Below are 70,379 nucleotides of genomic sequence, written 5' to 3'. Positions count from 1 at the left end.
GCTGATCATTCTTCAGTCACAACAATGTTGGGTGAGGGAAGAATCATCTTGCAAATTGAAACAAAAATGTCAGCCCACTGAAAATTGTTTTTATAAAAAAATAAATTGCCGTTCTTTTGGTCAAAGAACCATCTTCCTGGCATATCTTGAAAAGCAACATTTGTAGATGAATCTCCAAATCAAATCATATGTGCAAATTTCAGACAGGCCAGAATGTCTGTAATGGCTTGTGTACTTTACCACACATGACTTTATGTTGCTACATTGCAGTCACAGTTCACAAAGGAAAAACAATGTACACAACCTGGCCAAAAACGTTCACACACTAATATGCTATTGGATCACCTGAAGCATTTTGTGTTCCATTGTTTCAAAAAAGTTCAATGCAATGTCTGAATTTATTTTAGTCCAGACATTGCAGGTGTTTACAATAACAATACAACACAAAAATTGCCTAATCAAAGCTGAAGGAGCTCCAACAACATATTAGTGTGGGAGGGTTTTTTTTGTGTGGTGGGGACGGTTTTGTTTTTTGATAGGTTGCATATTTTTCAATTCACATCGTGAACCAACTTTTCGGTTCCTGAACACTCAGGGGATGCATTTCTCTAAATGTAGTTGCTAGCCAGTGAGCAAATCACGTAGTTGCCAAGTGAAAATTGCATTGCAACCAACAAAGAGGCTAACACAGCTAGCAACGACGATGTCAAGAAATGCACCCCAGATTTTAAAACACATCAGTTGATTCAAGATTAAGGCTGCAGGAATGGGCACCAGTTCTCTGTCAGCCTAAACATGCTAATAGAGACGTTGACAGCACTTACTTTTGACTTGCTTCTCAGGGTGAGCGCGGGCATTGCCGCCCCCTCCACCTCCACCTCCTCCTAAGCCCCCGCCGGACACGGAGGCCCGAGAGGACTCAGCGGCACCGCTGTAGGAGGAGGAGTGACCTCCCTCATCTGAGTGGGAGGTGTACGGCATCGCCGGCTTGATCCTGTCCAGAGGAGAATCAACAAGAACAATAACAACACAGGGCAGGGGCGTCATTGAAACTGATCATTAGTCATGAGGAGCTAAGCTTGTCTCTGGACACTTTTACAGCCTGAATGTGCCACTGTCAAATTGGGTTGAGGGTTAAGGTTAAGGTGTTAGTTAATTAGTCAGTTAGTCATTAAGTACGTAATGTAGCAAGTAATTCAGTTAGTAACTAAGGAAGTAACTAAGTATGTAAGTAACTAAATAAAAGGGTTTGGCTGGTTGGGCATGATTTGGCTACAGCGTTCTTAACCTTCTGAATCGTTTCAGATTTTGAATAGCCTGGCGTATACAACAGGTGGGTACACAACACATGCATTTTACATTTCAATTGAGTTCACCCCTCCCACCACCAACTATTTCTCAATTTGGCCATTCCAGTGCCGAATTAGCACCTTGGCCATGGTTCCAACGGCTAAGGCACCACACTGTTACACCTAAGACTCGGGTTCAATTCAGGACCAAGGTAATTTCTGTATCCTCCACCATCTCTCTCTCTCTCCCACTCGCTTCCATCTCACACAGTCCTGTCCATTAAAGGAATCAATGCTTGTTGTAATATTTTTACTGTGTACTATTTTTAGTTGCTTATTTCCAGACTTCTTGCTGCCTATTCACATAAGTTACCCTTTTCAGAAATACTAACCGCCGAAAAAATTGCACTCTTCATACATGAAAAGGTGGCTCTTCTCCATGTCCACCATTTTGAATTTCCAGATATAAACATTTTTAGCTACAAAACCTACTGTACTTTGGTCATACTTATAAATCTTACTTTATCACTCAGTAAATATTCATGATGTATCAAAATATCAAATTTGGCAGTAGGCATCACAGTTTCAATGAGCAGCATAGTTGCAGTGCCTACTATTCCCACAATTCTAATTAGTATAAGGGTATGGTAAGAGTGAGCTCGATCTGTCTCACCTGACTGTTGAAGATGAAGAGCTGGCGCTGGCGCTGGCCATTGAGGAGCCAGACTTGGTGCCAAACCTCTCCTGCCGACGACGCACGTCACGAGGCGGCTTGGCAACAGAGTTCACGTAGGCCATCTTCACCGTCCGTCCTGTCCAGAGAAAAGCAAAAGAGGTGCGAGTGGTTATGGAACAACAGAGTTCAGGCCCTGATGATGAAGGCTAATGTGGCTGCCACAACCCATACACCCATGTGCTTTCAAAATATAAGTCCATAGTGCTTGCCATGTTATATTAGTTTTATTGTACTTTTGTCAAATCTCCGAGTGCCTCTTTCACTTCTTTTGTCTTTTGAATTGTCATCCTTAGCATCTGTTGAGCAAGTAAAATTAATCTACGCTTCACACCCGTCTCGTCAGTCTATGGGACTTTGACCAGGGGCATCAAGTACATAGCTTGCACACAAAAAGCTATGCAAGTAACTTTCACGCAAATGTTCAGATGTACCAAACTGACTTAACATGAAAACAAGCTTCCCAACCCCTTTGTGTCAAGCAAAGAGGAGCTCAACAGTCCGCAATACTCTGAAACACAACCTAATTTCACCCCAGCCATAACCACAAACGCGCACACACACACACACTAACAAGGCCAAATATCGTAATACCACACCACACTCACAGACACAACCCAGAGACGACTCAACAAGGCCAACTATCAAAATACAGTATTACACTCATTCGCATAGGCTACAGGACATGCAACCCCCAGGACAATCTCATACACACAGACCGAGGACTCATCCATTCAGTCATTCATTCATACAGTACATCATCGATTTAGTTTTTATTCCAGTATGGTATATCAGCAGTTCTAGTCATGTTTTAATTGGTTCTCCATTTCACCCATTTATTGTGTATTTTCTTTAATTTCCAATCAGATAATACATACATTTTGTATTCATTTTTATACATTATGTATTAGTCATGAAATTGCACAGTGTTCTGAGACCCTGGCTATGGTGAAACCACTCTACAATAGATTGAAATAGAACTGAATTCCTTCCCGTTGCTCGAGTCCCCTCACCTTTGGGTTTGTTGGCGTGTGCGGAGCTGATGTTCTGCGTGAGCATGCGCAGGCGCTCCTCCCGCTCGTCGTGTTTCCGCAGATACAGCTCCCGCCAGGACTCGTACTCCTGCGGCGCCTCGCGCTTGAAGTCTCGCTGGCAGTGCTTTGTCCACAGCTCATCCGTGTCCTCCAAAAAGTGCTACAGGATGGATGGATGGATGGAGAAACAGAAAGACAGAAACAGACAGACAAACCAACAGAAGTAGACAAAGAAAGGGGAGGAAGGGAGCAAAACAGTATGAGAGGTTACAAAGAGTAATTCGTTTCAAAGAGTAATTCGTTTTTGATTGTGTATGCTTTGAGGTTAGGCAACCATACACTCCTTTGGTCCTTTACTTAACATCCAGTGATGGAATTTTGAGACACTGTTCAGTGGCAGTGTATGTTTGTGGCCTTTCCGGAATTTCCTTACAGATAAATATTGCAACTCTACTATACTACTACTACTACTACTACTACCACTACCACTAGTTATGTTCCAACAAACGGGACAAAGAGGATGGGCAATGGAAGTAGTTAGATGGAGTTTTCACCACACACTGGTCTTCTTTGCTGTAAATTTAGGTGAACAATGCATTTCGCTGTTGCTTCATCAGGTTCAATCACAGAGTAACAACAAAACACGTTGTTCACCCAATAAACTTCCAGCATAGAAGGCCAATGTGCTGTGATTCATCCCCGTTTTCCTGGGATTACTTTCACTGCACATCACCAGCACCTAGACCCTGGATGTGCACAGGGACTCTGCTTTGAGTAAATATGAAGTTTTGTTCGTGTCTACAGTAGATGAGCTATATGCAGGCATTGTTTACCTGATTTAAATCCTCTATCCTGTAGAGCTGTTCCGGGGTGCAGCGCTCCAGCACCGGCTCCAGAATCTCAAACGGAACTCCACCGACTTCATCAATCGCTGTGGACACAGACAAATTCACAGCATTGAATTCAGGGCACTACCAACATCAGCAGTGATAAAATGTACTGTCTTTTTCAAATGCTTCTGGTTTTTTTTTAAATGTATTTTTTTTTACTTCCAACAAAAAGGGATAATCCAGCCAAATTCCAAGTAGTCCACAGAGAAAGGAAATGAAAAAGCTTTTGTTAACTTTGTTTAATTCATTAAAAAAACCCAGCATAATTCAAGCATAGGTCTTCATCTGGGCTTAGTCTCCGATTCATACTGTATATATTTTTACTTGTATGAAAGAACAAGACAGTCCCTTTCTTTCAAGAAAAAAACTCTAGTCTAGACGATAATTCAAAACATCAATCAAGCCTTCCGTCGGCCTCAGTGCCTTCAACTACTCACAGTCAATGTTGTTTTGCAGTACTCGGATGCACTGCTCATATAAACTCATCATCTTGGGCAGGTAGGACGTCTTGGAGCCGGAGTAGACAACCATTTTAGAGTTAAACCGTCGGCCTGTGAAGCCAGCATCCTCCTCATCGTTCGACACAGGAACTGGAGAAGGGATGAGAGAGATAAATGCCACGATGATTTTTGAAATTCCCAGTACTGCTTCCATAAGTTGGTTGCATACAGTATATTGCTCAAAAGTGAAGCACAGAATAATTGAACCACCTTTATAGTAATGTGTGCTGGATTGAAATTATGTTCCAAGTAACATTTTAATGGGTGAAGCATTAATGGGAAGGAGGCATGGAACAAACTTTTAGAAATGATTTACAAAACATGGAGGTCAGACTGACAGGCACCTGACAACCAATAGAGCTACCTAGCGCCTACTAAACAGTATGGGCGATGTGCCATCACTTTTGATGCAGAGAGAACAGAAAATCCAGCACAACATTAAGTTACAGTCTCATTCAAGGGTTTAAGCAAAAGAATAAAATAAAATAAAGTATTTAAAATCGGACTGCATGTAACTAGTCACTATTTACATAGTTGTACAGTACTGCCAAGGCGTCTATGTATATCACATTGCAGAAACACTGGCAATGATGCAAACACTTCCTGATTGCTACACAGAACCATGGCAGACAGAGGAAGTGGCAAAACAGAGAGAGACCAAGAGAAAAGGACGGAGAGAGAAGGAAGGGGAAAAGAAAGAGAGGGAGGAGAGAGAAGAGAAAGAGACAAAGGAAGAAAGGAAGAAAGAAAGAAGTGAAGAAAGAAAGAAAGGAAGAAAGGAAGAGAGAGAAATAAAGACCAAAGAGCGAGAGAAAGAAAAAAGAAAGAAAGACTCACCCTTGCGTCTCTGAGGGGAGACAGGTGTGTGTTCTATGGAGGGGAGGGGTCTGTAGTTGGGTTGGATGGCGGGCAGGGGAATGTCAGGCAGAGTGGGCATCACATCCACCACCTGGAGAATAGAGAAGACGTTACATTAGATTTGCATTCAACTATATTGTCATTATGCATGGAATAATACAGAGCAACAAAATGCACTGCACAGAGCAATGACATGCAAGAGTTTCCCACAGAACTTGTTGTTAATGAAACCACCATGACAACTAATACCTAGCACCTTGACTAGGTCCCCCTGAAGATACCAATTTTGGGTTGTGTTTGTAATTTCTGAAGATGTGTCAACAAAATATATATGCACTTTCAGGGGGTTTCAGATCAAATTTCAAAGAAACTGCACTAAATAGCCTTTAAAATGATGATGGTGTCTTGACTCCGCTACCCCAACACAAATTCTGCAGGAAACAGCGGATTAGATTCAACTACATTGTTATTAAGTTACACACTAAAGAATACAGAGTGAAAAATGCAGTGCAAGTTACAGAGCAATGAAATACATTGCAGGCAAAAGAATCACGATCATACATCTTGTACCGCCTGACTGTTTTCAGTAGTAGAAATGCTTATTTGATGGTGAGGGAAAAAAGGGAACCTTACAGACCGGGAAATTTGCAGACTGGTCAGTCCAGTGTCAGAGTTAGTTACTAGGAACTAAGGTGCGACACCTTCATACCTTTCAAGTTGTCAAATAATTGCTTAAAGCTATTAATTCAAAGATTAACAGCAACATTGCCACAATCACTAGCACAAAAGTGCTGAAATTCTCGAGTTTCATGCACTTCACATGTCAACCATTCTACTCGGGGTGCCATGTTGTGTTGCTTTGAGAAACCAGACACTAGGGTGCATGCCACCCTTTGTCACATTTTGACAAAGATTACACAAAATTACTGTGAAACTGAGAGAGCACTGATGGCACATGATAGACAGCATAAGCCCATGTGAAGGCTCCAGGGCTTGAAGTGACTAACCTACTCTGACAAGGCACAGGCATGCAATGGAATGACATGGGGAGCCGGATCATCGAGAAAAGTCTACCCTCTACAACTCTTTGTAAGTTGGTAAGAAAAACACAAGAAAGCAGAAGAGCCTTTATAAGATCTTGTCAGTTTGATCTTTAGTCAGCAACTCAATGGGGCATGCACTCTATGCAGACGTGGCAACAGTTACATAATATTCTAATACCATTCCATAGTATTTTAACAGCTTATTAGTTAGAAATATCTTAGCTCAGTAGGGAATCATTTGGGAGCACTGACACTTAATATGGGAAACACATACTGTATAACCAAAAGAAGATGGCAGGAAACACAGAAATGGAAGCAAAACCTCCTGTAACGTCCGAAAAATTAGGGGTGGGCGATATGGCAAAAATGTTGTATCACGATTTTTTAACATGAAATCACGATTTCGATTTTTTATCACGATCTTCCATCCAAAAAAAAAAACAACAAAAAATAACTTTCATATACTTGCAATTTCTAATTTGCAGTCAATAAAATGTTAACACACTGATGATACTCTCATAAAGTGTACAATTGGAATACAATAATGTAAAGAATAAAGTGAAGACAACAACACAAGTGAGAAAACGTCACTCTGATACTGATAATAAACATCCTCACTGCAAGACGATCTATACGATTTCTCCACTTTGGCAGATTCGAGACGATATTCTACTCAATATCACGATTCACGATATAATATCGTCATATCGCCCACCCCTACGAAAAATCCCGCCATTGCTAACAACTTAACTCTGAACTGAACTTAACATAAATGGTGTGGAAAACAAAATATGCAAGCATGCCCTCATGCGCACACAGACGCACCAAATAAAAAGCTATCTAAGGCAATGATCATGAGGCCGGATGATGGCCTATACACAACTTCTCACAGACATTTCATACATTTCATAAAATGAACTAAACTAAATTATCATACACTGTATTACCAAAAGTATTCCCTACCCCTGCCTAAAACCAAACATGAACTGAACTGCCATTCCATTCCTAAGCCATAGGGTTCCATATGATATCGGTCCACCTTTTGCTGCCATTACAGCTTCAACTCAACTCTGGAAAGCTGTCCACAGTTGTCAAGTCCATATGTGACAGGCAGGTTAGCAAATGCTTTTGGTAATCTAGTGTATGAGGTAGATGGATGGTTTGACTACTCTGGACCCCACACTCACCTTTCTGCGTTTCTCCGGTGTGGGGGTGACGGGCGTAGCAGAGGCAGCCTCGGACCGCTTACTGCTACTGCGCTCACTCTTGCTGCTGCTCTTGCTGCTGCTGCTGGCACCATTAGTAGCACTGGATTTCTGGTGGTGCGATGACGATGACGACGGTGACTTCGAGCGGCGTGCCGAGGACGAGGAAGAGGAATGGGTGACAGGAGAAGCAGTAGTAGTAGTAGGCTTGGAAGAGGAGGAGGAGGAAGACTGCGGAGGCTTGAGCGGCTTCTTCTTCTTCTTGCTGGGCGCGTCGTAGGTGAGGAAGGACTCGAAGGACATGGTGGGGGCCTCGAACACTTCCTTCTCCTCCTCGTGGGGAGGCTCGGAGAATGACACCGTTTCAGGTTTCACCTTTGACTTCTCTATCGGCGACACAACACACACAACACAAGTGGGACTGATGGTTAAAAAGCGGGAGACGTAGGCAAACCCAGGGACTGCAACCAATACAGTCTAGTCTACCTTACATGATAACTAAGTGGCTTTAATTAAAGGCATCAGCCAAGCATAACATAATGTAAGAAAAATCACTCAGAAATCAATGGCAACAAAATAAGGGGTGTGCATTTGCTATATTCACACTAAGCCAACAATAATGTCAATGCCAAATCATATCACCTGAAAATTCCTCCTTCTATTTGTGGTAAGCAAGACTGATCAATTGCGGATTTCAAAAACGAATATTGCATTCAAACAAATATGACACACATGATCAGATATATATACATGCACACCTACACCTACACCAACACACACAAACATGCACACAAAAAAGCAACAGTATTTACCATCGCGTCCTCCCTTTTTGTCCTTCTTGCCGTCATGCGATGTGTGTTTTCTGTCGTGTTGCGAATGTGTGTTCTTGTGTTTGTCCTCTCTATTGCTGTTACTGGTCTCTTTCTTGTCCTCTCTTTTGCTGCTACTACTACCAGTCTGTTCCCGCTCACTGCTCTTCTTGCCCTCCCCAATGCTCGACGACGTTGTCGTTGGTGCCGATTGGTGCGGTCGTTTCCGCCTGTCCTGCTCCGAGCCACTAGAAGCAGCATTGTGGCGTTCCTTGTCTTTGGGCCGGTCTCTGGAGCTGTGATCCCTAGCGGATTCTCTGTCTCCATCCCTGTCTCTGTCTCTGTGATGGGGCTTGCTGTGTCTGTGTGCCTCCTTCTGTGGAGGTGGTGGTGGTGGTGGAGGGCTGGGTGCAGCAGGCTCCTCCTCCTCCTCCTCCTCTTCCTCATGCGGAGGAGAGGGACTGTCGTACGGCCTGCTAGGCTGGTAGCGTGCGAGCCGCTGGCCAGAGAGACCGGGCGCCGTGGGGCTGTAGGCCTGGGGAGGCGACGGGGAGTATCCATGGTGCGGCTCGTACCGATTCACCACACGCTCGAGCTCCGGCTCCGGTTCCTCCTCCTCTTCCATCATCTCCTCATCCACCATGTCCTCTTCGTCATGATCATGACGGCGGTGATGGTGCCTGTAGTCATCCTCCATCTCCTCCTCCTCTTCTTCTTCCTCGTCCCGGTGTGTGTGGCGAATGTCCTCAGGAGAGGGTTCTCGTGCCCGCTTGTGGCCTCTGTGCAGCTCCGGGGCTTGTGAGTGTGAGCGGACATCTTTGACAGGAGGAGGAGGAGGAGCAGCAGGACTGAGGGAGATCACCAGACAAATATTTCTCTTTAAATATACACAGTCAAACATTAAATGCATTTTAAAAGATTTTGTGCCTTTCTTGAGGATAGGACAGTGGAGATTATGGCAGGAAGAGAGTGGGAGAGAGAGATGGGAAAGGGCTAGGAAGTGACCCATGCTGTACTCGGGTCCCCAACTTGGGTCCCCATGGGCATGCAAGCCCCTTCGTGGTTGGGTGCCTTCGCACACTATGTCACACAGCACCCACAGCCAAACATTTCTTAAAAGGCTGACAAACAACTGTCTCTCGTGTTGATGTGAGCAGCAGTTGCCCATAATTGAAATGGATACACACAAATCCATCCAGTGTCTGTGACCATATCTACATATTGCAATAAACTGCAAGTAATTATATTTCTAATTTGTCTTTTAAAAAGTATAGTTATACTGGCCCTGCCGTGGCTCTAACAGTAGGGCACAACACTGCTACGCTAGCGACCTGGGTTCGATTCCAGTCCAGGTCATTTGCAGATCCTTCCCCATCCCTCTCTCCCACTCATTTCCTTTCACGATTCTTCACTGCACTGTCCTAATAATACGTGTTTACACAGTGCTTTTCTTTCAATCAAGGGCACATTGCATCAACCACTTGTCATAATTCATTAAAACTCACCGTTCAGCAGGCTTGTCAGGCACAAGTTTTTTCCATTTCGCCACTATGCTTTTCGCCGCCTCTCCCACTAAGTCATGTTTGCGGAGAGAATTTACAGTTTTCCCGACTCCCGTATCCTGACCAGAAGGAAAAAATGGTGATTGAGTGAATGAGATTCATTTACAGCCTGTAAGTAAACACCACTATGACAAGCTAAGTGAGAGAATGAGGTCTACTCCCCCTATTATATTCTCAGTAACCATATCACCGCTTATACGGTAGCACACATTAGTGTGACACTCTTATCTTGACAACAGTCTCTCGATGGATCCATAAAAGTCTGAAATGAAAAAGGTGTCAAAAGACAGGCTTGCAATCTCCCAGGGCAACGCGAGAGACGGCCTGTGCATTATACCTTCTTGAAAATGTTCCCCCTGCCGTTTCCTGGAAGACGAAAGGGAGAAAAAAAGAAAAAAAGTGCAAACTCACCACTAGAATGTCCACTGTCATGGGCAGCTCTGCCAACCTCTTCAGTGTCTTCAAGAGCTACACACACACACACACACACACACACACACACACACACACACACACACACACACACACACACACACACACAGAAAATCATTCATAACCTACACAGTGCAATTAAATGAGTAATAATCCTACATCCTCATGTCACTATCATATTAATTCTCAGATTGGAGTAGATTGGGGAACTGGGATGACAGAAACATAATCAGATAGCGCAGTAGCCAATGTAGGGCTTAAGATGCAACAGAGCAAGACAGTCAGGAGAGGACATAGGATAAACACACAGAGAAGGTGAAGTGAATTCCTTGAAATTGGGCAAGAACACCTGGTAGCAGGTGTGAGAGCAGGAGGAGAAATCTGAGCCCTGTGCCCATGCATGTGAGCATGGTTTGAGTCTGCGCCTGGTGACGTGGGCCTATACTGATCGTGAGTTTGAGTGGGGGAGAAAGTCGCCTACGTAAGGGCTACAAGAGTTGTGTTTACCCAGCAAGTCAGCTTTGCGAAGCAATGTGAAAATGTTATTCATCCGAGCCAAGAAAATCACTGTCCAATTGTTCTGTTCTGGCGCGACAGTTTCCACCGCTATATTATTGTCTAAGAGGCAAAATCACAATATGACAAGTGCGAGCGACAATGTTGCAATCCCCATCTAGCTGATTCCGTGAAGCTTGCTACTTCTGGACTAGTTGGCATTCCAGGCGTTTTATGGTTAGAACACGAAGAGGAGATTTCTAGTGATAAATGTCCAGAGAATATATTATTACAGTGCTGGATGTGAAAGTTAAGTATTAAAACTGCAACGGACACTGTGGCCCACAAGCGTAATCTGCTTGAAAGAGAGCACATTTAAAGCGTGACGTGCTCTTTTAAAGGACTCACTACATTCATTAGCTGCAACGCTACATTATTAACAACGACCATCAACCCTAACAGTTTACAATGTGTCCATTTTAATCCACATGTCTCTACCTTTCGGGGCTCTTGATTCTCGGAGAGTCTAGACTGCAATCTCTCCACGGTTTCCAGCAGCTCCTCCGCCATGTTTACAAGTGGAAGCGAAGGCCCCGGAAACTGCTTCATAGCCCAGCTCTGCGGCTTCAGCCCACATTTACAGGCATGGAGATCCCGGAACTGCGTCACCGAACAGCTGACAAGGGAAAGTGCTCAGAAATCTTCAATAAACTGTAGGGTGATAATTCTACATTCTTAATTAAGGCATGCTGACTTTAAATGTATGTATAACGTGTTATGCTACTGCATGCTAACCCGTTCACACTCCAGTCCATTTGTCTTTACCTGGGAATCCTGGCGCGCGCCTAGAACATAATAAACCACAGCCTACCCATTGTTCCACCATGGAAGGTAGTGGGACCAAAATCGTATATTTTTGTTTGCAATGGTCACCCTAATCCTCGTTTCAGTATTGTATTAGCCCATTTATTATTTTTAAAGGAGCACATAGGCCTATCATAGTCTCAGACATCCAAGAGCCTGGCTAATTGAAAAGCCTAACTATGTAGGCCTACTGGAAAACATCAGGTAGGCTTAGCAGGACAAGTAGGCTACTTTTTATTGGACCATGATGACCCATTAGTCTTTAGTGATGTTCAGTTATATAGTCCATACATTTTGCATATTGTAGAATATAGTAACTTGTATTAATCCCAAAGTTAAGGTGACCAGCAGCATACCGGTACATAAATACACAAATACTCAAAATAGGCCTATACATGGCACGACATATTGAACATAGCCTATAGCACACACATGTATTGGCAAACTGTTGGAAAACCCCAAGCTCGTTGTTGCCCTCTGTGGGTAGTAGACCAATATACTCAGATTAGCTCAAGCATACAAGACCAGAAGCCTGGGCTTTAAATACAGTACACACACACACACACACACACACACACACACACACACACACACACACACACACACACACACACACACACACACACACACACACACACACACACACACAAAACCAGCCCCTTGCCATAAGAGGGAAGGGGTAACTGAATATGGAGTGACTCTGGCAGGGTCTCTGTATTTGGCTGTGTGTGTGTGTGTGTGTGTGTGTGTGTGTGTGTGTGTGTGTGTGTGTGTGTGTGTGTGTGTGTGTGTGTGTGTGTGTGTGTGTGTGTGTGTGTGTGTGTGTGTGTGTGTTTGTGTGTGCGCGCGTGTGTGTGTGCTCATGTGTGCGCGCGTGTGTGTCTGTATTTGGAGCTGGACGCATAGCTGGGTGCCTGTGTGGTGGTCTCGTCTTACGTAGTGCTGGTGTCCGGCCAAGGAACCCCAACACATGTGTGCTGTCAAACAGGCACACACAGAAACACTGTCAGACAGGCGGAGGATAGAGCAACACTGGTACTGAACGTGGGAAGAGGAGGATAAACCTATAGAGTCACAGAAGGTGAAAACAGGAAGGATAAGGAAGGGACGATACGGAAGGTGACGGAGAGCAATAAGAGGTAAATATGACTCTGAAAGTGGGAATTCTCCCTGTCGTATTGGCTACCGGTTTAACAACAGTGTGACCAGACATCCCTGTTTGCTGGGAATGGTCCTCAAGTCCCCTGTTTTTAAGCTTTTGATAGCCAATTTGAAAATTTGAAATTATCATTATTGATATATCAACATAATTATTCATTAATAACCTTGGGAAATGCTAATATACAAGATTGTAGCCATTAATACTAATTTATTATTTTAATAATGATATTGATTGCAGAACTGGAAGGCCTAATGTCATCCACAATGTTTTCTGTGGAGAAAAAGTACCTGCTTGTCATTCATGGTCAGTAATACAGTACTAATACACGAGTGACAATAAGTGTTTTTACTGAGAGATGTGTAGCTGAAGGCCTGGCTACTACACAAGGTCAGACAGAAGACAGCTGATAAGCCAGGAATGCTAGGAGAGATTTGAATGAAAGGAGAGCTTAGAGGAAACTAACCGTTGATAACATCAGGCCAGCATTACAAGGTTATGTTGAGATCTGTAGCGAATCAATCACACTTGTAGGCCTATAGTTTTTAAGATTCAAGATGCAAGATTGAAGAGACTTATTGTCATTTACAGAAGGCAACAAAATTCCAGCTTGATGGAAATTTCATTTTATAATAGGCCTACTAATTGATTATCATTCTGAGAGGCATCGTTTTTTCTCATGTGCAATGTCATTATGCATTCTCTCTCATGGGCTCATGGAAATGGTGTAATTGACAGGTTGTTAAGACCACCATTACACGGTTAGGCTAAGACCCATAGACAAAGGGGGGCTGATGTGAAACTAGGTGGGGTGGGTGCTAATGACAACATTAAGAAACAATTACATGCTCAGTTCTGTTCGCAACCTGATCGCCGTCTGTATTGATGGGAAAGCTCAGTGAGCCAATAAGCTATCAAAAATGGCCGACGTTCATGATATACACAGAGGACAGCTGCATAAAGCGTGTACAGGAACTGTAAACAAACACTAATCATCAGACGTATGAAGCCTAGTATACCTAGTATACGGAATTAGGGATGCAAATAATTGATTCATTGATTGTTTGTTGATTTACCTTATCGATCGAATCATGATTCATTGTATTTCTCCTTAAAAAAAAAATCTAAACATTTTAATTGAAAATTAGATAAAATGCTAATTTTAAATGAATTTCTATTTACACTCTTTACTACGCTTTAGCTACTCTTGAATCCAAAGTCATTGAAATCTTCCCACTCTTCACACCCTTCTCTTAACATACACTTCATCATGTCCATTTCACCTGGGTCTCTCAGCAATAGAGTTGGCAATTAATTGCTGAAGTCGATTAATCGATTAATTGTAATGTTTTACCACTTGTTAAGAAAGCTTTACTACCATAGCACTACACCACTATGACATGACACAGAGTAATACATTACGACTTGGTCATTGTTACCTTGGTAACAACAAACTTATACCAGGCATCGTGTCTTAACACATTAAGTGGCAAGGCTGCTTTAAGTGGCACCTCAGAAACATGGGAACTAGAACCACTAAGCGCAGCTTTTTCTAAAGAGTGATGCCCAATGCTTTTCTTAACAGGCTTGTTAACCATGAGTTATCTAAACCGAAATGTATCAACTGTTACTTCCCTGGTCAGATTATGAGCCCAACCTAAAACACGTACTGGCAGGCCTGTAGGCCTTTAGCCATAACTAGATGATATAGTAAGCGTATGATCATGGCAGTGTCTGCTTCCCTACGTTTATTGAAACACTATCATTTAGGCCTACACACAGACATTGGCATCTCTTTCACAAACTGGAGAAACATTACAGCAAACACAGCTGGCATTTGGTGTTCTTGTTTTTGTGTATTTCAGTGTGTGTGTTTGTGTGCGTGCGTGGGTGTGGAGAGAAAGAGAGAGAGAGAGAGAGAAAGAGAGCGACAGACAGACAGAAAGACAGAGAGACAGAGAGAGGGAACGGCAGAGTTAGTCAAGAAAGCCTATGCTATTCTAGCCCTAGCAATCCACGGAGTGTTTCTCAACTCCTATAAATAACCAGTAGCCACGGCAGAAGGCATGCGAAGTGCCTGCAGTAGTGGTGGCGAGGATGGGTGGAAGGAGTGCTAGGGGGGCAGATGGGGGTCTGTGGTTGGTGGTGATGAGGGTGGGGTTGAGGGTGGGGGGTGAAAGGGGGTTGGACATGGTGACTTTGACGTGCCAGTCTGACTTGGTGAACGTTAAAGGGCTTTGTCATCACTAGCCAGAAGTTAACTCTCACTATCCAAACATATACTCACTACCAGTAAAAGTAGCCAATACGTTTTCTTTTCTACCAGCCAAACTGAATTTTGGTCACTTGGTGTGTGTTGATTTGGAGCCCTGGTGACCGCTATAGGGTACCCCACCACCATCACGTTTCCCATCTCACACATAACCACATACACACGCGCCTCGTTAACAACCCTGACAAACACAACAGCTGCAGCCAGCCACTGGAACCTCTTTAAAAAAACTCTGCCCATCTCCTCTTTCCCCCTCCATCCAACACTCTTCTCATCTTTTCCAATCTTTCTGTCCATCCGTCCATCTGTCTGACCTGACCCATCCATCCATCCATCATCTTCACTTGCATCATGCTTCATTCCTCTTTTCGACCAATGACCTCTGATATATTCCCAATACTTCTCCCTGTACTCCTCAGAAGCATTGCGACTTTTTTGTTTTGGAATTCTTCTAAGAAATCCTATTGTAATTTGCACATATGATGAGAGCGAATGGCGCTCCTCTCCTCCTGTGCAGCAATGACCCTCACTCCTCACTTAGTGTTCAAGTTTATTAACCCCTAAATGTTTTGGAAAGCATTATTTTAAAGATTAACAAACTACAGGCATCCCTTTTTTTCTCTGAGTCATTGGTTTTATACCACTATGGTTCTTTTCAAGACTTCCTAAATGCTCTTTTTCTTTGGCAACCTCTGTTCCCGCGAAGTGATGACCTTAGATATGATGATGACCGCTATATTTACCGTATTAAGGTCACTTTCCTTTGCAGTCTTCTCCCCAACACTCTCTCTTCTCATTGATCTCAGTTCTAAACACACATGTGATGAGAATGACATTTGGTAAACATCATTTCAACCACATTCCTGATCCAGGTCTAAGACCAATTGAACCATATAGTTTTTAAAAATGCAGTTTCCATTCAACACTTATGGGACCAAACACATATAGAATATACCAAATACAAGAAAGAAGGAGTGAAAGTGACTCTCAAAGTATAGGGTCAACATGTGGCATTTTTTTAGGTGCATGAATCCCAGTGTTTGAATTAAGGAAAAAAATACAGTGTTGACTCAACACTGTATTTTTTTCCTTAATTCAAACACTGGGATTCATGCACCTAAAAAAATGCCATTTACAGTTTTAGCTTTCATCACAGACTGCCATACTGTATTCTTAGAAAAATATCTCACAAGTGTACAGAGACAGGTCCCTACTTTGGTGAACAGCTGTTGCCTTATATCTTATCTCTGGAGGTCAGGTTGTTATGCTTGTGGTGGGTACAGTGTGGTTGTGTGCTTATGGGGACAGTATGCCTTGTTGTTGTGACGGCTTATTGTCTCTGTGTGTGTGTACATTACGTAAGTGCCTGCCATTCTTGTATGTGAGGTGTCATGGTGCGCTTGAGAGTTTAAGGTCACAAACAAAGTCAGGTATAATGCTGTGTGTGTGTGTGTGTGTGTGTGTGTGTGTGTGTGTGTGTGTGTGTGTGTGTGTGTGTGTGTGTGTGTGTGTGTGTGTGTGTGTGTGTGTGTGCGTGTGCGTGTGTGCGTGTGTGTGTGCGCGCCCTGTTGTGTGCGTGCGTGTGTGTGTATGATCTACCTGTGTTTGTGGTTAGCTTTCACTCTGAACCTGGGCCAGATGAGAATGTTCCATTGACCTCAATAAGAAGATGCTGCCGAACACGATCTCAAACCCGACCTTGTGACTGGCTGCTCACTGACAGTTACGTGTGCACCTCAGATACTTTCCAGCAAGTTCTATCATACTTTGCACAACAATAACAAACAAAAGCATCATGGGTCATGAGTTTTCTGGGCTAGTCCGTAAATGGATAGAGACTGCCACAGTAAAATAAATGTACATGCCACCAAAATATTGTGACTTGAGTTTTTGCACTAATGCAAAGCCATGCACCGAGTCCACCAGTGTCCAGACGTTCTTTCGTTCAGCTTCCATTGTTTTGTTTCTCATATAGTGCACTATAGGTAGCATGAATGTGTGAACATTTCAGGTTGGGCTTGTATCTTCTCTACATCTCTACTAAATTGGCAAGACATTAGCAGGGGCATTTTGGGGAGTGACTGAGTTTATACTAGCCTACACCTCACTTGCCTATGTCAATATTTTCCCATCTGTCTAGATGGTTCAGTGGGCCTCCACCAAAATATTTAGTCTAAATTCCGTCAGCAACACACCTCTACTCCACATGTTGCAGAGGCTGCAATCTTTGCTCTTTAAGAGCAATGTTTTGGTAACACTTTATAATAATGTCTGCTTATAAAGACTTAGTAATCAATTAACTAATGATGAATGAAACATTAACAAATGTTTTTATTATTAGCTATATTTTGTTCATACTTTATAAAATATCTACAAATATAATGATCATGATTTCACAAATCTTTAAACAAAGTATTATCAGTCATTTAAAAACAATTTGTAAATATTTGAGAAATATAAAATATTAACATAACATTTACAAACATTTACGAGTCATTTACAAACATTTGTTAATGCTTTCTTCATCATTTGTTCATTATTTACTAAGTGTTATTAATGCTTTATAAGCAGACATTATTATAAAGTGTTACCAATGTTTTACCCCATCTTTGTAGATGTTTCCCTTGACGCGCCCCAGAAAGTTGACCCTCTAGTAGACGGTCAGCACCCCTTCTGTGACCTCAGTGATGAATTTGAGACTCACGTTGTCATTCTAATAGCAGAAGGGGTGGGTTGATTTGGGTGATCGTTAGCTGCCTCCTTGTGACCCAAATACTGTTCCCACCAGCTATTAGTAAACACTGACCTGATAATAAATAGCCCCCCGTTACACCGCGCGCCACCAGCAACCACCTGAGAGTCTTTCCAAAACACGAAGCAGAGTGTGGAACAGGAGAGACTCGCCACACCTGTTTCAGTCTTTCTCAAAGCTCTCACCTCTCACCTATGGTTTACACTATTGCAATACAATATGTAACTTTTAAAAGGCTGGGCTATCGGGTAGTTCCTGTTGGCAGAGGGGTTTCTTGTCCCGGGCCCAGGGAGAGAGAATTGGGTCCTTTTTTTTTTTTTACCAAGAACGAAAGTACAGAAAACACTGCCCTCTGAATACTCTGCTCACTCTACTTTTTTTTTTTTTTTTTTACTTTTCTTTCACTGCAAGAATTAATAATAAGAAAGGAACAAAGAAAGAAAGACAGAAAGAAAAAGAAAAAAAACAGTATTCAGTTTGTGGTGTTTTTTGCCTTACACCTGCACTCGTATCGCTGAACGCTTGTACACAAGGACCTTCATGTGCTTTGGGCCCTCTGTATCATGTATTGGGTTTGGGGCCGTATCAGATGACTTTGTCTTGGGCCCAGCGAAATCCGTCAGTGGCCCTGACAACATGTCTTAACTGCAAGGAATGGTACCACCTGAGAGCAACAAAATCTGTTCCATTACATTATTTTTTTGTTGGACTGTGAGGTGATTGGGATGGAATCTTTCTCCCCTTCTAGCAGACACCTTTTCACAATAACGTTTGTAGCGGAATTTTACTGGCACACACAGAAACCTAGGAAGTAAACTCTAATAAAATCTCATAATATGCACTGTTTCACCAGTGGAACGCTGAAGTACTTATGGAGAAGACTTAACTACCATTTTACAGAGGTACTTTGACATTACTCAGAGTCTTCAGTTAATACTACTTTTCCATTGTGTTAACACCAAATTTATAACAGGGCACATGTTTTAAGAGTTTACACAAGTAATGAAAATACACTGCTCACTGATGTAATTTATAAATAAATAATGGTGATGCAAAGCATACTAATAGAGACTTACAAAGATGACCAAGTGTCTTTAATCATGTCATCAATGGAAAATCAGGAGAATGACTCACACAGGGTAGGGGCGGGGTCAGGGTTGATGTGGATGGGGAAGGCATTTTTAATGGGGGGTTGGGGCATTCCTAGAGATGCTAGAGACGGAGGGAGAGAGAGGAAGGGGGATTTCATACACACATATTCGTGTGGACAGATGGAGGGTAATTTAAGCGCTAGGGACTCTCACCCGTGCCTCTGATAACATAGTATTTTTAGACAGTGATCCATGCCCCTCACTCACTCAATACAATATATCACTACACATGTTTGTGTTTTACAGTTTGAGCGTGTTTGTGTTTGTGTTTGTGTTTGTTTTTATGAATTACTATAAATGTGAGTGTGTTTATCAGTGTGAATTTTTATATGTTAGTGTTTCATCTGAATTCAGATTCCGACACTTAGTTCAGCTTGGCATTATTCGAGTGGCTAGACTAATTGGCATGGGGTTGCATTTTATTTTTAGAGAGAATATATTTATCTTGTGCACACATTTTAGTTAGACAGATGGTCCCCGTGCCCTTAAGATCCTCCACACTGCCTTGCCAAGATTGTCATTTATGGACGACGGCTAAATAAAAAACAAAACATCTCACACAGCAGACAGGGCTCTGGGAATTTCAGTGTATAATCGCAAGCCTTGCAGTGATGTGTTATTTATGACCCACCGGGCCGCAAAACCGCTAAAGTTGAATGCCAGGACGTTCATCAGCACTTTGAAAAGGGAGCTAAAACCTGACCCTGAAACTCTCCCAGCCTCCATGCCCCGCCTCCATGTCCCCGGCCTCTCAAAAAAAAAACCCTCCCCATAACACTCACAGCTGTCAGTCACTTCCCGGGGCGTAGGGTTGCTACACTAGGCAGGATACTCTCTCCCTCCCAGTGCAGCTGCCTAAATGTGTTGGACGCATGGCAGACACTTATGATCCGTCTCTGTCTCTCTGTACCGATAATTAATGTTTATCATCATTACGTCTTCCCTACAGGAGAGCCACTGTGTGAAGGAAGTCAGCCAAGCACTCAACCAATCAAGCTACTCCAGCAGTTGCCACACTGTCTGGAGAGACATCCCTCCGTCTGTCTGCCTGTCTGCCAGTCTTCTTCACGTGCGGTTGTGTGTCTAAAGTGCCAACGTGTCGAAGTGTGTTTCAAATTATTACCGAGGTGAGTCCAAGAAAGTGTCACTGAGCGAAATAAGAGAATAACAAGATGGCCCCCAAGAAGAAGGCCTCTCGCGCTAAGAAGGAGGGCATGCCCGAGGTTATCCCAGAGGCTCCCGTGGTGATTTCACCAGCGCCACCCTCCGAGACCACCACCACCACCACCACCACCACCCCCGAAACCGTCATCCCGCCACCCGCCTCCGACGCCGTGTTCGTCTCCGAGGGCGTGAAGAAGATCGAGGCCCCTCTGAACGTGGAGCACCTGAACCGCCTCAACGGCCTGCCCCTCCCACTGCCCCTGCCTCCGCCATTCCTCCGGCCCGGAGAGAGGGGCCTGGGCATCGGCCAGGAGCTGACCCGGCCCCTGCACGGCTCGGCCATGCTGGAGGAGCTGAGCCGCATGCGGCAGGAGCGCTTCCTCACCGACATGGAGCTGGCCTGCAAGACCAAGGCCTTCGACGTCCACAAGCTGGTCATCTCCTCCGTCAGCCAGTACCTGCGGGAGGTGCTGGCCAAGGACCCCGGGCTCAAGCGGCTGGAGCTGCCCACACTCTCACCCCTGGGTAGGTATAGGTCTCAGTAATAGCCCACACTCTCACCCCTGGGTAGGTATAGGTCTCAGTAATAGCCCACACTCTCACCCCTGCATAGGTATAGGCCTGTTAACAAGACATATAGCCCACCCTCTCCCCCATTGGTAGGTATAGGCCTATAGGGAAGACTAGAACACTCCCCCATTGGTAGGTATAGGCCTATAGGGAAGACTAATAGCACACCCTCTCCCCCCTGGATAAGTATGGGCCGGTCTTATAGCACACACTCTCACCCCTGGGTAGATACAGGCCTCAGGTTGCATCCAGGGACGCTGCCAGAAAACGTGAGCCCCATAAAAGATTTATCAAAGCAATACTATTAAAATAATATTTATTTAAACCATTGATGCCTAAGGCACCTGCAAAAAAGTGTGCTGAATGCCTGAGCCCTTTTTAAGAAAAGCTGCCCTCAGCCTACAAAAACATAAATATCTCAGCTTCTGAAGCACAAACAAATACTCACTAAGTTGCATTTAAACACCACCCTTATCTTTCATGAGAATGTGTTGATTCATCTCAAACAAACAGAGATATTGAATGAAGTTGTCTCAACTCTCATGAGCCTGAATGTTGCGTAATGCAGCTCCAGGTGTCAGGGCCAATGTTGCGCAATGCAACATCAGGCATCAATGGGTTAACATGTATTGCTTACATTTATTAATAGTAGCCCTCAAAGCCCTGTCAGTGCCAGATGGTGCCCTAGAATCATCCTTACTTTCCTGCACCCTCTCACCCCTGGGTATAGGTGTAGGCGGATCCTCTGTGGCATCACTGTTTACACTCAACCACCTGAGTTATGGAGTCAGTAGATTCAGAAAGTACGTAGATAGGCCTCAGGTTGCGTTGCATCATGTTGGGCTCAGAAAATATTGTACAAGTCGTTCCAATAAATCATCTAGCCGTGAATCTTGGCCACATTAAAAATTATGTATACTGCTATAATAGTATTAATAGACCTTAAACAGTCCCCTGGCAGTGCCAGGTAGTCTTAAATTTCCCACAACCCTCCCTCATCCCTTGGTAGGACCTCTGCGTAGACTGTCTTACTTTGGGTGGGGGCATACAGTTCAGGTTCATAAAGTTCATAGACGCTATGCCATATAGTGGTATACTGTAAGAATGGTTTATTCTATGACTCCTCTGCCCAGGTGTTGTTCAGGTGCGGTTTTGGGCCCAGTGAAAGAAAATAATGTTGGGTACAATTTCCACCATATAATAGTTCTCTATGAAAATAGAGTTCGAGGCTCTGATGCCTGTAGCTTAGGCCTCAGGTCGGATCAGGTTGGGTCCAGAAAACACAGATCCTTGCACCTATTAGTTTATCCTCTCAGCCCTCCGTAGTTAGGGCAGACCACTTCAGTTGGGTAGGGGGTTTTATGGGTTGGGGCAGACCACTTCAGTTGGGTAGGGGGTTTTATGGGTTGACACCATAGCCCACTGAGCCATGGCAGCCCAATTGTTGTTACTATCACAATAATATTACGGTAGTAGAATTGGTTGGATGTACTGTACACATACAGCATACCCCTTTGAACTATACAAATAAACACAGAGGTGTTCACACTAAAAGTAGAAGTAAATTGTACCTAATTAGGTGGCTAGACATTATTACTGAACAAAACCTAAAAAGAACACCCCCCCACATTTGATCCAACCAGTGCAGGTGTATCGCTCTATTGTAACGGCACACTAGTTACTCAGTGAAGTGACTTGTGGTGGAAGGGAACTACGGCAGGTCTTGTGTTTTAATTATACTTTTACTTTGATGTCCTTTGAATAAACATAACTGACACCACCAAAATACCTGCCCATCCTCCTCCTTTTCATCCTCTCCTCTCCTCCTCCCCTCCTCCTCCTTCTCCCCTCTCTTCCCCTCCTCCTCCCCTCTCCTCCTCCTCCTCCTCCCCTCTCTTCCCCTCCTCCTCTCCTCCCCTCTCCTCTCCTCTCCTCTCCTCCTCCATCTAGGCCTGGCTAATGTGATCACCTTTGCCTACCTGGGTCGTGTCCACATGTCCCTGTACACGGTGGGCTGCACGCTGTGGGCCGCCATGGTGCTCCGCATCCCCCACCTGCTGCAGATGTGCAGCGACTTCCTGCTGTCTGAGCTCAGCATGCAGGTCTGATATAGGCTTGCATTTTATAATATATCGTTTTTCTTTTTCTTTTTTGTGAATTTATTTGAGAATTGTCTTTTTATGTTTATTATTTCATTTTTTTAAATGATTTTAATTATTAGGAATGTTTATTTATTATTTATTATTCTTTTTGTTTTATACCATTTTAAAAAATTATTTAAGATATGAGATGAGATGAGATGAGATGATCATTTCATCTCATCTCATCTCATATGCTATTTTATTTTTATGCTATACTTTTTATCCATTTCTCAGTGCTATCACTGTTATCCTTTCATAATAGTGATTTTATTTTAATTTTTGTAGTGATTTTAATGTATTTATCCATTTGTAATTGGCAATTCATTTATATTTCATTCGTTTCATTTGTGTTCTTTACATCTGTGATGTAAATTAAACTACCTCTGCCATTTGTATGTGCCATGCACTGTGCAAATAAAGATGTCCATGTCCTTGTCCTTGCGCTGCAGACGTGCGTGTACATCTGGAACATGGCCACTGCGTACGGGCTGGCGGTGGTGAGGGACGCCTCTCGCCGCTACGTGCTCCAGAACTTCGCCCAGTTCACCGACACGCCGCAGTTTAACCAGCTCACCCTGGAGCAGATCGCATCCTTCCTACAGGACGATAACCTAGTGCTGCCTACTGAGATCACTACTTTCCAGGTGAAGGCAGCATACTGTTGTCCACACATACGTACAGTAGATATAGACACACTCAAACACACACGGGCAAACACAAACACACACACACACACACTTTTATGTTCCCCATAACCATCTAGATAACCACCAGAGACAGTAAGATGCTATTGGGATATGCCAACGTAATGCATTGCTATGGGGCCCAAACGTGATCAGGTTCCCTTCTGCATAAAGGAAATCGTAATAAGGCACCTCTTTCTCTCTTTACTCTCTCTTTTGCCACCCTCATCACATAGCACACAGACACAGACACACACACACCGCCTCTCTCTCCCTCCGGACATCCCCATAAATGCATGGCCTCGAGCTTCTATGTTAAGCCTCCCAGGTGGCACAGACAGGCCCGCCGACAGGGGCGGAGCAAAGGGATATGTTGTAGGTTGTCCCGGGCCCAGGGAGATAGGGGTCCCAGAATTGGATCACCATTACATTGTATGTATTGGATAGGGGGCCCTTTCAGATGACTTTTTGCCGGGGCCCAGCAAAAGTTGTCAGCGGCCCTGGGCACAGACACATAAACAACATGCACCCATTCACCTTCGTATGGGGCTTTCGCCTGGAATTATTCACCGCCGCCTGCATTTAAGCTGCCAATCTCAGACAAATAAGGCAACAGTTACAGATTCAGGTTCCTCTGCCTCTGTTTACCGGGTAAATAATTCAGGCTAAACTTCACACATTTGCCTGCTTGCTGGAGCAACACCTGTTCCAGAACACCTGATCCATGTTCAAGGCACAGCTGAAGAAACTGTACCTTCTGAAAAAGCCTTTAAATACACACACCACACACGTTGGATACATGAACACGGTGGCCTGCATCTATATTCAAAGGCGAGAATAGATAGATACTGTAGACTGCCTTTCAGACCAAGCCCAAACAGGAATGTTATTTACAGCTGTCTATATTTACACAGGAAATGTGTTGCGTCTAAAAAGAAGAGATGGGATGAGATCCGCAGTTGAGATCCACACTATTAATAATACACGAGGGACTTGTGGATATCTAAACATGGCTGTGTGTGTGTGTGTGTGTGTGTGTGTGTGTGTGTGTGTGTGTGTGTGTGTGTGTGTGTGTGTGTGTGTGTGTGTGTGTGTGTGTGTGTGTGTTTGCTTATGTACGCATCTGTTTCACTGGGTGTACAGTGTATGTATCTCTCTCTCTCTCTCTCTGTAGTGTAGTGTATGCATGCATATGTGTGTATGTGTGTTCACTGGGTGGATGTGTGTGTCTGTGCATGAGTATACACTGTAGTATATTAATGTGTCCATGTGTGTCTGGATCTCTCCCGGGGGGCAGGTGGCCATGAAGTGGCTGGACTTCGACCCCCAGCGCCAGGCCCACGCGGCCGAGGTGCTGTCCCACGTGCGCTTTGAGACCATCCCCGCCAACGAGCTGGTGAGCGAGGTGAGTATCAACCTTCAGCCTCACGGGGGGGGGGCGACGCGGCTCAGAGGGCTAGTGTGCCGTACTGTTGCACGCCTTCAGTTCCAGCCCAAGGTTGCTTCCTGGTCCTTCCCCATCTCTCTCTCTCTCCCCATTCGTCCATTCTCCCTCACTGTCCTGTGTGAATAATACAGGTGTAACACCCCCCTCATACTAGACCCAGCTCTTGCCAAGACCTAGACCCTTCCCTAAATCAAACAGTCAGTGAAGAACTGTTGCCGCAAGCGTGTGGATTGGAGTGCAGCTGCAGTTTTAGACGCCAAGAATTACTCTATGTACCACCCACTGAGGTGTCCCTCTTTGCTAAGGGATGATGCGTCCCAACTTAACCTGTTGTTAACCCATTATTTCCCCATTATTAACCTATTGTAACCCTGTTATTAACCCATTGTTGTTATTGCTCACCTCAGGTGCAGCCAGTGGCGCGCATGATGATGGACCCTCAGTGTCACCGCCTGCTGGTGGACGCCATGAACTACCACCTGCTGCCCCACCAGCAGAACCTGCTGCAGTCCAGGCGCACCGCCGTGCGCGGCAGCCAGGTGGCGCTGCTCACCATCGGTGGCAGGCCGTCACTCACGGAGAGGACACTCAGCCGTGAGGTGAGACGATCAGATAGGGATGAGGTAGTGCTAAAGCACCTTTACCTTACTGGACAAAAGGACTGCCCTTTTGACAGTTTTTTCCCCCAGAATGTTCTGTGTTCAACATAACATAGCATTATATTACATGGTAACACAATATAACATAACAAGGAAGTTTCGCATGCCCCCTGCCCCCCACCTCAAGCACCTGCCCCTCAAAATGTCTGTGCATGCCACTGCTGTCAAGCACTCACTCACACTCACCATAATGCAGGTTAATGATGCAGGTTAGCATGTGACTCAACAGGTTGACCACACAGAACAATATATCATACTTCATTCTAAGCAAAGCTTGGCCTCAGATAGCAACATTCCTATCTCTTCTTAACTTTTGTCACTTTTTTACTACCTGTCTAAAGGATTGTGCTGTATTTAGAATACATTATTTTAGAACACTGACCCAGGACACTCATGCAGCGAAAGAATCATGCATATTTGCGTGCGACACAACAGCTTCACAACTCATACACACCACCACAACACCCCACAACAGTGCTCTTAACACCAGAGTGCCCTTGTAACCATAGCTTGTCAAACAAACGAATTCAAACAAATTACCACACTTCACAAATTCGTAAAAAATCCTACTTAATCATGACCTATTAATCATGTTTGAACCCTGGTGAGTATTCTAAGAAAGTGGCTCAACAGTGAAGGAGGTTAAGTTAACCTTGAGGTAGTGGTAAATCATCTAATAGAAGAGCTCAGAATCCCCATTTTCTCAACAAAATGACACCTGTGCGATATCTATTAGCAGGTTTACCACTTCCTGTAGGTTAACTTAGTTCTTGAAATACATGGGTTTCCGTTTGTGAACAATTCCTGGCTGTGAGACCCTGGCTGGCTGCACACACTGTTCAACCTCTGATTGTTGGAAACTGCTGTCACTCAAAAAATGAGCTCACGCGGTTGGCTGCTTAGGATCTTGCCCCTCCTCACATCACAAATGTTTGTATACCCCCCAGGTCCTGTGGAGAGACCCGCGTGAAGGTGGTGCCACCTGGCGTCACCTGACCCAGCTGCCGGCCAAGAGCTTCAACCAGTGTGTGGCGGTCATGGACGGCTTCCTGTACGTGGCCGGAGGAGAGGACCAGAACGACGCCCGCAACCAGGCCAAGCACGCCGTCAGCACCCTCAGCAGGTAGGCTTTAGGGGCGTAAATAATCATCAATTTGTATCGAAGCATCGATCCTACAGCCGACAATCGAATCATATCGTATCGTGGGACATTCTTACGTATCGAAAATAATAAAATCGCTGACCCCTGCCTAATGCCCTAGCTCCATGACATAATGGAAGTGGAATTGGAAAAAAATCGTATCGTATCATGGGGCATGTTTGACTTGTCACTGCAACTGAATCAAGCCATAATCCTGTTTCGTTGACCATTCTGTCCCCTCCACCTCCCCCCCCTCACCTGTGCCCCAGGTATGACCCGCGCTTCAACACCTGGCTACACCTGGCCAGCATGCGGCAGAAGCGCACCCACTTCAGCCTGGTGGCCACTGGGGGGCGCCTGTTCGCGGTGGGCGGCCGCAACACCGAGGGCCTGCTGGCCACCATCGAGAGCTACACGCCCTCGACCAACGTCTGGCAGCTGCGCGCGCCCATGGAAGCGCCCCGCTGCTGCCACTCCAGCGCCACCATGCCCTCCGGCGACATCCTGGTGACCGGCGGCTACGTCAACTGCGCCTACACGCGCTCCGTGGCCGCCTACAGCCTGGAGAGCGACAGCTGGAAAGAAGTGGCGCCCATGGAGACCCCCAGAGGCTGGCACTGCAGTGCCACGCTGGAGGGACGGGTGTACGTTGTGGGTGGCAGCCAGCTGGGCTCCGGAGGTGAGCGCGTGGACGTGCGCACCGTGGAGGTGTACCAGCCCGACTCGGGCACCTGGAGCCGCGTGGCCCCTCTGCCTCTGGGGGTGAGCACGGCCGGGCTGTCGGTGCTGGGAGGCCAGCTGTTCCTGCTGGGCGGCTGGAACGAGGCGGAGAAGCGCTACAAGGCCGCTGTGCAGCGCTACGACCCCAAGACGGACGCCTGGGCGGCCGGAGAGGAGCTTCCGGAACCCACCGTGGGCGTGTCCTGCTGCGCCCTGGCCCTGCCCCCGCGCCACGTCACCCGGCGACACCGCAACACGCCCAACTCCACCGGCAACGTCAACAACAGCATCAACAACAACGTCAATACCGTCAATAATAATGTGATCATCTGCCCGCCACATCCTGTCATCTCTTTCCAGTGCGAGCAGCTGCAGCATACCTTTGCCTAAGCGAGAAGAGAGAATGGAGGAGAGGAAAAAGGGAGAAAGGAGAGAGAGTTACCGATGAGAATATGATGGAGTGGTAGAGGGAGGAGGAGGAGGAGGAGGAGGAGGCAGAGGATGAAGAGTGAGCAAGGGCGCAAGGCAGAGAAGATGAGTGTTGAGGTAATTGAGGAGTATTCGTGGTTTTGATTCGGAGCAATCAATAAAGCCAGGGCCCACGTCATTAAAGAATGTGAAATGACCTAACTGAAGTCAGCATTCAGTGTGTACAACATTAGCACGGGAAAAATCTGTGATGTAGCAGTCAAACACTGGGTGACTGGTGAACTGTGTGTGTGTGTGTGTGTGTGTGTGTGTGTGTGTGTGTGTGTGTGTGTGTGTGTGTGTGTGTGTGTGTGTGTGTGTGTGTGTGTGTGTGAGTGAGAGAGAGAGAGACAGAGTGAGTATGAGTGTATGTGTGTGTACGTGTGTGTGTGTGTATGTGTGAGGTGTGTGAGACAATAGGTGTTTAGAGTGTCAGTGATGGGAGATGTGATAGTGAAGCGTGTGTTGAGAGACTGAACATGCACATTGAAGACAGTATGAAAGAAGTTTAGCATTTGAGCCTCTATGTTTTTTTTGACAAATATCTTTTGCACTTTTATTTATTTTGGCCGGAGTTCATAATATGCATTGATAATCTCTACATCATACACATCATAATCCGAAGACTACACAATGGATACATTTATTTTATCAACAGTTAATTTATAGATGTTATCCCTATGTTATTATTATGTATTATTTGTCAAAGTAGATTAACTCAGAACTAAACAAAAATGGTTAAAAAAACAATAAAATTAATGTAAAAAAAAAAAAGTACCATTACATGTAACATGTATGGTTACTGTAGTGACAAAAAGAAGACTTTTATACGGTAAGATGTTGCGAGGAAAGTTACGTGAAGACACACTATACTACATGAGAATGTGAACGTGACACTCTCACCTACGCAGTCCCAGGCCAAGAGGGGGATATAACTGGACACGCCATGGCTCCGCCTTCTCGCCCCCACCTCATCCACCTGCTTTGTGACATCACATTCTAAGAATGTTCGCGACCATCAGTCGGTCTGTCTGTCAGTCACCAAAGCCCTTAGTGGTTAGTCACCACACTGACTTAAATAGCGCACACTTTGATTAACTTGCAGACACTGCCACCAAGTGGCTCGTTACAACACCAGTTTATTTTCAACAACACTGATGTAGGTTCAGAAAGCAGGTAATACTTCCTTTCCCTGAAATCACTGAAACAGTGATTTTGACCTTCTTCCTAGGAGCTAATGGTAGTTTACTGGTCCACACCTGATATCAGACACCCTTTTAGGTCAGATTAAGAGGAAAGACAAATTATGATTGCCCTTAATTCGACTCATTGAGTATACTGTGTATGTGTTACTGGATTTTACATATCTATCTCCCATGGAGCATATAATATGTGCCATAGACCTCTAAGTCGGTTTGACACGGGACCCCCCATGGCCTGAGACTACGAGAGGTGTGACGTCACCCACAGTTGACCTTTGACCTTAAGAAACCTGTAGCGAGCGCCAGTGGAACTACCGGGATGCCTGCCCAATGAGTGACACACCACCAGATAAGGCAGCGCATGAATGGTGTTAGAGGAGAGAAATAGAACTAATGTTGAATTGGATTATCATTAATGTGGCAAAGCGTTTTTTGTTGTTTTGCATTAGGCCGACCCCATTTGTGAAGATAAGGTAGAGGAGGGAAGAGGATTTGGATTCAGGGGTGGATGGTCTCAGATGGCGAACAGTTAGCGGGAGGGACACAGAAATGTTATGTGGGTTGTTTTGTTTGATCCCAGCAGTTTCACTGAATAAAGCCAACTTGATCCAACAAAATGAAATGTGGGCTTGTGTGCTTCATTTCTTTTTCCCCCACACAATCCTCCTTCCATACTGCATTCACATCTGAACGGAATCTCACCACTGATTTGGCCTGCAGATTTTAAGTTGCCAGACCTAAAAACTGAAAGCAGGGATGGGTAAACTTACGTTTGGGGGTTGTATGCTGTAACGATGCTTTCAATGAGCCTAAACAAAATGCTCACTACCCATTTCTAACCAGTTTCTATTGAAAGAGCAAATTAATAGCAGATCTAAAAACCTGTAGACTCATGCTACACTGATTATGGCAATCCATGAAAACATAGCATACTAGATATGAAACCATGCTGTGAAATGGAGATCACATTTGATGTTAGATTAATGGAACAGACCATTTTTTAAATATATATTTATCATGACGGGCCACTATTCGTCCCTGCGCCTCTATTTGCCCAGCCCTGAATTTGAAGGAATGTACTTCAGAGCTTTACGCTAGTACAGCTCCAGGCCACTTTATTAGAATAACATGACAAAGTTGATTTATTTCCATAATTCCATTAATAATGGTAAACTGTCATGGATTACAGATTCATGGCCCAGTTTTTTAACTATTCCAATCATTAAATTGTTTATTTTTACATATTTTGGTCTTCCAACTAAAAAAAAACATGAATTGGGGAATTCGCATCATTAGAATATTGTAATAAAATCAAAAAAATTATCAAAATTCGGGTCACATCAAATCAGTTGAAATACTTCAATACTTGGTTAGGACTCTCTGTCTTCATAACGCCCATGATGCGTTTAACATCGAAGTCAATGGCAGAAACTGGAGTTATGGAAGCCCAGATATCCTTGATGCTTTGCTGCCAGCTGTTCTTGTTTGTTGACCTGATGTCCCACACTTCACTCTTCAATATACCCGAAGATTTCCATGCCACGTTTTGGCGATAACTCACCAGTTTAGTTCTAAATCATCAGAAATGAAACCCCATTGAAAATGAATGGGGTTTTATTTCTGGTGAGTTAGAATTAAACTGGTGAGTTAACACCAAAACGTAGCATTGAAATCTACTGGTATATTGAAGAGTGAAGTGTGGGACACCAGGTCAACCAACAAGAACAGCTGACAGCAAAGCATCAAGGATATCTGGGCTTCCATAACTGCCATGTACAGTTTCTGCCATTCAGACTTCAATGTTAAACGCATCATGGCATTGACTAAGACAGAGAGTCCTAACCAAGTATTGAACATTGCATATTATGTAGAAGGTACCAAATTTCAACTGATATGATGTGAACCGAATTTTGATGAAAATTGTGATTTTATTACAATATTCTAATGATGCGAATTCCCCAATTCATGGGGGTTTTTTAGCTGGAAGGCCAAAATATGTGAAAAGAAAAAAAAATGAATGATAGGAATAGTTAAACAACTGGGCCATGAATCTACAATTCATGACAGTTTAACCTTATTGATGGAATTATGAAATAAAGAGACTTTTTCATGCTATTCTAATTAAGTGGCCTGGAGCTGTATACAGTGTATTCTCCCATTTCATAGAAACCGCCAACACTGCCACCTGCTGGAGGAATAATATTGTAATTTGTTGCAACTTCAATTACAAAGTTTGAACAATATATTCCCGAAGAAGAGAATCTTGTTGACCTGCAAACCCTCGGGGACAGGCTTATCTTATTGGTAACAATACACAGCATGCTCGTCTTGCAATCATGGTACACACCAATGGCCATTATTTATAACAGCTTCTGATAGATAGGCATGCAAACTACAGTAAGCCAGTAAGCCAAAATGATCACAACTGTTCTTTATTCAGGGGAGCTTCACTGAGCTTTAAAGTGTCATTCTACAATTTCTGGAATGTGCTCACTTCAGCTCACTCACCAAACAGGTATAAAAACTCCAATCATTTCACTCAAGGAAAGGTGGCAAATGAGCCTATGCCCAGAAACAGAATCTCGTCGTAAGTTCATGTTCATTGTCCTCGGATCATAATCTTAAAAATAATCAATTAAAAGTTAACACTAAGAGTAAAACCTATGAGCAACAGAAGTAACATCAATAAAAAGGTAACAAGAGGCAGAAGATGGATTTTCTTTTTTTTATTTGTTTGATATAAACAAAAATCATGGTCCACTACTTCCCGGGGAGGATGATGCCATCATACTGAAAGAGAAAAACAGATACAGAAAAAACAAGCATTAGATTGATTATCAAACAAAGTGAGGATGACCAGCATGACAAAACACGGATACAATGAAATTGCTGTATGCAAGCCTATGTTCTGCACAGATAGAGAAACTATAAATATGACTGATCTGAGGTGTGTGTGTACACACGTGTATGACGTATGGTCACTTATGCGTGTGGCAGAGGTTGTTCTAAGCGTGGGGTGGATTAGGTTGGAAACCGTGTGCACTTGTCTGAACGTGGGGTTGGATGATGTGCTGCTTGCAACTGGTGTGACTGTGCGCTCGCACGCGCTTACCTTCTGCTGGAACCAGCGCATGGCCTCCTCCTTGCGGATGCGGTGCTTGAATCCGATGCGTCCCTTCTTGCGCTTCTTATCGGCAATGCTGAAGCCAGGTCTGCCCATAACCTGCACACAGATACCGCAACAAGATCAGGGATGGCTGGACATGAGGCCTGGTGCTCCACTCCACTCACATCGTACATGTCACTTCATTCACAGAAGATCATCGGCCATATATCCGCCAAATTCCATTCATTTTATTCATATTTACTGTTCTCCATTCATCAATTTTAGCAACATAAAAGGGCAAATAGAGCAGATGACTGCTTCACATTTCACCTTTTCAACTTCTGTGACATACCACATGGGCATCCTGGGTTCGCGTATGGTCTGGGTCATTTCTCAATCCTAACACAGACTAACTTTCCTGACTATTTGCTTCAAATATCCTATTAATAATAATGAAGGCACAAAACGCACGTACTGCTCCTTCCATAACATCCCAGTGGCATTGTGCAGATCACGAAACAGTCTTCAATGGCTTTTCCTACAGTGGTGATCACTCCTAGTTTTGAAGCTACAATCAATGCTTAAGATTCCTAATTTCCTGAGATTCTCCTGGCCCCCTTAAAAGCCTGTTATAGGATTGAATATGCCATTTATCCTAGAAGAAATAAAATCACAGACCCAGATAAATATTTCTGGCTTCAAATTTGCAATCTGCCAAACCAGTTAATAGCAAGCATTAAGACAGACAAGATTGTAAGTAGCTTGCCCACATCCACTTCCCAAACCAGTGAACAAAAGCACTGAGTGAATGTCTTCAACATGTACAATAATTCAATACAGGCACAGAGTATCTGCAACAGCTGCTGCAACATGACCCGTTAAGACCATTAACACATCTGCAGGAAATTACTTTGAACATAACTGACAATTTTTTGGACTCATTAGGTGTTGATGGGTTAAAGCGTTAAAACTAACACTAAATTGCACTTACAACGTAGAAGTCCAGGCCGTAGATTCCAATGCTGGGGTCGTACTTGATGCCCAGATCGATGTGCTCCTGGATACCGAAGCCGAAGTTGCCGGTGTCAGAGAAGTTGTTTTTCCTCAACTCGTACTCACGCACCTGTAGACCAAGCAGAAAAAAAGAGGGGAAAAAATGGATGTCGTCAACAAGACCACCAGACAAGAATGACAGCTATGAGATTCCTTGACATTGCACAGCAAAGGAAAGGCTAACAAACCAGTGACTCCTAATGTATAAGGTGTTACTGAACGGCATTAATGCACATCCACGCACCAAGCATCCTCTAAAGACAACTTGAGTAAATGGCAGAGTCACTGAATTGAAGCTTTATCCAGGTTACACATATTAGTGGATGGTTATAACAATGCTGGTCAGAGGCTTGTGTTTTCAGCCAAATAACACACAAGACATAAGTAATTTCTATGCTGAGTTTCACACATGCATTGCTCAGGTTGAGAAACCAGGAATGCCTTCATTCATCAGAATTATGCCTCATTTTATTTTATGCACGAATGGCATGGAACATCTTACCTTGAGGCCCTTCTCGAGGATCTCCTCAGCTTTGGCACCACGCACGGTGCAGTGGACCGCAATCTTTTCATTCCTACGGATGCCGAAGGATCGCACGGTGTAGCGGGCTAAGCAAAACAAAAGAAATAGGTGTCAAACTTGGAATTACAGACAAAAAAATGTCACATCAAAAAGAATCAAGTTAATTATGGCCTTGAGAGAGTGTCTTGAACAACAAGCAAGGTAAGAGTTGACAACCCAGTACACATCTACAAAGTACGCAGCCAGTATCTCAACCACATTTGAAGTTATAACCACACACAGGAGTAGCATACCCTTGGAGAACACGGGTGTCTGTCCGGTGAGCTGTTCCAGCACTTTGGCTGCTCTGGTCAGTCTGTCTCCGCTCTCACCGACACAGATGTTCAGGCAGAGCTTGCGGATTCGCAGCTCCTTCATGGGGTTCTCCTTCTTCTCACCCTGGTCCTGTTGGGGTTGACACAATCAACGAAATATGGATTTACGACAAGCATTACAACAATGACAGCAAGTTACTGCATTGTTACTGCTGCTACAATGTAGCCAAGTACCAGCAAGGAAAACAACCACTAGTCTTTATCTTCAGTCATAATTCTGCACTCTCAATACTAGGACAGACATTGCAGTCACCCCTGAGAAATGGCAGCGGCCTGAAGTGCTTCATAAATTCTTGAACGTTCATTTAACAGAATACAAACACTGAAACGAGGAGCTAACGTGATGCTAGCAACTCTGCTCAACATGGGTTACGGAAAGTGCCTGGTGGACATGTCCGTACACATCCTCACGGTTGTGGCACAGCCATAGCGAGACTGACAGCAGTCCCAAAACGGGGTATTCAAGCCAGCTATTGTGAATGTCAGGGGCCTATATAACGTATCAACACGTTCCTACAGATTTGCTCGACTGAGCGACCGGCAAACGTAAACTTTACGCACGTTCTACAGGAGTGGGGGCAGACATGTTGCCAAAGAGAGTAGCCAAAGAGTGAGGGAGCCGTAGCCAACTTCTCTAATTGTTATCATCATCAGCTACTCCTTTCACCAGAAAATACAGATGGCACTGAACACACCACATATACATGTACACATAAATATGCATTTTAGCGTTGAAACTATGTTCTAGGACAGTGATTACTTCAGATTTATTCAGGGTACCGACAGCTTAGCTTTGTGTAGCGCACTCACCGCCATATTTGATGACTTGAAGAGGACGATACACTTCCGGCGCGAAGTATTTATAGGGCAGTGTTCGTGAATTATATGTCCCACATGCCCCACAGATGAACGTAAAGCCGTTCCTACGTGGAGAATCAGTGCAGAAATGTACTTACCTGGAAAAAGAAGAAGAAACGTATACTAGCAGCAATAATTGTAATATATACGCTATACAGTATATCTTTGTCTGGGTTCACAGAAAACCATGTTTATTATGTTTATTATGGCCTAGTCAATATCTCACCAGAGAGACCCTTCCAGTGCAAGACAACTCTATGCTATTATTGCAGCAATCTGAAACCTGTCAAGTTGCAATCACATCTTTAAGATGAAAGACATTCCGTTTTGTGAAGATTAATGAATTTGTCTATCTATCTGTCTGTCTGTTGGCTGGCCGGCCTGTTCCCCATCCCGTCCTCTGGTCAGCTTCTCTCTCTAGCTGTCATGTATCATGTGTCAAGTAGGTAACTTGGTCAAGGGTTGTGGTAAAATTTCCTACTGAAAAGGAGGATAATGGTGTGGAAATAACACACACTAAACCAAACCAATGACAACATGTGCCAGTTGAAAAATGTAGGTCTGCACACTGCCGATCAGCTCCAAAAATAAACTTTATTATTTAAAAGGCAACATTTCGATCACGCTGGATCTTCATCAGGCATACCTGATATATGGCATATGCCTGATGAAGATCCAGCGTGAGCGAAACGTTGCTTTTTAAATAATAAAGTTTATTTTTGGAGCTGATCGGAATTGTGCAGACCTACCTTTTTCAACAATCTGACTTTTTTTGTCTGGCACCTGCAACAAGTGTTTTTGGATGTGCGCACCCTACCCAAAACTACAACATGTGCCAGTTGCCACAGATCAGGGACAGATTATTGAATGATGAAACTCATTTGCTGGGCAAGACATTTTCTTGGCTTCTATCTGAAATGTAAGGGGAAGTCTCGAGACTGATCTTCACAAACATACAGTGCAAATGTACTCTTTGTGACATTTTCACATGACAATTTTCTTTTGACACTGAAATATTCCATTATTCCATGATGTGTTGATGTCAGTTTTTTTTTTTTTACATATCACTGATTCTTGAGAAAGTGGCTAAAACAGGTTGTAATGTTGACAGAAAAAAACAAAGTGAATTACAAAATTATATGATATATCCTCGTAGACTAAGGTCTTGGCTTTTCAGAAATGCACAAGGCCAATCTCCCCATTATGTATTTTTTTCAGAAATCAGGCTTTTCTCTGATCATACCTTGTTTTTTGTCAACACCGTCAGACACAATTAAAAGTTATTAAAATTGTATTGATTTGGTTGCATATGTATCTGGAGTTTTTAAGTGATTATGTGTATTTTTTGGTTCACACATATGCCTTTAAATGTTGAAAATTCACCTTTGTTCTATTTTAATACTGTTTCATGTGTTCTAATTTTAAAATATGTACCGTCATACGATGCTTACTTAACGCCTAAATAGAACAAACAATTTTTTGTAATTTCACAAATATTCGTGTAGGCTTAAATTGGCTATTACTTTGATATTTCAACAACTCCTAAGGAAAATGTTGTAAGCACATTCCTTTAAAATGTCCAAAACTCCTTCTTACTTACGGTGGTGACTTAAGAACTGACGGTGGTGACAGTAATCTGAGAGTGGTGAAAGTGGCCTAATTAGTACCTGCATTTAGCAAAATAAATAGCCCTCTCAAGTCAATGGCATCTTGCATAAACACTTTATTTTTGTGTGTGCACAGTATGTTTGTGCATGTGTTTTTTCTTCATTAGTTAGATTATCTAGGAAGTAAGCCACTGGTTGTTGAAAATGTGGTAAAAACAGCTTTTAAGTTGTTCAAATCCAAAATATAGAGGTGTATTATCATAGATGTAGGTCTTGGCTGTGCAGTGAATGCATTGGCCAAGATCCCCATGTTTAACATTTTTCATAAAATGGGCTCTTTCTTGTTTTGTCAACAGCGGCAGACAGAATTAGAAGTAAAAACACATGTTTACTGTATTAAAGTGAATTACTTTAACAATTCAACATAACTGTAGATACTTATTGTATGCATATTCTTAAAACATGTCAAAAACACTTAAAACATGTGTTTTTTTGGTGAACTCCATCAGATGTCACCACCGTCAGGTTTTCTGACAAAAAAACCTCCAAATGCACCTCAGTGGTGGCTAGAGTATAATTTTGGATCACAATTATTACTAACATGCCTAGTAATGTTTCATTAACCAGCACAATTTAGTAAAATATGGAACAACATGATGAGCAGAACAAAATCTGACGGTGGTGACATCTGACGGTGTGAGACAAAAAAACACTCTTTTAAATATTATGCATTGTTTGTTCACATTAGCCATTTCATTTTCGCTCTGTTTCTTGGGTGCTTCATACCTTTTCTGAAAAAAATTATATTTATTAACATTAATGTAATACAATACTATTAAAACCCCTGACGGTGTTGACAGTTTATGGTTGGGACAGTACCAGTGTCCAAACAAATTAACAAATTGAGGACAAAATAATAAACTTACAGGAGCTTCAGTGATGGTGAAGTAGGCAGTAGAGCTAAAGGTTTGAAAAGGGGTCCTCAGTAATGAAAATTACCTTGTGCATACCTGATTTTATTGTCTTTTAGAAAAAATCTGACGGTGGTGACCAATATGCTGGACACATTTTGAGCAATCAGTAAATAATAGTAAATATTGTTTTACATCCACTATGTGCACATCTGTAGAACCACTTTAATATGGTCTTCCACATCATGGTGATATTGTTCAATTCTGTTAGTGATTTTTGTATTTTAAGTCAATTGAAATGATGATGCCAGTCCTTGGGACAGGCGTTTTTACAGGGTGTGGACAGGTTTATAGCCATGAAAAGTAATAAAATTACACTTAAATATTTCAAACAACTGTGTATTCGTGTGACAGACCCCTTGGCCATTACCTGGGTTCATTTTGTTTGTGAAAATTTAGTTGATTTTCAACAGAATTAATATTTTACTGCAGGGACATGTTTTTGCCAAACTTTCAAGAATCAGTGATATGCAAAAAAGGTAGTTTGTCCTTTTAAGGGGGAAGTTATTCAACACAGGTAAGTAAGCACTTTAGGGGGAAGAGGCATTATGATTATGTGCGTAGGTGGTTTTTGAGGGTCATTTGGGGTGGCGGGGCCCAGTTGGCTTGACCCCTCTGGGGCGCCTCTTGCCCTCTGGGCCTGGACCATGGGTGCCGCTAGGGGGGGAAAGGTGTTACAGATTCTAAGGGCCCGAGCACTGACAGGGGCCCTTAAGGGGGCCCAAAAGCACTGACAGGGGCCCTTAAGGGGGCCCAACATTCAAATCTTTCATAGGGCCCAACATTTCTGGCGGCGCCCCTGGCCTGGACTTGGTAAGTCTGTTAACTAATCCACTGCTGCCACTGCTTGTTCTGATGCCAGAACAATAGTCCATGTAATTTCCTTAAACACAGATAAGACAAAGATGAACCGCACACCTATGAGCTCCCTTTTATTTATTGCAGATAGTAGTCTGACAGACAGTCCAAACCGTCACTACAATCAATTGATTGATAGTATTAGGGAGCTCATTGGTGTACCGTTCACCTTTGCCTTGTCTTGAACTAGTATGCTTTGACCCTGCACCTGGCCAAAATGGAGGTATGTAAGATCTGACTTTGACTTCCTTAAACATAAACACAGACCACTCGTGTATCAGGGTTGACTATATAGTGTGTTTATTTAAAGCATGGAGACAGAGAAGCGCAGGAGACATCATAACATTAATATATATAAAACATCTTAAAAGACAATAGCTGTAGGCCAGTAGGCCTATTACAGATGAAAAGAGGACAGATGATGAAGCAAGAAAACAGATATCACACTGATTTATGTTATTTCCATAAACTGAAGAAATTAAGTCAAGTCAAATGAAATAACATTAAATCAAATCAAATCAAATCAAATACAATCCTAGAACAACAACCATCAGCATAGCCATCATCGCAGGTTTCAGGTGAGAAAGCCAGCTTGCTGTCACGGTGGCGGACACTGGAGGCATCAGGTCTAAGGCGCTGCTCGGTGACCTCCTCAGTGGAGGTGCAGGCGCTCGGATTTGAAGGAGGGGAAGATTCGACTCCCGTTGCTCCTTCAGCGCAGCCACGAGGAAATCCAAGGTGCTCTGGGGGAAGGCCGGTGGAGCAAACAAGTTGTGGCTCGGCACAAAGAAATGGGGGAGTAGGCCACTTTGAGCGTGGCCCTCAAAGGCGTAGAGGAGAGACATGAAGCAGCTGGCGAGGTTGCCCACGGCCCAGTATGTGTCCTCACCGTGGCGGGACAGCGCATGGAAGAAGGCAGTCTTGCCATGGTAAGAGCACAGGGGCTCCAGCACCTCAGGAAAGCGCTGCTTCAGGCCTTCGATCAGCTGCTTCAGCAGGCGAAGACAGTTCTTACTGTAGAAAAAAAATCACACAGATAATAAAGTGTCATGCATGTCAAAATACAGTGTAGGCATACTGTGTGTATCAACATGTAATAGTATGTAGGTGAATTCAGGTAAATGGGGCCACTAAATATTTACAAAAAAAGACACCCAAAGTGGCTAAATTTACCTGATTTTACCCCTCACGCTGTGCAAGTGAGCAATACTTGCACACTAGTGCAAGTATAAATGTACGCTGTTACTTACATTGTTATACTAACACCTTATTACCTAAGAACAACCACTGTATTTATTTACTTTTATTTACTCCCCCTGTTACAATAGATCTACATGATAAATCTATGTAATAGAGGTTGTAACATCATGTAGGCTACTTATATTTTAGCTTATTGCAAGGGTTAAGTAGTGCTATGTATGCAGTTGAATTGCAGAAAGACATATCCTGTACTATATTTAACTAACCTCACACTGCCATTTGCTTTCCCATAAATATGGTGCACCTAGCATTTCCTAACCAGGGTGATAGTAAACTGTCTCAGTGTTTTGTCACATTCATGTGGTTCAGTGGGCTGGTGTGCCGTGCCACTACAACAGAGAGATCCTGGTTGAACTGGACCAAGGTCATTTCCCGATCCTTCCCCATCTCTTTCTCCCCACTGATTTCCTGTCTCTCTCACTGTCCGGTCTAACTAAACGCATAAACGCACCCCCGCCTCCCCCCATCCCAAAAACATTTATTGTAGCCTATGTATTGTGACATGTTACCGGCAGCAGCGATTGCTCTTCCCCTCACAGCAGGTGCGTCTGTTCCCATGGTTCCTAATGATGTCCTTCTCAATGTGAGAAAAGGAGATGCGCCAACTCTCTGTACATGAGATTAGATGTCATAAATGCCATTTTAAGCATAAAAGACAAGATGCTTTTAAAACTAAATAAAGAGCTTTCAAAAAACGAAAAGCTTAAACATTATTTAAAAAAAACAACAAACAAACAAAAAAAACTCACAGGCTCACCTCTGGCAGTCTCACTGAGGTTGTCGCCTTTTGGCGTCTTTGGCACGAAGTAGAACGGCTGGCTGACGAGCTTGCGGAGGGCGTTCTTCCCCAGCCAGTTGCCCACGTTGGGCCCCTTGCGAGCTGCGTCCGGCCAGCCCTGGCTGACCCCCAGGGTGGGCACGATGTCTACGGACATCTCCGCCTCCTCCTCCTGCCGCTCTTCAAGCTTAATGTCGTCCTTCCATAACTCCAAGGTCACAGCAGGACAGTCCTCTTTTATCTCGCACACTTCCCAATGGCTATCGGCCACTGGTGGATCTGGGGAAGTACATTACATTTGACGCTTTTATCCAAAGCACAAAATAGTGGACAAGGACATAATCGTAGGATGCATCACTTGCAGATACAAAGTGTATAGGAAATATAAAGAACAATAGGTGCAGATGCCAAGTAGTGTTAGTGGGATTTTTCTTTTAATTGAACTACAGTCGCACAGGGTTAAGCAGAGTACACACACCTACACACCATGCCTTACAGTCTACCCCAGGTCTGGGCCAGCTAATGTACAAGGGCAGTATAGTCATGACAGAGAGGAGTCTTTACTTGCGTCTTGAAGATGAATGAGAGAAGTTTGCAATAAACTGTGATGTTGAGCTTTGCCAACACAACATACATGTCAAATCAAAACACTTTTTTTAACAGGCTAATGACTTGGGAGTCAAATATGTTATTGATTTGTGACCTGTTTCTGCTAAAACCCTTAGACTTCTACTTCAAAGGAACTGAAGAATCTGTACTGAGTGTGCAGACCTCAGGTCTCTGTTTTGTTATTTGATCCAATTTCATATCGCTGTTCTTTCTTTAATAAACAACGTTTCGGTACTAGACCTTCATGAAGGTCTAGTACCGAAACGTCATTTAGGCCTATTAAAGAAAGAACAGCGAAATGGTCAGTGTGTGGGAGTTTCTTTGAACTATTGCTGAGTGACCCATGGTGCCATCTCCGACGCACCTGCCAGCTGAGGTGTGCGAAAAAAGCCGAAATCCAATTTCATATGCCAATAAGTAATATTGTTAGTAACATTGTTATACTTGTATCATCAGAATTGACAGTAGTGTTCTATGCACGGTTTTATTCTTGAAACCTTCATAGGTGCTGATGAAGTTGCACACAAGGTCGCGCATGTCTGCCCGGATCCTGGAAGCCGAGATGGTCCTCTCGTCCTTCAGCAGATAGGAGCGAATCTCGTGGGTGCGAGTGGGCCGGGTGAGACGCAGCGTGTAGAATATGTCAGGGCACTCGTCCAGGTCCTCCCATTTCAGCCGCGGCGTCGGCAAAATCATCATCATGTCAAACTCGTTTGGACTGTTGATCTGTGGATCATAAAGATTAGACAATTACTGTATGTTGAACTCCCAGACAAATGAAATAAAACAGATGAATAAATCAATACAACTAATACTATATTATCAATAATTCTATTATTCTTCTACTACTACTACTACTAGTTCCACTGTCCCCTTGTTGAAATGGCTACCCATCAACCTGAGCTACGAACCGATCCCAGGTCAAGGGCCAGGGTTGGCTTTTGGGTCAGGGCTATGTAGGCCCTATTATCCCTGTGCGTCGCTTTTCAAGTCATTGGCCAGGCCGTAAGATTTTACACCACAGTTATGCCCTTGTCGAGAAAAGCTGCCGCACACACTACACCACCTGGTCAAATGGGTTTGCAAAGTCACACCAGGGGTATAAGACTGACTGGAAGGCCTCTCACGAACCAATCAGAAGGAAAGAGTACTTCTAAAATCCCAGCCCCTTCTGTGTGTAGCAGGTGTAATTGCTCAGGTTGTGAGAATGGCTATGGGCTCCCCTCAGATTGGCGGAGGGGACCGTCACTCCATGATTTAAGGGCAGGTGAGCGCACGTAATTTCCGCTCTTCGCCCGGGTGCCTGCGTTTGTTTGATGGCGCGTGCCGTGAGCTGACTGCTGTGTCTGCGTTTGGATATTTGTGCATGAACTTGGTGAGTAAAGCCATCCTTCGAATAGGTTATTTGTGAATTTGTAAGGCTGATGTGTAAGTATTTCATCCGCGCCCTCATGTTGTAGTGGTGTCTCCATGGACGGTCCAGTCGTCCGGTATGTGTTGGAGCTGTGAGCTGGATGAGCTGCGCTTGAATTCCCCCCATATCTGATTGAATACCATTCAACTGGTAGGTGCGTCTTCACGTCAAGTGAAGTGTCTTGTGAGTGTTGCATGTCTAATTGGGTGTAAATAGCAGTAGCCTAATTTTAGTAATATGCTCTTGTCTGCAGGTGACGTGGTCCAAGAAACTCGACACAGAAGAACAATCTCTCAGGGGGAAATGCATTGGCCACGGTGTAGTACGCGGGCATTCTTCTTCTACGGTCAGTATTGGAAGCATCAGGGAAGCATGCAATGCCACTATGGAACAGGTCATAGGACAGCGTGAATGTTTGTCAGCTGTCCTTAATTACCCCCAGCAATTACTGCTGACCAACAGCAGCATCCTCTTTCGGATTTTGCGGAGTACGGAAATGTTTGTCTCACCCACTGACCATGCGCAAGGGAGTCAATTTTCCATTGAGGCAGTCGGTTCATATGCAAAATAGGGAGGCGGAGCACTCGGAGGGTCACAGGCAGCCTCAAAATGAATGGCAGTGAACGAGGAGCCTGCGTATTGAAGGATAAAACTCGCTGTTTTGAACTAATAATCGTCCGGGGAAACTTCCTTCAAAGTTCACTGCCTGCCTCGTGAATTCAGGGAAATGACAAAAAAAAGTGGGATAAACATACGTACATCCAGATGACCACGAGCACTTGTAGAATCCACAGTCCCCCCCTATCAGCTCAGATTGACAGCTGTCAGAACGCACCCAGCGAGCGGGGCATTCGGAGGGTACACTATTTACAGGCTTCTCGCTATTTAACCCATGCCTGCAGTTAGGGGCGCTGTCGAGACGAGAGCGCAGCCCATTCATTCTGAATGTAGTCTGCAGTCCTCCGTTGGCGCCCCTACAGTGCAGTACCTGGCGAGTGGAACCTCTCGTAATAGAACTTCTCCGAGAGCGTTTTCACAGCTGTCAAACTGACCTGATGGGGGGAGACTGTGGATTCTACAAGTGCTCGTGGTCATCTGGATGCACGTATGCTTGTCCCACTTTTTTGTCATTTCCCTGAATTCACGAGGCAGACTGTGAACTTTGAAGGAAGTTTCCCAGGACGATTATTAGTTCAAAACAGCGAGTTTTATCCTTCAATACGCGGGCTCCTCGTTCACTGCCATTCATTTTGAGGCTGCCTGTGACCCTCCGAGTGCTCCGCCTCCCTATTTTGCATGTGAACCGACTGCCTCAATCCACTCATGTCCTCAGGCCATGCCCCCGTACTACATCGTGGCCAATACATTTACCCCCCAGAGATTGTTCTTCTGTGTGTACCTTCTTTGGTCCTGACAGGCAGCGCACCCGTGCCATAGGTCCTAGGCTGCTGTTTTGTTTAGTGTGTGCAAACGGGAACATCTCGAGGTCGCTTCAACCGGCCTCACGTCAGAAGCAGCTTTCAGCCAAATGGCTGCTTTCATGAACTGAACTTGTGTACGTACAGTAGCAGCCGTAATGTCCTCCAAGAGTATGCATTCTGGCGTTTAAACCTGCTACTACACTTCACACCCTTGTGGCAACAGGACTCCACTGACGGTTATTTTAAGGGAAGGGTATAGGTCTGGGCAATCGTGTAAAGATGAGAAGCAACGGGCCTTCCCATGGCGTAATGGTAGGGCACTGGGCCACTACGCTGGTGGCCTGGCTTTGATTCCTGCCATTGTCATTTGCCAAACCCTCCCCAACTCTCTCCCCCCACTCATTTCCTGTACCTCTTTCACTGTCCTATCTGAGTAAAGGCTAAAATGCCCTACAACAAATAATAAAAATAAATGCATGTGTAACAGGTTGGACTAGGTCCTCTGTTAGTGTGCATGTTGTAATTGAAAACAGCTGCCCGTGTGGGCGAGGGCGGAGCCCTTCCGGTTAGTATAAATTGCCTACTGTGTTGGCTGTTAGCCAGGTGTGGCTAACTTCAATACCGGTTGGCGCTTGGGGAAGCCCTGTACGCTGGGTGCAGTAGGTGATGTTGGCGTGTTGGGTTTTGGACCCATACTGGAGCGCATACTAGAGCGCAGCTGAAATGCGAACGCCAGGTTGCTGCATATAGCCTAACCGGCTTGAAGGTAAGCCCTTCTGTACTGTGCACCTGGCGATACCCAGTTATGTTTGTACTGTGGCTAACGTGATGTTTTTTCACTGCAGCATTGCATGGTGAAGCAAGGATCAACCGTAGACTTCCAGGCTCAGTCCGGTGCTTCCCAGTTACAACTTAAGGTAATTTCTAATTTACCGTCACTCTGTGCCTGTGGCTTTCACGCCACACCTTGCACATTGATGATGGCATTTCCCTGGCATTAACCCAGTCTCTCTTGTGCTTCTAGGTTGAGCACATATTGTCTATGGGCTGGGGTGGGGGGACACCGCCGTCTTTCCCTTGTGTTTTTTTATTTTGTTTAATTTGTTTGTATAGTGCATTTTATGGCAGGCTCTCTAAGACAGGTCTAGTTTGGTGGTCTTATATGTAACTCTAGTCATTCACTCCTTGGGAGCAAGGAGTGGGTGGTTGGAGCATTGGTTTGGCGAGGATAGTGAAGTGGTGAGGCCCTATTGGTCGTGGTTTGACTGGGAGCGTACCTATGTTCCCACGCCCCATTGGTCCCACAGCCCATTGGTCCCACGGCCCACTGGTCCCACAGCCCATTGGTCCCACAACCCATTGGTCCCACAGCCCATTGGTCCCACGTCACTAAGACTTTTTTCCATTTTTTAGGCCCATTGGTCCCACAGCCCATTGGTCCCACAGTCCATTGGTCCCACAGCCCATTGGTCCCACATTGCTTTTTTATTTGAATTTTTAGGCCCATTGGTCCCACAGCCCATTGAAGTGTTTGTGATGTGGGACCAATGGACTGTGGGACCAATGGGCTGTGGGACCAACGGACCTAAAAATAAATTAAAAAATCTTAGTGATGTGGGACCAATGGGCTGTGGGACCAATGGGCTGTGGGACCATTGGGCCTAATTTTGAAAAAACGCAAAAGTCTTAGCAATGTGGGACCAATGGGCTGTGGGACCAATGGGCCATGGGAACATTGGGCTGACCCCGTTTGACTACCTGGTTTGGTATACGGATCTCATGAACACTTATAGCCTGCTTGGCTGGGGTACGCTTACATTGTGAACATTTTCAATAACTTTTGCATGGTGTGGTTTACTTTCCGTTTTGTTGAAATGTTTTCATATTTATTTATTTTTGTTTGTTATTTTCGTGTAAAGTTTGGTTTGCTGTGAATTACATTTCACCATGTAGTCGTGTATCCTCCAAAATTACTAAATTACCATCCAGTGTCAGTTGAACCTCAGCCTCCTACAGCTTGTACCATTTTGGCTACTCAGCCAGTGAGATTCCACTCGGTAGAGTTTACGTGGAAAAGTGATGTACCAAGACTTGCCTGTCTGACAATTTTGCACATTTTAAGAACTTGAAAAGAGAAAATAAAAAGAAGTAATTGTTTGGAAACAGCTGTGTCCTCATGTTCATCCAGAACCTTTTAACATCTGGGTTGTCTCACCCTTTAACGAGACTGGCGTAGTCACCTTTTAAAACCTAAGTACTTAAAAGTCAGTAATCTTAGGAAACCTTCCACTCTGCTACACATGCTTTATTAAAAACGAAAGTGCATTCTATTCTCCACTGAACTGTCAATCGTCTGTATTCAGCGCGAAAGATAGGCACGCCGATAACCAGCTGCATCTCATTCTCCGCTCTGCCGTCATGCGGTGGAATATCAGCGCACAGAAAATTTGGAATGCTCCTTAATTAACTATCCAGCATTTAATCTCCTCTCACCTGTCTCCAGTCAGAAATTTTCTTTCTCACTCGCACCCACCACCTCCCCGTTCGCCTCCCTTAGGACTGCTGTTCTATCAATTCGTCAAGCGTCTTGCCCTAGCTTCCTCTCAGATCACCTCACTCCATTGCTCTCTTACCATCATCCACCGTGGGGTGTCCGAATGTTTACGGCATAGACATTTCTCAGCCGTGGCAGTACTTCAGCACCACGGACAGCGACCTCGCCCAATACGCTACTTAATCTATCTCAGCTTCTGTGGACCCCGTGAAGCACTTTGATGATCAGTCCACCGTGTGGACAGCCACTCTCCTGCGAGAGTGGCACGATCACAAGAAGTCCGTTCTCCAGCGGGAACGAAGATGTATGCACACACCACGCTGAAAATACAAACCTTGACCATTTCAAAGTAGCTCCCGCTGTTGAGCACGGTGGCCTGCCTGAAGTAGGGCCTCTCCTGGTTGTTCTTCAGGAACTCCAGCAGTTTGTCTCGGAGGTGGTTGACAATCTTAGCGGACCGCTGGATGTCATTCTTGCGCAGGGTCAGGTCTCGATTTTTCTGCCTGATCCAACGATCCAGTTTTGGGGACACGGGAGGAGGACTGGCAGACATGTTGCATACTGTACGTAAACACACACACACACACACACACACGCACGCACACACACACAGGCTGTCAGAGATCTGTCAGAGACATTATACCACATGTATCGAATTCAAGGCCAGAGGACAAATGCGGCCACTTTGAAAGTCAATTTATGTGGCTTGTGAGATCACTTCAAATATGTATTACAGATGGCCCATACACCATTAGTTAATTAATTACATAATAGGCAATATTTTGTGCATCACAACAATTACACAGACTAGTGGAACAGTGCATACTAGCATGAGCAAGTGTAAGTATATCAATGATGGAAATGTAGGCACAATTTCAGTGCATTTTTTAATAAATACTGAATTTGAACTTGAATTTGAACTTGAATTTGAACAAATTTTGATTTCGGCCCACTGTGAATTTGAGTTAGACACATCCCTACATTACACAGTTATGACTGCCGTTCCCTCTTTAGGGTGTAGACTCTGTGGAGTGTAAAAGTAACATATGGAAAACCAAAAGTTGAGTTCCATACCTGTAAGGTCCGTGGCCCTTGGGGTCAGAGGGGTGGGTGGATTTCCATTTCCAGTTGGAGTGTTTTCAGCGCCCCCACAGATCTGCTGTTCATTCTCCTCCTGCACAATGCCAATGTTCTCGACTAACACCAGCCTCCTCTTGACTGAAGACAGACAGACAGACAGACAGAACAAGGTTATTTTGATACCTGGTCCAACACTCTGCCGTGTAAAGGTTTATAGTAGCCATGAATTGCAATGAAGTCTATATGGCTGCTGGAAACTTTATACTATAATAACTTAATTGTATGATTTACAAAACACAGCTTATCCGAGTTGGCTTCATACCTGTGAGACTGGGGAACAAAACTGTCACATCCCTGCCTGGTTCAACCCCCTGCTATAAAGGTTTACACTTACAGTGCCAATATGTATCGCAGTGCAAAGGCTAGTACATTTAGGGTTTAACCCCAAAATAATTGATAGGCCTACAAAAGGTTTGTTCATGGATTCTATTACTATTGGACCTGCTAAATGACATACTAAAATGACTTTGGGAAATTAGTTATTTTCTGTTAAGATGTTTTGTTCTTTTCTGACTTTATTTGATAGGACAGTGTGAGAGGTGGGCAGGAAGTGAATTGGGAGAGAGACGGGGAGGGGTTGGCAAAGGACCCTGGCTGAGAATCGAACCTGGGTCAGGTGCATGGCAGGCGAGTGCACCACCGGTTGACCACGGCAGGGCTGGGAAATTAGTTATTTTCAACATGACTGCCAAAGGCTTATAGAAAGGGTCTAGAGACACAACCGTATCTCGGTCATTTTGTGGAGTTTTCACGAAAAAAATGGGGACATTAACTTTAAACTTTGTGGTGCATTCACGTTATTGGCTGTTTTTCGTGGTTGGGCAACGCTTCCACTGCCTATTCATTTGAAATGCCCGACTGCTGCCTAGTGACCCACTAGTTTGACGCCCTTTCGGTACCGTCACATGGTAATCAAACATTTCAAACAAGCAATTTAGGGTTAGGTTTAGGGTTATGGTTAGGGGTAGGGTTAGGTTTAGGTTTAGGTTTAGGTTAGGGTCGTATGACATAAGGCGTAAGTACCGAAAGGGCGTCGAATTAGTGAGTGCGTATACATGCAGTTCAGTATCCCGAATATGATCGGGGTATTAAGTATCCCTAATTTGCGTTTGAGCATATAAACACGTCAGTATCCCGAATAAGCCCTTATTCGGGATACTGAGAAATCGGGATATGCTAGGTGGAATATTCCGACAGGATACTGCCCCATGTAAACACCTTATCCCGGATACAGGGGGTTCCCATAGAACGCTGTCGCTGGTATCCAGGCTACACGCATTTGAAGAGAATTCTACAACGGCCAAGAATGTTGACTGGGATATTACCTTCTGTGCTCATATAAACACCTTATCCCGAATATGATATATAACCGGGATATGCCTCATATTCAGGATACTGAACTGCATGTATACGCACTCAGTGAGTCCCGAGTGTATCAGCAGTGTTCTGTCAGCACCCCCTCCCCGCTCCTGCAGACGCTTGGATAACCATAGCAACAGCACGAGCTGAAAATACCGACCACGAATCGCAAGGCAACAGTCGGGCAATTCAAATGAATAGGCAGCGGAAGCGTTGCCCAACCACGAAAACGGGCAATAGCGTGAATGCACCACGAAGTTTATAGTTAATTTCCCCATTTTTTCGTGAAAACTTCACGAAATGACCGAGATAGGGCTCAGAGAAACTACAGGTGAATAGGCAAAAATTGTAGCTTGCGGATATCACCATGAAACTTAATCCGGTGATTACTCACATATTTACAAGAAAAAAATGTATTGCAAGTTTTCTGAAATGTTATGTTTAATTATGGTAATTAGACTAAAACTAATTGAATATGCACTGAATTTCAAAATGCAAAAACTCATAATTTGAAAAAGCCAGGCTCAACGTTCATCTTTTATTTTGTTTTATTTTGTTATAGTGAGCCAAAATATATCTTCAGAAGAGATATCTCTTTTTTTGTAGTAGATCTAAAAATGCTGCCATCACCCATAGCATCTTTGTGCAGATACATCAAGTAGCATTTTCATTTTTCAAAACCTGCTTATTAAACACCAAATCAAATACCTGTAGAGTTTTATGTTTCTCAAGTTCTTCCAGACATTGTTTGAGTCTGGTAATATCATGCTTGTATCATGACAAAGTCAGCTGTCCTCAACTCATAGCCTCTCCACAGGGGTGTCCCAAGAGCCGGTGCTATGGCTCCTATGTACACCACGTCACTGGGCCATGTTATCTGTTCTCACGGCTTACACTGATGAAGCAGAGTCATACCTGTAATTTGAGCCAAATGACTCCACGATCTACGTACACATTTCCGCTGGCCTCTCTGAACTATCCACAAGTATGAAGGAATGCCACCTTCAGTCGAACCTCTCTCAAACTGCACTGCTGGTGATCCCAGCCAAAGATTCAGACTGCCATGATATCAAACTCAAAATTATGGGCTCTGCTACTGTTGCCCCAAATAAGGTCACAAGAAACCAAGGTGTCATTATTGATGACCAGCTATCATTTTGACCACATAGCCTCAGTTTCCAAGTCATGCTGATTGTAACTGTTCAACATAACAATCAGACCATATGTGACCTAATATGCCATTCAACTTCTTGCAGGCCATGGTCATCTCTGACCTCAACTACTGCCACTCCCTCCTGACTGGTCTTCCAGCTTGGACAATAAGACATTTGCAATTGCCATTGCATGTCATTGTTTTTTGCTGCTCGAATTGAATACAAGGCCCTGACCCTTGCCTACAAAGTTACAGCAGGGTCTGCTCTGGCTTACCTGAAAGCTGTGAAAAGCCAGGATATTGTGTTCCTCCAGTACCAACCGTTTCACCTTGCCCTCTACAAGTAATGGCTCCTGTCTGTTCAGCTCAGCTACTGAAAGACCCAAAACACCCAGTGAAATCCGCCGTCCGCCGCCGCCACGTTAGGTATTTCGTGTTAACGCTATAACTTTTGAACGGATGGTTGGATTTGTCCCAAATTGGGTGTGTGAATGCTCTAGGGTAGATTCATGAACTGACTAGAGTTCGGAGGTCAACACTTTCAAGATGGCCAAATTCAAGATGGCCGAATTTTTGTTTGGCCCATAACTTCTGACCGGGTGGATGGATTTGTCGCAGATTTGGTGTGTGAATGCTCTAGGGTTCATGAACTGATTCGAGTTTGGAGGTTAACTCTTTCAAGATGGCTGAATTCAAGATGGCCGATTTTTTATTTGGCCCATAACTTCTGACCAGTTGGATGGATTTGTTCCAGATTTGGTGTCTTAATGCTCTAGGGTAGGTTCATGAGCTGATTCCAGTTTTGGAGGTCAACCCTTTCAAAATGGCGGAATTTTTATTTGGTTCAGTGTCACCATTTCAGTGAATATACTAGGTGCAGTGTAATTACCAGTGTAACAATATTTAATACCATGTAATACCACTCACACAGAAATACATGATGTCAGTACAAAATTGAAACATGGTGTTACATTGGTATTGCATGGTATTAAATATTGTTACACTGGTTATTACACTGTACCTAATGTGGTAGATCCACTGTAATAGTGAACCATTAAAACAGTGTTAAAGTGATACTGTCCCATTTTTGGAAATAAGCTTGTTTTACACCTCCCCTTGAGTTAAATAATAGGGTTTTACCGTTAGGGGTTTACCGTATAATTTACCTCCAGCTGGGACTTTGTTGATGGAAACAAATACACGTGAGTCCGGAAGGCGGAAAACTCAAAAAGACAGCTTGCGCTACAACTAGAAATTAACCACTTCGGATTTAAATTTTACCACGTTTAATAAATAGAAGACGATGCCACACTCGTGCATATATCCTGGCGGTGGACTAAAACACAAACCTTCAACATCAACAAAGTCCCAGCTGGAGGAAGTGACGTCGACGGATGTTTAGCAGCAGAAAAGCTAATCGTCTCGTGTGTTGTTACTAATAAACTCCTGGACTATGTACAAAGTTTCAAATTCATCTTTTTGTGAGTACAAACCACATTTGTTATACTGTAGAAGTTTGGTGTCATGACATGTTATTTTTGTGGGGAAAGTTTGGAGACGGTGCCCAGGATCCATATGCGCTTGAGTCAAGCTATCCGGAATAAACATCGAATAACACGGCAACTCTGTTGATGTAAGCCTGCGGCAGAAAACACTTCGGGTGTAAAGGTGGATGGGTGTCACGGTTCAAATGGCATTAGGGTGATTCTACTCCGAACCATCGCTTTAACTCAAGGGGAGGTGTAACATAAGCTTATTCCCAAAAATGGGACAGTATCCCTTTAACATTTGCCCCATTTTTGCTTCATTTTCACAATAGTCGTTTGGTTTTAAGCATATGCACATCATTGATCTATGTATAGATATTAAATATTTCTTTTATATTTTGTATTTATCATATACATTTATGAAAAGGTGGACAGGAGTGGTAGGAATGATGGGGGACTGGAAGCGTCGCGTTTCAGGGATATACCTTAAGCAGTCGAAGGCGACTGCACAGGCCTAGTTCATCACTGATGATGTGTCCTGACAAACTTGACAAACCACATGGATAATACTGTTACAGTGTCTTTATCAACCCTAACAGCACTCCAACCAAACAGCTCCTGAAAACCGGCCATGCAGGTGATCATGCCAATAGTGCAAATAGCATGACATAGGGAAGTTGAACAGTACAAGTTAGCATCTGGCAATTTTGAGTAGCCTATATATCGCTGACCTACCTAAAAATATCTCAACATTTCTGGGTTTCAGATATAAAGGTAACAGGTCTTTTGATGTTAGCTGATAATATAGGGCCTAATATTCTATTTAAAACATCTTCTATCTTGAAAATTACACATTTCCTGCAGTCAGATTTTCCTAGATTTTTAATATGCTAGGACACTTAGATGTATCAAAATCAGTTGAAAAACCTTTTGTACCAATTTTTTGGGGGTTGGCTGGGTTTTGCCATAGATGTAGGCCTACTAGACTAAAATGGCTGCTGGAAATTGTATAGGCTATTATAACTATAAAACACAGCTCATCCGAATTGGCTTCATACCTCAAGTCAAAGTCAAGTCAAGTCAGCTCTTGTTGTCAGTTTTTTCATATGCACAGGTCATACAAGGAAATTGAAATTACGTTTCTTTCTCTATACCATGAAGGACATAGATATACACAGGACTGACATTTACAGACTGACATCAAAGTGCAAGACAGGACAAGTGACAGTGATGGAACAATACCTGGGAGACTGGGGGACGGTGGGTATAAAGAAGGGGATGATCCTCCATCCATTTTAGTCTTACAGTTCTCCTTTTCCACCCCATCTTCCACCCGTTGCATCTTCAACAGCGGCCGTTTAACTGGAGTTTCACTCATCTTTACTGAATGTCAAATAGACAATACATTACATTCCATAACATTACATTACATCACAGCTAATGAATGCAGACCATGTTTTGTCAAATCTTTTACATGAACCACCCAGATCAAGCTATTAATTATTATTAACTTACCCAAAAAGTTAGACCTCAACAAAGAAACTGCTGGATGTCAAATGCACCTGCTCTCAGTCTTCACTCTCACTGGTTTCACTTTCATTTCCGACACCAGGTCTGTATAAGAGGAAAGCCACACCTGTGTCAACACACCTGTGAAACTATGAATAAATATATGCACCTTATCACCAAGTGTTTTGCCAAGCCAGTTTGACAAGGATGTCTTATTTATGGTATAGACGCCTTTATGTAAATTAGTTAATCCGGTAAATTAACCCATTTAAACTTGTAAGGTTAAAATAATAATAATTTGCTTTATATAGGGCCTTTCAAAACACCCAAGGTCGCATAACAAAGTATCTGTGTAGGAATGTGTGTGTGTGTGTGTGTGTGTGTGTGTGTGTGTGTGAGAGTGTGTGTGTGTGTGTGTGTGTGTGTGTGTGTGTGTGTGTGTGTGTGTGTGTGTGTGTGTGTGTGTGTGTGTCTGTGCGTGAGTGTGAGTGCGTGTGCACGTAGGTGCGTGTGCTTGTGGAACTAGCAGCCATAAGCCTCCAGGAAAAGGTTTTAAGGTGTTGTTTAACCCATTGACGCCTAAGGCACCTGCAAAAAAAGGGTGCTGAATGCCTGAGCCCTTTTTAAGAAAAGCTGCCCTCAGCCTATAAAAACCTAAATATCTCAGCTTCTGAAGCACATTAAAATATGCACTAAGTTGCATTTAAACACTAAGACCCTCATCTTTCATTAGAATGTGTTCATTAATCTCAAACAAACAGAGATTTTTAAGTTGTATCAAATCTCATGAGCCTGAATGTTGCGTAATGCAGCTCCAGGCGCCAGGGCCAATGTTGCGCAACGCAATCAAGTCAAGTCAGCTTTTATTGTCACTTGCATAATAATGCACAAGTCACAAAAGGAAAATTAAACTAGACTGCCTGTGCAGTCGCCTTCGACTGCTTAAGGTATATCCCCGAAACGCGACGCTTCCAGTCCCCAATCATTCCTACCACTCCCGTCCACCTTTTCATGAACGTTTATGATAAATACAAAATATAAAATAAATCTATTTAATATCTATACATAGATCAATGACGTGCATAGGCTTAAAACCAAATGACTATTGTGAAAATGAAGGAAAAAATGGGGCAAATGGTAACACTGTTTTAATGGTTCACTATTACAGTGGATATACCACATTAGGTACAGTGTAATAACCAGTGTAACAATATTTGATACCACGTCATACCAGTGTGACACCATGTACCAATTTTGTACTTATATCATGTAGGCTATTTGTGTGTAAGTGGTATTACATGGTATTGCATATTTGTACACTGGTATTACACTAGTATTACATGGTATTACATATTGTTACACTGGTTATTACACTGTACCTGGTATTGCCTATTTTTACACTGGTATTACACTAGTATTACATGGTATTAAATATTGTTACACTGGTTATTACACTGTAGGCCTACCTGATATGGTAGATTCACTGAAATGGTGAACCATTAAATTAAGGAGTTACCGGGCAAATCAATCCACCCAGTCAGAAGTTATGGGCCAAATAAAAATTCCACCATTTTGAAAGTGTTGACCTCCAAACTCGAATCAGTTCATGAACCTACCCTGCAGCATTCACACACCAAATCTGGGACAAATCCATCCACCCGGTCAGAAGTAATGGGCCAAACAAAAATTCGGCCAACTTGAATTCGGCCATCTTGAAATTGTTGACCTCCAAACTCGAATCAGTTCATGAACCTACCCTAGAACATTCACACACCAAATCTGGGACAAATCCATCCACCCGGTCAGAAGTTATGGACCAAACAAAAATTCGGCCATCTTGAATTCGGCCATCTTGAAAGTGTTAACCTCCAAACTGTAATCAGTTCATGAACCCACCCTAGAGCATTCACACACCAAATCTGGGACAAATCCATCCACCCGGTCAGAAGTGATGGGCCAAACAAAAATTCGGCCATCTTGAATTTGGCCATCTTGAAATTGTTGACCTCCAAACTCGAATCAGTTCATGAACCTATCCTAGAACATTCACACACCAAATCTGGGACAAATCCATCCACCCGGTCAGAAGTTATGGACCAAACAAAAATTCGGCCATCTTGAATTCGGCCATCTTGAAAGTGTTAACCTCCAAACTGTAATCAGTTCATGAACCCACCCTAGAGCATTCACACACCAAATCTGGGACAAATCCATCCACCCGGTCAGAAGTAATGGACCAAACAAAAATTCGGCCATCTTGAATTCGGCCATCTTGAAATTGTTGACCTCCAAACTCGAATCAGTTCATGAACCTACCCTAGAACATTCACACACCAAATCTGGGACAAATCCATCTACCCGGTCAGAAGTTATGGACCAAACAAAAAATCGGCCATCTTGAATTCGGCCATCTTGAAAGTGTTAACCTCCAAACTCTAATCAGTTCATGAACCCACCCTAGAGCATTCACACACCAAATCTGGGACAAATCCATCCACCCGGTCAGAAGTAATGGGCCAAACAAAAATTCGGCCATCTTGAATTCGGCCATCTTGAAATTGTTGACCTCCAAACTCGAATCAGTTCATGAACCTGCCCTAGAGCATTCACACACCAAATCTGGGACAAATCCAAACATCCGTTCAAAAGTTATCGCGTTAACACGAAAGACCTTACGCGGCGGCGGCGGCGGACGCGGCGGCGGCGGCGGTGCACGCAAAACCATTACATCCCCGACGCTCCGCGTTTCGGGGATATAACGCAAAACCATTACATCCCCGACGCTCCGCGTTTCGGGGATATAATTACGTTTTCTCTCTATACCATGCCAGGACATATACAAGACTGACATTTTACAGACTGACATAAAGTGCAAATCAGGCATCAATGGGTTAAATATGGCCAGTGAAGGGGCGTTCTGGATGTGGTCGGGAAGTTTGTTCCAAAGGAAAGGAACAGCTACATGGAAGGCTCTGGCACTGCTGGCCTTGAGTCTGGTTCGAGGGATGGCCAGCTGGCCCTTGGAAGAGGACTGCAGGGCTCTTGACGAGTCATAGAGGTGAAGGAGGTCTGTGAGGTAGTGGGGTGCCAGACCATGGAGGGACTTGAAAGTGAGGAGGAGGACTTTGTAGGTAATGTGTGACCTGATGGGGAGCCAGTGAAGCTGCTTGAGGATGGGGGTGATGTGCTGCCAGGGCCTGGTGCCTGTGAGGATCCTGGGTGCAGAGTTCTAGACATGTTGCAGGCTGTCTAATGGCTCGTTCTTTTGAAACTCGATTGTCGGAAACTCCGGCTTCCGCCTTGGAAAAATGCAAAAGAATGGGTACTCAAATCGGAGTTCCGAAGCACAAACTCGGAGCGCTTCTTTGTACTCCGAGTTGGTTTAACATTAGTGTTTTCAGACGTTTGTATTGTCCCCAGCTGTTTCAATAGAACGCGTTTACAACAGTTGTCGGGAGAACAACCTCGGCTCTACCGACAGCCGAGTTTCAAAAGAATGAGCCATAAGGCCTTGTTGGGTAAACCAAGCAGGATGGCAGTAGTCCAGACGGGAAGAAATGAAGGCATGAGTGAGTCTCTGTAACTGTGTTTAAAAGTGAAGGCCTGAGTCTGGAGATGTTTCTGAGATGGTAGAATGCATATTTGGTGACTTTTTTGATGTGCGACTGAAATAAAAGCACAGTAATACATGGGTTCACCGTGTTTATAAACATGATGTTGTGAGGAGGGGCAAGACACAGGCAGCTAAACATGTGAGCTAATTTTTTGACCGATGGCAGTTTCCAACAATCAGAGGTTGAGTTGTGCACAGCCAGGGTCACGCAGCCAGGGGAAAACAAAATTGAGAACCCATGGACAAAAGGACTACTGTTATAGTTCTGCCTCTTCAGTTTACTGTACATTCATTGATACAGTGTTTCACCACCAGCAAGATCAACAATATCTTGGTCTTACTTTTATTCCTTTTTTTAATAACAAATTATTTGTTGTTTTTATATTGTTGGTGTTGATTTTCTTGTGGCAGTACATGCATGAGGAGTCCATGTAAAAAAAGGACATGTTTGTGAAGTACATTTTTTAACCTTACAAGATTTGAAGTTTATTTGTAAGTTGACTTTCCTCTCCCAAGTCCCATAACATAATAGGTGAAGAAACTTAAAGGTGCACTGTGTAAGATTTGTAGTTGTTTATTTCCAGAATTAATGCTACCCAATCTGTGACCTTTTTCATGAATACTTACCACCACCACCAAATGAGGTAAATATTGCACTTTTCATACATGAAAAGGGGGATCTTCTCCATGGTCTGCCATTTTGAATTTCCAGAAATAGACATTTTTAGCTGCAAAAATGACTGTACTTGGGCCATACTAGAAAATATTAGTCTATTACTTCGTAAACTTTCATGAAAAGATCAAATTTGGCAATAGGCAACCCAGTTTCAATGAGCAGCATAGTTGCAGTACCTTTTTTGACCATTTCCTGCACAGTGTACCTTTAAAGGAGCGCTGTGTAAGATTTTTAGTTGTTTATTTCCGGAATTAATGCTACCCATTCTCTGTTACCTTTTTCATGAATACTTACCACCACCATCAAATAACTGGTAAATATTGCACTTTTCATACATGAAAAGGGGGATCTTCTCCATAGTCCGCCATTTTGAATTTCCAGAAATAGACATTTTTAGCTGCAAAAATAACTGTGCTTTGGCCATACTAGAAAATATTAGTTCATTACTTCGTAAACTTTCATGAAAAGATCAAATTTGGCAATAGGCAACCTAGTTTCAATGAGCAGCATAGTTGCAGTACCTTTTTTTTAACCATTTCCTGCACAGTGCACCTTTAAAACTCTACTGCAGTTCATTTATCATGTAGCATGCTGAGCAGGGAAGCCAGTCAGTTGTCCTGGCCCCAGGGAGAGGGCGGGCGGGGTTCAGAGTTGAGTCAACAATAGATTGTATGTATTGAGTGGGGGTGGGGGCCTTTCAGATGATTTTGTCCGGGACCCGAGACCGAGCAGCAGCAGCTCAGACAGGAGATGTACTGTGCTGTCTGTGGCCATCCTGTAAGTGTACCTTTAACCTAAAGTGAACATCTTGAAGACACCATGAGCCTTAAATCGTTTAAAAAATTATGAAATGATATGTGTAAAAATTGTGAATTAATAAAATGGCAATTCATAGCACGCACTTTCAATACAACATAACGGGGTTGAGAAAAACACACCACACAAGAAGAAAATATTTTTGTGAAATGTGTTTTATTTTTGTCACCTTTTTCTTTGGTTCATTCATCCACATCTAAAAGCACTTAGAAAACAAAACAAAGAGCTTTTTTCCCTGCCTCCTTTCCTCCGAAAACTTTTACGGTGGGTTTTGATCAGCATTAGCCAGTCCTTGAGCAGAGAGCCGAGGAGGCTCCGTGTCTGTGTGTGGGCAGGGTGGGGAGTCCCTGATATTTTTTGTAGTGGTTGTTGTTGTTGTTGTTGTTGTTGTTGATGATGCTCCAGGTCCTCGGTTGCGTTGAGGTGCAGCAGGTTTCACTTGGTCTTGGCTACCTTCTGGGCGGACTTGGTGACCTTGCCTCCTGAGGCGGTCTTCTTCTCCACGGCCTTGATGACGCCCACGGCAACGGTCTGCCTCATGTCACGCACGGCGAAGCGACCTGGGAGACCAAACGTAGAGAGAGAGAGAGACAGACAGAGGCAGAGAGAAAAGGAGTGAAGAAGAAGAATGAAGAAAGAACAAAGGGCAAATTTAGATTTTGAGGCTTACTCACAATTTGTCTATCATCAACGGCAAGTATTTTACAGCTTTTAATGGTGGCCTTGTATTCTAACGATAATTAAGGATTATTAATTAATTCATTAATTATTAAAAAACAGTACAACACAAATAATTCAGCAGTGTTGTGGGGAGATGAGTGGCACCTATACACATATAAAAAATCTATATACAAATCCACAGTTATTTAAACCTAGCAAAATGAGTTTCCAACAGCTCTTTTCATGTCCTGAGTAGAGACCAGCTTGGTTCTGCAGCGATGCAAATTCTTGCTATCACCAAGGTATTACCAGAAACAATCGATAAGGGTAATTTTATGAACTTCTTCCAGGATCCATATGAAAGGCTGCAAACTGAAGCCCTATGTCAGCCATGCCCCTTTAGTAGACGAAGAGAATGAAGAGAGCTCAAAGAAAAGTCACACTCATTTACTGTACGAGACCAGACTTGATTCCACTTTCTTCTGGTGATGCATGCTACGGCATATCTTGGTCGTAAAGAGTGTCTTATAAAATCTTTGGTATTACTCACCAAGGGGAGGGTACTGCTGGAAACTCTCCACACACATGGACTTTCCGGGAACCATCAGAACGATGGCGGCGTCTCCGGACTTCAGGGCCTTGGGGTTGTCCTCAACCTTCTTGCCGGAACGACGGTCGATTTTCTCCTTGAGCTCAGAGAACTTGCAGGCGATGTGAGCAGTGTGGCAATCCAGCACAGGTGCGTAGCCAGCGCTGATCTGACCAGGGTGGTTCAGGATGATGACCTGTTGGGGTGAGATTGTCTTTTCAGTGAACACAGTAATTTTGTGTGGCCACAGCTCGTTTCTTGGAAGACTCTTCTAAGCATCTTTCAGACAAAGATGTCATATTGCGAGTTTTTTAATGTTAGCTGGCACAGGCCCGTCACTAGGTTTGAGAGACAGGGGGGGCTTAGCCCCAGAGGAAGAAAATGCGCGCGCATAGCGCGCACCGAAATTTTTTCAGCTCACCTGCTAAGGTTTTGTCTATGAATTCATTATTTTAAGAGCAAAGAAATCCAGCACACTGTCCATTCCACCAACAAACTTTAATACATTGTTTCGGTCATCCGACCTTCTTCATGTTGTATTAAAGTTTGTTGGTGGAATGGACAGTGTGCAGGATTTCTTTACACTTGAATGACAACCCCACTGGGATAATATCCTACGCACATGCCCACCTACAGAGGTGTACAAAAGCGTCTTCTTGAACAATTATTTTAAGAGCACCATACCGATTTTTAAACACTAGTTACAGTGATTTTTTTTTTATTCACATTTTAATGAACATTCCTTATATGTAAGCTAAACAAAACATTTCAAAATGTTTCAACTCATGAATATTATGTATGGAAGTTAAAATGATTAGATAAAAATGCTGAGAGCATAATTTACAGAAGGACTAGGAACTTTAAGGAGTTACTAACTGCGCGTCTCCAGGAGAAGCAGTGGTCAGGAAGCGATTCATTCAAACAGGTTCCTTACTTGGAAAACTATGCATCCCCGGCAGATATTTGGTCATTTTTACTCCATTAGTAGCTATTTTAATCAGTTCATGTGTGTTTTCAAACTGTTAAGACAGATATTAAAGCTCAACTGTAATTTCAAGACAATGTCAAATGGATTTATTACACGGATATTGTGAGTGAAAATTGGTACTTTGGGTTGGTTCGTATTCAGTGCTTTATTGCATTTGTTTATGAAAAAAAATATATATATTTTTTATTTTTTTTATTTTTTTTGCTAAATCGTTAAAAGGGGGGCTAATACTAATGTAGGGGGGGGGGGCTAAAACCCCCCTAAAATAGGCCTAACGACAGCCCTGAGCTGGCACATCTAGAGAGTTAACACTGGCAGGTTAGAAGTAGGACTCACCTGAGCAGTGAAGTTGGCAGCCTCCATGGGTGGGTCGTTCTTGCTGTCTCCGGCCACGTTGCCACGACGGATGTCCTTGACAGAGATGTTCTTGACGTTGAAACCAACGTTGTCACCGGGGAGTGCCTCGGTGAGGGACTCGTGGTGCATCTCCACGGACTTGACCTCAGTGGTCACGTTGGCAGGGGCGAAGGTGACGACCATGCCGGGCTTCAGGACACCGGTCTCAACACGACCCACGGGTACTGTTCCGATACCTGGGAGCCAAATTCAGAAAATGATGATTTTAAGATCATTTACAACATTCTTGATCATACCTTGATATAATTAAAGCACATATTAAAATTATAGATTATTTATTCGCCTTTACAGAAACTTGTTCTGTGCCATTTGTCAGTGCATCCGATAGTTACAGAAACAGAAAAAAATGTGCATTAAACTGTTAAATAATTATCTGTCATGCAAAACCAATGACTTAAGTTCAAACACTTTTTCTTGTCACAAAATAAAGTGCTGTCCTGCCAAAAAAAAGATTGAGAATCTGATTGTGATTCTGTTACCAGTTCCGGAATCGTCTCTCTCGCAATGGCTGACCACAGCAAACAGAAATTCTTCCGTTGTAGTAGTTTATTTCTAGAATTCACGCTGGCCATTCACAAATGTTTCCTTTTACATGAATATTTACCACCACCATCACCATTCTAAGTATTCATTATGTCTGGGAAAATGGCACTTTTTATACATGAAAAGGGTGATCTTCTCCATTGTCTGCCATTTTGAATTTCCAGACATAGACATTTTAGCTGCAAAACTTACTGTAGGCCTACCTTGGTCATACTAGTCAACATTAGTTGATTACATTGTAAATATTCATGAAACGATCAGATTTGGCAGCAGACAGCAGAGTTTCAATGAGCAGCATAGATGCAATACCTACTTTGACCACCATCCTACACTGTGCACCTTTAAAAAGGTATATCTATATCTATGCAGCATGATCCACAAGAGCGCACCTCCAATCTTGTAGACGTCCTGCAGGGGCAGACGGAGGGCCTTGTCGGTGGGACGAGCTGGGGGCAAGATGGAGTCCAGAGCCTCCAGGAGGGTGACACCGCTGGCATTGCCCTCTTTGCGCTCGACCTTCCATCCCTTGAACCAGGTCATCTGCGAGGGAGAGAGAGAAGACGCAGGTCTGAATAATACAAGAGTTGCAGCGAGTCAGGAGTGTGCAATGGAGAGACAGAGAAAGAGAAAGATGTGCAGTATGGAAGAAGGTGAATAATAATAGGCAGGATTAAAATGTAGAACCTGGATCCTAAGGATAACTTCAACAGTGGTGGAAAACCTGAATTTAGAAAACTACAAATACAGTGTCACATATGCCAAATGACCCGGTTTTATCTGTCCAAATGACCTAATTGGACAGGTAAAACCAGATCATTTAGGAATACCTGGCACTGGATTGCAGCTTCTAAATCCAAGCTACTCATTACTGCACTTGGCCTAGGGCCTTTTTAGAGACTCAGGATTGCCATTGTTTTTGACTGACAAAACTTTTCCACGACTCTTTCACAACCTAAGGCACATTTTTTTATGGCTTCAGGTACACACAAATATATGCTCATTTTGTGAAGCACTTAGAAAATGATGTTTGGATGTGTGTATGCTTCTCCATTTTCAGTGGCTTGTTGGTAGTAAGAGATAAGGATGTGATTCACATGAAGACACAAATAACATAAGCACTCACGTTGGAGCTGGCCTCCAGCATGTTGTCTCCATTCCAGCCGGAGATGGGCACAAAGGCCACGGTGTTGGGGTTGTAGCCGATCTTCTTGATGTAGGTGCTGACTTCCTTCATGATCTCCTCGTACCTCTTCTGGCTGTATGGGGGCTCGGTGGAGTCCATCTTGTTGACGCCCACGATGAGCTGCTTCACACCCAGGGTGTAGGCCAGAAGGGCGTGCTCACGGGTCTGTCCGTTCTTGGAGATACCAGCCTCGAACTCACCCACACCGGCAGCAACAATCAGCACGGCACAGTCAGCCTGTGAAGCAGGAGAAAACAGTTGAGGTAATGAACGAATGTTTTGAATTTAATATTTTGTTAAACTTAACATGCTGTGCCGTGTATGTACTTGCAGTTGCAAAAAACAGAACTCAATTGCACCTGTTGTGTCTGACAAAACTATTTCTAAATGTGTTTTTCCTGTATATTTTCAGGTCTTGGTATTTACAGTCCTTTGAGCATGAGGAGGTGCCATGCTCAAGGATAGTCCAACCATGGATGAAGGTGCCAGTGAGTTAACCGATTTTATTTCCCCTGAGTCCTTTTAATATAAAATCAGTGACTCCCAGTACAGTGACAGTCTACAGGAGGGAGCGTACCTTGGTTCCTTTGCAAAGATATGAAGGGACACCGGGGAAACTAAATCAGGTGCCCCACCGGTAATGGTGCAACCCTCTGACCTAAAGACCCACTGTCTAACCATTAGCCTAAATGGTATTAGGTCATAGCTGCCCATTAATGGGCTTTTTTGTATCTGAAAAAAGAATGTTTATAATGACGCACCTGTGATGTTCCAGTGATCATGTTCTTGATGAAGTCTCTGTGGCCAGGGGCATCAATGATTGTGACGTAATACCTGGTGGTCTCGAACTTCCAGAGAGCAATGTCGATGGTGATACCACGCTCACGCTCGGCCTTCAGTTTGTCCAGCACCCAGGCATACTTGAAGGAGCCCTTGCCCATCTGCAGAGGTCAATAAATATGAGACCGACTATGAAACAATGAGAGTTTAAGTGATATTGAAATAATCAGGTTTCCTTCCTTCATATTGTTTCCTCAGTCAGCGAAACAAGACAGAAATGTAAACTCATTTTAAAGATATATTTTGTAAAATACCAATCATATCAATATGTTTTGGCCAGTTATATGAAAAGAAAAGCATAGAATGCATTGATCATTTTAACACGGAAGCCCCTCTTTTACTGTTAAGTAGACCTACCATGTCTTTTTTATGTTAACCAATCCAGTGTGTGCTTGGTCCACTCGGCCTTTTGGCTGACTTGTGTGCTTTTGAATGGAAAAACTGACCACTTTTCAAGTACAATTGGTCTACATTAACCGGTAGGCTCTTTTATCGGGCTGGTAGTTCTGTGTATATGTAAGTTAGATTTGTTTCTTTTCTGGCTTGTGTTAAGAGCAGAGACAATGTAAGAGTTCATTTCTTATAATAGCCTATCGATATTATAGTGGCATTCCACTTGATATAGTGATTTGATTCTTAAGCTGTTTTCTATTTTATTTCAACTGAACATTGGGCCTAAATGGTGCCAATAATCAGCATTAGACAATAGGCCAGTGGTTTTCAAAGGGGGGTGCAGGTCGGCAGGAAGAGCGAATTAAAACAAGTTAATAATTTTAATAACTAAGTCCATCTATATAAACCAAAAAAAGCACAATCCCCTCAGTTGAGAACTGCATTATCACTGAGCATTACTACCATTGTTGTTATTTTATATATGTTATTTTATATTTTATAAGGGACACTGACTCACACACTTAAACTTGTGAAACGGGCGCGCAGAAAAAATAGTGTGGCATTACACGTAAGGGGGGCCTTGGCCAGACACTATTGGTAGGCCTATATGGGGGACTTCCCATGGGTAAAGTTTGGGAATCCCTGGGCTAGGCTGCTGCAGAAGATTTTAGAGTGTGTGTCCTCAATGAGTAGGCCTACTGATTACTTGAGTCAGGTAATAGAAAACGTTAAAATGAGATCCATTTTATTTTATTTTTCAGCAAGCTCCACCTTCTCTTCATAGTAGTCATGCATTTTTGTAATTTATTAACAATTCACAGAGGGTATGAATGAACAATAAAAACAAACGAAACAATACATGTATTTTTTTAAGCAAATGTATTTGGAAACATTTCCAAAGGCTGACATCTTCACATTCATAATAACAAGCCAACTCTCGTGGTGATGTAACCAGGTTTCGACACTAGATGGCGCTCCTCCCACGTGCACAGACTAGCGCACTTTTTTTTCCCAGACTAGCGCTTTGACTAGCGCACTTGTCACTCACCCGCCTCCTGAAATACCGTCATGCCTTTTCAAGCCAGTCATGCACCGTACATAGCTCACAGATAACTGTGAGCAAAGTACCGGGTCAGCAACGGGGAAACCTACCTCAGCAGCTTCTTTCTCGAACTTCTCGATTGTTCTTTTGTCGATGCCACCGCATTTGTAGATGAGATGGCCGGTGGTGGTGGACTTGCCGGAGTCGACATGACCAATGACCACAATGTTGATGTGAATCTTTTCCTTGCCCATGATGGTAGTTCACTGTGACAAAACATTGTTCCAGCTCATTTAGAATAACCCAAATTGAAATCAGTATTTAATTTGCAATTCAGTCTTGCACAACAGTAGCGTAGCGTGACAGTCGTTCAGTGCCCTCCCTATATCCCTCCACCCCACCATCCTCCATGTTGAGCACAGGCGCAATGCCGTGCCGCCATGTTGTTTCGACTCTGCCAGTAAGTTACACCGGCATTTACACTTATAATGGCAGGGGGCAGCACGACTCAATGACAAAAAAAAAAAAAAAAAAAGTTTTCCCTCTGGTCTGTTAGGACCTCAATCTATTCCATTCAGCATTCCAACTTCTTCCAAATTCAATAAAAGCAGATTGGAAAAAAAGCTTGTGCAATGATCTTAATTTTTTTTTTAAAAAGAAAAAAAGTTGTAGATGTGCCTTTGATATCCAATTGAAACGGGTCATAATCCAATTTCAATCCAATTGAAGTTCCCTTAATTAGTGGCAAACTTACCACCCTGCTTCGGTCAGCTCCACCAACACAAGAAAACCCGGAGAAAAAGGAGCGATTTCCTGACGTCCCAGCTTTATATACCGGCAATGACACAGGAAGGTGACGGATGAAGTTACAACCATACTTTAGCAGACAAGTTAAGTCCACCATTGGTTACACTCCAGACAAGCGCCCAAAATGATTGGATAAACAGGGGTGCCATGACAAGTGGGCACCTCTCCCAAGCCCCTGCAGTGGTCTAAACAGACACGTGGTTAAGAGACAGCTGCAACCTCTTGGGAGCAAAGTTAGTCAGACAACTGTTACACTTGACACTGAACATAACCACGGAGGAGTCCTGGAAATAACAGCCAAGGAGAGATAAGTTTCGATTTTTTTTAGGTCTTTATTAGTTGAGCAGCTCTTCCTTCCGAATTTTATCAGTGGCAAATAGTTGCAAGATCTTAAACCCACTTTCTCAACTTAATAATAACTGATACTCAGTCAAAGTTTAAAACAAAGCCACAAGTTACATTTATCGTGTTTCTTTAGCGTCCATGTTGGTTTCCTTTCCTGCGGAAATATTTACGATGAGTTTTAATCAGCATTAGCCAGTCCTTAAGTAGAGAGCCCAGGTCGAGTGAAACTCTGGGGTGTAGAGTGCCCACAGTGTCCTGAGCAGCAGCTCGACGGAGAGAAATTCATTTCTTGGTAGCCTTCTGTGCAGCCTTTGTGACCTTGCCCTGACCAGCGGCCTTCTTTTCCACGCTCTTGATGACTCCAACAGCCACGGTCTGTTTCATGTCACGCACGGCAAAACGACCTGTGATGAGGTGGAGAGAAGAGACAGGAGAAGCAAAACCATTAGCCACACAATAATTCCAAGAGGGCATTTTCCAGGTAAGATTGAGACAACTTATTAGCTTGGTGCGTGATGAGGTTACTTACCGAGGGGAGGGTAGTCGGAGAAGCTCTCGACACACATGGGCTTGCCAGGGATGAGCTCGACGATGGCGGCATCTCCAGACTTCAGGTTCTTGGGGTTGTCCTCAAGCTTCTTGCCGGAACGACGGTCGATCTTCTCCTTGAGCTCGGAGAATTTGCAGGCGATGTGAGCGGTGTGGCAATCCAGCACAGGTGCGTATCCAGCGCTGATCTGACCGGGGTGGTTCAGGATGATGACCTGATGAGGGATACAAAATTCAGATTAGTTAAAAAGGAGAAGCCAATTAAAGTTGCAAAAAAAAAAAAGAGAAACCAATAACCACATTGAAGATTAATTCTACATTAGAAGTCACCATTTAAGCATCAGAACTAGGATCCTAGCGTATGTACTGTGCAAAGACGGCACTGACTAGCACACAACAGCTGAAGTGACCAAGGACCATGGCCACCTGGTCAGTTTCCAGTAGAGTCTCACCTGGGCGTTGAAGTTGGCAGCCTCCATGGGTGGGTCGTTCTTGCTGTCTCCAGCAACGTTTCCACGACGGATGTCCTTGACAGACACGTTCTTGACGTTGAAGCCAACGTTGTCACCGGGCAGAGCCTCGGGGAGGGACTCGTGGTGCATCTCCACGGACTTGACCTCAGTGGTGACGTTGGATGGGGCGAAAGTGACGACCATGCCGGGCTTCAGGACACCGGTCTCAACACGACCCACGGGTACTGTTCCGATACCTGGGACGGGCACAAGCAGAATCTGGTAAGCAATGGAGTAATAATTACATTCACATATGAATAAAACAGGTAATTGATCAAGCAATTGAAAGGAAACACATCTCACCTCCAATTTTGTAGACGTCCTGCAGGGGCAGACGGAGGGCCTTGTCGGTGGGACGAGCTGGGGGCAGGATGGAGTCCAGGGCTTCCAGGAGAGTAGTACCGCTGGCCTTGCCCTCCTTACGCTCGATGGCCCATCCCTTGAACCATCCCATCTTGGTGCTGGCCTCCAGCATGTTGTCTCCGTGCCAACCGGAGATGGGCACGAAAGCCACAGCCGCGGGGTTGTAGCCGATCTTCTTGATGTAGGTGCTGACTTCCTTGGTGATTTCCTCGTAACGCTTCTGGCTGTATGGGGGCTCTGTGTTGTCCATCTTGTTGATGCCAATGATGAGCTGTTTCACTCCCAGGGTGAAGGCCAGGAGGGCGTGCTCACGGGTCTGTCCGTTCTTGGAGATACCAGCCTCAAACTCACCCACACCGGCAGCAACAATCAGCACAGCACAGTCGGCCTGTGAAGGAGAAATGCATGTTTGAGGACAAGTGCATTTACATGTAATGACCCATCACATCAGACATAGTTCTACGATAACATGGAAATGGAGGTCAAGTTGTTAAGCTTACCTGAGATGTTCCAGTGATCATGTTCTTGATGAAGTCTCTGTGGCCAGGGGCATCAATGATTGTGACGTAATACCTGGTGGTCTCGAACTTCCAGAGAGCAATGTCGATGGTGATACCACGCTCACGCTCGGCCTTCAGTTTGTCCAGCACCCAGGCATACTTGAAGGAGCCCTTGCCAATCTGCAATAGCAATTTCAATACATTAGGATCAACACAATTTAATCTGGGTGCCAAAATGAACAACAATCTAGATATATGGGTAGGTGGACATTGTGTTCCAGGGTACAGTGGAACAATCCTCAAAAGTATTGATCAGCAGTACGGACCGGCTTCCATTTAATATGGCAGTTTTATAAGAATCTCAGCTGCAAAAAAAGCCATTGCATCAGTCAGGATTGTGGTATATTAGTTTCACGAATGGCCATTTTCATTGTGCTTCCCACAACGGACGCATGACTTGCAGCAGGCCTCAAAGCGGCCATTACACAAAGCGCTGCGTCACCAAGCCGGCATTGAGCCCCGCCCCGCGCCCACACCCAGCCGGCTTGTGCGTTGGGCGCGTGCTAAAGCCGCCATCTTTGAGCCGTGCAACAGCAAAACATACCGAAATGGGGAAAAAGAAAAGCCCTTACCTCAGCGGCTTCCTTCTCGAACTTCTCAATGGTTCTCTTGTCGATACCACCGCATTTGTAGATGAGATGGCCGGTGGTGGTTGACTTTCCGGAGTCGACGTGGCCGATAACCACGATGTTGATGTGTACCTTTTCCTTGCCCATGATTACTTAGTTTCTACAATAGAAAATGATAATACATTACTATAATGTTGAGGAAACACAGAGGAACACATTGCGACAGGTGTTCCCGAAATTGAAGTCGCTAACCGGCTAGTTAGCTAGCTAACGACCGATAATGGCTTAGCTAGCAGCAGACCAGGCCTCTCATCGGCGATGAGCCAGGGTGGACACGTGTTTTCTGGAAGGCCACGTCGTATTAAGTTACAGTAAAATTCGAAACATCTCAAAAGGAATCCAGTCGGAGATAAACATCTGTCGTTTTAAACAGTTGTCATGTTAGAGCACCAGTCACGTTGGTGGGCAGAGATGAGAAAGCTTCCCGCTATGACAAGAATTTGCTTGCTCGTCTTTGTTCTTTCCCATCCCCCACTCACAAAAAGATTGTTTAAGTTACAAAAGTTTATTTTTCTACAATGCTAAGTCACAAATCACATTCAACACCAGTCGAGCAATCAAAATAAGGATGCAGCGAAAAAAATGAAATGGTCCAACAACGCGCCTTAATTGCCATATGAAAAAACACATTTACATCGTGTAAAAATCTATATGCCAATAAACGCACCAGAACCAACTAAACAAATGCTAACTTTAGCATCAAAACAAACAAACTAAACCACACAAGGCATGAAATGAGCTAGTATCGCTTACCGGTGTTATGAAATCACTCCAAGGCAGCTGCTCCCCTTAGCCAGGTAACAGAAAGAGGAAGAAAAGATGCTGGTGTTGGAGTTTTTATACTAGGGGAGAGGCCAAGCTGGGCTGCATCCCCCCCGTTTCCTCTCCCCCTCCCGTTTCGACCCACAAATCACGTACATTCAGGCAAATATCCCCGCCTTCGCACTTCACACGTCATCGTTCTGTTTCACCAGCAGTTCCTGTTGATTGAATCATGATGAAACAAGCCGCCAGACGATATTATTAATATTCCCATTACACTATTCTGTTTTAAGACATCGCCACGAATGCTGCATCTTTCTCATCACTTTCCCAGGAGCACAAAAGAAATGTCACTCCTACTTATCTCATCACGCTTTAGGCTACATCATTCCAGACATCTTTGACAGTGTGACAGTGTCTGCGAAGTGTTTAGCATACACAGATGCGATTATAGGGTAAGTATGGGCCCCAAGCGAAAATTCCGAATAATGACCATTTAGAGCTCTAGCTGTTATTCACAATGTATGGCTTGGGGGCTCCAAGCAGCTGCCTGCCTAGCCTGGTGACAAGATGCACCTCTGTACACATTACGAGTTATTCTGTGATTTGAGTGCAACTGTAGCTCAGAGCCAGACCCCATTTCAGGTTTATCAGTGAGGTCCATTGGGGTTAATGGCTGACTATAAATGGCAACAATATTGCATTGCATTCAATTGCGATATTGCATTGCATAACATATGCCAAAATTATTTGTGGTGTAAGTTAATTGAACCCTATGTAAGAGACCATAAATGTAGTTTATGAATACTGTAATA

At 43.8% G+C, this 70,379-nt stretch overlaps 6 protein-coding genes across 6 annotated transcripts in view; 1 reads left to right on the top strand and 5 right to left on the bottom strand.

The window, feature by feature from the left end:
* The window catches only part of eloa (elongin A), a 12,097-nt gene extending 624 nt beyond the window's left edge, over positions 1-11,473 (bottom strand). The window contains exons 1-11 of the mRNA XM_063185280.1: positions 11,349-11,473; positions 10,335-10,391; positions 9,867-9,982; positions 8,365-9,209; positions 7,535-7,938; positions 5,284-5,395; positions 4,384-4,536; positions 3,890-3,987; positions 3,036-3,216; positions 1,963-2,101; positions 825-994 (exon numbers count right to left, since the gene is read on the bottom strand). Coding sequence (XP_063041350.1) covers positions 825-994; positions 1,963-2,101; positions 3,036-3,216; positions 3,890-3,987; positions 4,384-4,536; positions 5,284-5,395; positions 7,535-7,938; positions 8,365-9,209; positions 9,867-9,982; positions 10,335-10,391; positions 11,349-11,459 — 2,386 coding nt within the window. The 5' untranslated portion in view covers positions 11,460-11,473. The remainder of the gene's footprint in view (positions 1-824; positions 995-1,962; positions 2,102-3,035; positions 3,217-3,889; positions 3,988-4,383; positions 4,537-5,283; positions 5,396-7,534; positions 7,939-8,364; positions 9,210-9,866; positions 9,983-10,334; positions 10,392-11,348) is intronic.
* A 1,225-nt stretch (positions 11,474-12,698) lies between these two features.
* On the top strand, positions 12,699-29,865 carry klhl43 (kelch-like family member 43). The gene is made up of 8 exons (XM_063185279.1): positions 12,699-12,853; positions 19,998-20,737; positions 22,733-22,884; positions 23,373-23,567; positions 24,904-25,011; positions 25,461-25,652; positions 26,660-26,835; positions 27,123-29,865. The coding sequence occupies exons 2-8, from the start codon at positions 20,221-20,223 to the stop codon at positions 27,961-27,963; spliced, it is 2,181 nt and encodes a 726-aa protein (XP_063041349.1). The 5' UTR covers positions 12,699-12,853; positions 19,998-20,220; the 3' UTR covers positions 27,964-29,865.
* A 2,089-nt stretch (positions 29,866-31,954) lies between these two features.
* rpl11 (ribosomal protein L11) lies at positions 31,955-35,223 on the bottom strand. Its single transcript, XM_063185278.1, has 6 exons — positions 35,110-35,223; positions 34,219-34,369; positions 33,905-34,011; positions 33,341-33,472; positions 32,356-32,466; positions 31,955-32,033 (listed from the first exon to the last, which is right to left on the bottom strand). Exons 1-6 carry the CDS (start codon positions 35,113-35,115, stop codon positions 32,004-32,006), a joined length of 537 nt encoding a protein of 178 aa, XP_063041348.1. The 5' UTR covers positions 35,116-35,223; the 3' UTR covers positions 31,955-32,003.
* A 3,658-nt stretch (positions 35,224-38,881) lies between these two features.
* Positions 38,882-53,346, bottom strand: LOC134435679 (cyclic GMP-AMP synthase). The gene is made up of 8 exons (XM_063184716.1): positions 53,284-53,346; positions 53,011-53,151; positions 47,704-47,847; positions 46,964-47,190; positions 41,738-41,966; positions 40,611-40,910; positions 40,363-40,462; positions 38,882-39,607 (listed from the first exon to the last, which is right to left on the bottom strand). The coding sequence occupies exons 2-8, from the start codon at positions 53,144-53,146 to the stop codon at positions 39,112-39,114; spliced, it is 1,632 nt and encodes a 543-aa protein (XP_063040786.1). The 5' UTR covers positions 53,147-53,151; positions 53,284-53,346; the 3' UTR covers positions 38,882-39,111.
* Positions 53,347-58,519: 5,173 nt separating this feature from the next.
* On the bottom strand, positions 58,520-65,895 carry LOC134436194 (elongation factor 1-alpha-like). Its single transcript, XM_063185276.1, has 8 exons — positions 65,792-65,895; positions 65,148-65,303; positions 63,524-63,703; positions 62,703-62,999; positions 61,969-62,119; positions 60,956-61,212; positions 59,593-59,827; positions 58,520-58,942 (listed from the first exon to the last, which is right to left on the bottom strand). The coding sequence occupies exons 2-8, from the start codon at positions 65,289-65,291 to the stop codon at positions 58,818-58,820; spliced, it is 1,389 nt and encodes a 462-aa protein (XP_063041346.1). The 5' UTR covers positions 65,292-65,303; positions 65,792-65,895; the 3' UTR covers positions 58,520-58,817.
* A 261-nt stretch (positions 65,896-66,156) lies between these two features.
* Positions 66,157-69,670, bottom strand: LOC134436195 (elongation factor 1-alpha). The gene is made up of 7 exons (XM_063185277.1): positions 69,556-69,670; positions 68,746-68,902; positions 68,114-68,293; positions 67,554-68,001; positions 67,191-67,447; positions 66,719-66,953; positions 66,157-66,593 (listed from the first exon to the last, which is right to left on the bottom strand). The coding sequence occupies exons 2-7, from the start codon at positions 68,887-68,889 to the stop codon at positions 66,472-66,474; spliced, it is 1,386 nt and encodes a 461-aa protein (XP_063041347.1). The 5' UTR covers positions 68,890-68,902; positions 69,556-69,670; the 3' UTR covers positions 66,157-66,471.
* Between the last annotated feature and the right edge of the window lie 709 nt (positions 69,671-70,379).

Source organism: Engraulis encrasicolus, chromosome 20 (genome assembly GCF_034702125.1).
Source record: "Engraulis encrasicolus isolate BLACKSEA-1 chromosome 20, IST_EnEncr_1.0, whole genome shotgun sequence".
In the NCBI taxonomy this organism is placed as follows: domain Eukaryota; kingdom Metazoa; phylum Chordata; class Actinopteri; order Clupeiformes; family Engraulidae; genus Engraulis; species Engraulis encrasicolus.
This window is presented reverse-complemented; position numbering and strand designations above follow the sequence as displayed.

Coding starts and splice junctions, on each gene's coding strand:
- klhl43 (XM_063185279.1), top strand. CDS start 20,221: ATGGCCCCCAAGAAGAAGGCCTCTCGCGCTAAGAAGGAGGGCATGCCC. Junction 25,012..25,460: donor CCAACGAGCTGGTGAGCGAG/GTGAGTATCAAC, acceptor TGCTCACCTCAG/GTGCAGCCAGTGGCGCGCAT. Junction 25,653..26,659: donor AGAGGACACTCAGCCGTGAG/GTGAGACGATCA, acceptor TATACCCCCCAG/GTCCTGTGGAGAGACCCGCG.
- rpl11 (XM_063185278.1), bottom strand. Junction 32,467..33,340: donor ACGGCCTGGACTTCTACGTT/GTAAGTGCAATT, acceptor ATCTGTGTGCAG/GTTATGGGCAGACCTGGCTT. Junction 32,034..32,355: donor TGCGCTGGTTCCAGCAGAAG/GTAAGCGCGTGC, acceptor TTTCTCTTTCAG/TATGATGGCATCATCCTCCC.
- LOC134436194 (XM_063185276.1), bottom strand. CDS start 65,291: ATGGGCAAGGAAAAGATTCACATCAACATTGTGGTCATTGGTCATGTC. Junction 62,120..62,702: donor TGCTGGAGGCCAGCTCCAAC/GTGAGTGCTTAT, acceptor TCTCCCTCGCAG/ATGACCTGGTTCAAGGGATG. Junction 58,943..59,592: donor CCAGCAGTACCCTCCCCTTG/GTGAGTAATACC, acceptor TTGGTCTCCCAG/GTCGCTTCGCCGTGCGTGAC.
- LOC134435679 (XM_063184716.1), bottom strand. CDS start 53,146: ATGAGTGAAACTCCAGTTAAACGGCCGCTGTTGAAGATGCAACGGGTG. Junction 40,463..40,610: donor CCTCAGTGAGACTGCCAGAG/GTGAGCCTGTGA, acceptor TCTCATGTACAG/AGAGTTGGCGCATCTCCTTT. Junction 39,608..40,362: donor AAGAGCAATCGCTGCTGCCG/GTAACATGTCAC, acceptor TTTTTTCTACAG/TAAGAACTGTCTTCGCCTGC.
- LOC134436195 (XM_063185277.1), bottom strand. CDS start 68,889: ATGGGCAAGGAAAAGGTACACATCAACATCGTGGTTATCGGCCACGTC. Junction 68,294..68,745: donor TCGAGAAGGAAGCCGCTGAG/GTAAGGGCTTTT, acceptor TTGCTATTGCAG/ATTGGCAAGGGCTCCTTCAA. Junction 67,448..67,553: donor GGACGTCTACAAAATTGGAG/GTGAGATGTGTT, acceptor TGCCCGTCCCAG/GTATCGGAACAGTACCCGTG.